We start from the raw sequence: 72,089 nt of genomic DNA on the forward strand, positions 1-72,089 counted from the left end.
GAAGTGTAGGAGGTGCGGGTATGCGCTCAGCTCGGATGGTGGTTTCAGAGGAATCACGTTCCTCCGTTACCACATAGCTGGTGAAGACTTTGACGAGACCTACTGCTCCGCAGTGTTTACTCTATAATGCTCGGGCTGAGCGGCAAGGGCAGCGGATTGCCATTCCTAAGCGCGAGGAGAAGTCACCTCAGTACGGGCCCTTTTGGCCGTCGTCTTCTTTCTTTTCTTCTTGGGCTCCTCCACGGGAGACGACTGAGCCGCTGCCTGAGAGAGGGGCACTAGTAAAGGAGGAGGAGCCACGCTGATAAGAACGGTGGAGGGCTCAGTAGCAGGCGTGCTCGAACTGCCAGTTCCTCTTATGTTCAACAGTTGGGAAAATCTCTTCACTACAGGACAAAGAGGAGGGGTCGTTCGGACAAACTAGCTAAACTCATAAAAAAAAGAGGAGGAAGGGGGGATGAGATCAAGAATTTACAAGCTGCCAGCTCCTCAGGGATGAGAGGTCGGAGATCGGGAGCAGAGTCGTTCACCCCTGATCGAATCAGCCCCGCGGACCAAAGTTGGGCGTTGTTGAATTCTTTCACCTTCAACCGAGCTCCCGAACTAATCAGGCGGTCCAATTCGGCCGCTGGCAGGGGCGAAGGAATGGGGTCGGACACCTGGGTCTCCTCCCTCCAAGTCAAGGGAGGAAAGCCTGTGTTCTTCACATAGAAGAACTGGGCCTTCCAGCCTTTAATAGAGGAAGGAGTGTGCGAGAACAGCTCACGGATTGGGAGCTCCCCCTCCCCGCTCCTACGAGCTATGTAAAACCAACCGTAGACCGGACCGCTGACCTTTATTTGAAAAAATGACTTGAACAGGTCTAAAAAATAGGGTATCTCAAGGACTCAGCACAAGATAAAGAAGCCGATGATCGACCGAACAGCGTTAGAGACGAGTTGGTTATCCGAATTCCCCAGAAGGTCAGAATTTGTAAAAGAAGTGAGGAATCAGAAGGCGGAGACTAGCTATGAGCTGATCTCTATAGATGACCACAAAGCTTGGGGAGGTCGGCTGGCATACTGACCAGGTTGGGCGGCCCTGGCCTCGAACTGAAGAGGGATATCATACCTCTCCACCAGCTCATCTACGTTTGCCTGATCTAGGAGGGGGGTATTACCTCGACTTCCCCGAAGTCGATGTCATGCCCTCTTGAGGTTCCTGCCCCAGTATTAATGGGAGCTACTCCCAGGGAAATATCCTGAACAGCAGCTCCCCCAACAGGCTGGGCAAGCTGGTCGGACAGGTTCATGGCTCGAATTGGTGAACGAATGGGAGAAGGAAGATATTCAGAGTCAGACGAGCGGGAAGAAGAGGAGCTAAAAGAGGAAGAAATTATTTCTATTGGGGCAAGTCAGACTACTCTATGCCTAGGTGCCGAACTGAGTGTGTGATGTACCAGATAAGGAAGAAGAGCTGGTAGGTGCTGAGAAAAACGAACTCACTAAGGGTGTGAGCTGATGAAATTTGGAAGTAGAGAAAATGATGAAGGAAACTTGAAAGTGATGCCTGGTGGGGCCTATTTATAGGCCACCCGGGCGGGAAGACGAAGAGTTCCGAATTAAAATTTCAAATTTATTACTAGAAAACCATCTCCTTGGTTGACAACCGCTATCATAATGGGACATAACTCTTGAGGTGCCAGTTACATGAACGAACGTGTAAGTTACTCAGATAAATGCAGCAATCATGGAATCGTGGGTTCCGCACCGAACTGATCCGTCGCCTCGAAATTTGGTTCAGATTCATGCGACCTTTCGATGACTCTAGATTCAAAGGGGGGCTAGTGTAGTAGGGTCAATCCGCAAGCGCCAAGTGTCAACTCGGCCATGATAGTCGGCCAGCTCGAAACGGCAGGTCGGCAGGGGGAGCACCAACTCGCCCGAAGCCGCCGCCTCTCAGGCGGATGGACTTAGTGGGCCGCAGCCTCCGAACCATTCGGGGTAGTCACGCGGAACTCTAGAAAGACTCCGAACCCTAGGGGACTCCGACTCCTATATGGAAGCTACCACCCACAAGCCTATAAAAATAGCCCCATACGACGACACAAGGTACGCCATCTACAGTACTCTATACTGTTACTTTATTCTCAAGCTCTCGCTGACTTGATCGTTGGAGCTACTAAGGGACTTCAGCCTCGCCGTCGCTTTTCTTAGCAGGGCAGCTCGCTCACTGTCTCCCCTTCAGCTCGATCAGCCCCAGTTCGCTCAGCTCACCCAACTCAGCTCGGGTCGCGTTTTTGGCAGTCACATCACTTAGCATTTTCAAGCTTCTTAAAATCATTTTACATAGAAAAATTTCAAGTTTGAATTCAACATGAGAGGATGTTAGCTTAATAAGCCATTGACAAATTTCAATATTTACCATTTCTTGGCAACTTTTTAAGTTTCATGCCAAATGACCACTAAAATTATGTTTAACCTGCCGAGAATGTAAATTTGGAACACTTGCGGAACCGAGCAAGATTGATGAATCCCTCTTAGAAATTACTGTTCGAAATAATATGTCTATGTTCATTGTATCTCTCCTATAAGTATGGTATGGCATTTGCAAAAGTTTGAGAAATACAAAAATATTTCCCCAAACTTGTTTCTTTCCTTTATAGATTTTTGGACTTAAATAAGAAAAAAATTAGGAACTACTAATCCCTAATGAAAGCTAATTAATGAACATTTTGTATTAATTTATTAATTGGTCGAAGCCTAGAAACCAGAAGTTCTAAATTCAATTCTCCTTTTCTTCTTCTTACTTCTTAAATCTCATTCTTATGCTGCTTAAAGAAATTCTATTGACACTAATGACTAAGTCATCATTCAATTGCAGCAGCCACCCTAAAACACAAGTGTAGATTATTTTTAAAAATAATAGAGACAATATTACTGAGAGATTACGCCACCAAACGTGGTCTTACGACAATGACAATATTGTATCCATTTTTACGTATTTAGTCGAATTTTATAAGTTGGCAAAGATGAAATTGTACATGTTAAGTGACAAGGGACACCATTAACTAATAAATAATGGAGAAACAAGACAATATTGTTACATTACAACCTAAGAAAAACGTTATTACAGCAATCAGCCCATTGTGAAGTAATAATTCTTAATCTTAATTTCATTGAAAGAGACCTTGCACTTGCTCTCAATCTTAGGGTGTGTTTGGATTGCAGAATTCCAAAGAAAAATTGCTACGCTTTCGTAAATACATTTTCCAATCACTTTTTTATTTTATATATATTAAATTGCTACAGTATTTTTTTATAAAAAATTCAAAAAAATACAATTCAAACAAAGCCTTAGTTTCATTGGTTAAGTTGAAAACTTCCACTTAATCTCAAGGTCATCCTAACTAGAATACAACTTCAATATTTATTTTTCATTAGGTAGCATGCGCATTACGTTTCAGACTCTCCTGTTTAGTACGGGATTCAAAATATGCATCCAAGATTCATGTAGTAACTTTTTCCAGTGTTTTAAAGCTCAGACCGATAAGTGAGCCAGTGAGGTGTTGAGGTTGCTGTTCAACGAGTCTAACCGATTCAGCCTCAATTTAATAATATTTTTAAAAATTGAAATATATAAATATATGTGCACAGAATAAGACATCCCGTAGACTAATTTAAAACATCGCTTGATAAAAACATAAACATTTCCAAAGAACTTGGACTTTCAAAGATAAATTTTAGTATTTAATCTTTAGGGTTCAAAAAAATTATTCTTTTTCCTTTTTCAGTTTAATTGACAAAAGGAAAAAATGATTGGTTCACAATTTATTCCTGTTTACACAATTCATACGATTTTGACCAGTTCTTAGGCCGAGTCAATTCAAAAAATGAAATGGACTGAAACCACAGTCGTTTCATATAACCGATCGAACCTACTAGTTTGATCCAGTTTTCAAAACATTGACTTTTTCTTGTTGATAATAGGAACTACTGAGTTTCATCTAAACATCAAGTAGAGGCAATGGAAGGATTTAAGACTTTTACTACAGGAGGTTTATGATATTTACTTCTTTTTTTTTAATTTTTTGAACAATACCATTACAATAAATTGTAAAATGGTCCAACCTTATTCAAAAAAATTGTTTTTTAGTTCATTTTAAGTTTAAAATTATGTTGAAAAGTATCCATAATTGTCGGAAACTGAAATATCTACTCGTGCATTTTTATTTTCATGTAGCATTCTCTAACAAGTCAGTTCTCAATCCGTAAAACCAATTTTGATGAAATATTTTGACAAATAAATATAATTTTATTACTTGCATACATATGAAATCTTGCCTTCATCATGAGGAATGATAACGACATCTTATACTGTAACACCATTCGTTTTTGACCAATTTACATGAAAAATTGTCACAAATAAATATAAATTGTATCACTTGCACACAGATAAAGTATTGTCCTTTTTTTTTTTTTTTTTTGCAAACAGCAACTGCAGCCTACCTTCTATGGTCCTGATCTGCCAAATGAGACTGGCTTGATTTCCGCAGTCCATTTAGATTTTTTTTTTCTCTTTTCGAGAGGCGGGCCAAATTGGAGCCGATCTCATTCGGTGAATTGGGCTGAATACTAACCTGTAATAGTGAATCAAGAAAGCAAATGGAATTAGACAAGCGTCTTTATGGTAAAGCGTAATACTATCTACGTTTGCTCACAATTAATTGGGTGCGGCAGGATGACGTGTTTTTTGAATATTTATCTAAAATTTTATTGTGATTTACCATACTTGTTTTAAGAAAATGTTAATATTTGTCAAAACACTCTGCTTGGATTAAGGAGTATTTCAAAAACTAATTTTTTGTTTTCAGAGTTTATAGTAATACACTCCAAAAATACTTTAAATACACAAATCTTAAATATAAAACAAAATTAAAGAAAATAAAATAAACCTACAACTTCTCCCTTCTTTTACCTATCACCCACTATTAGAACTGTGAATTGAGTCGGGGCCAATTCGAACTTAACCCGCTCGACCCAAGAAAAAATTTAATAAGTCTAATCTTTTATTGAGTTTGGTTGAATTTGGATCTAAATATTATGTCCAAATTAAATGTAAGTCGAATTTAGATCTTATTAGGCTCAAATCAACAATTCTATTGATTTCTTGAGAGCCAATAGCAGTAATTCATCACTTAAACTATAGCTTTCTTTTTTATTTAGTAAATTTTTGTACTGTTGTGATATTTGCTACTTCTCATGCCAAGTAGTCAGATTCTTGGTTTAGCTATCCCAATATCTCTAATATATTACCTACATGCTGACTTGCGGTCTTTTTTGATTAAACATACATGGGTGGTTTCAATGACAAATCATGCCTTTTGTATGCTTCATTAGTTTAAACTCTACTTGAACTAACTACCATCATTTTTTAGTCTATTTTCTTCTTTCTAGTAGGTTCATATACGACTCATGAAACAAATCGATTTGTTTACCTATTTGGATTTTTTTTATAGAAAAAAGAAATTTTATTAATCTGAGATAATGTCCACAACAAGTTTGATAACAATAAAATCTAGAAGAAAGTTCCTCCACATTCAATCATAAAAAATAGAACAAACTTATTTAGCAAGACAATGTGCAACATTGTTCAACTTTCTAGGCACCTATGATGCTTCCCAGATTGCAACTTCTATTTGGATTCCAAAGCTGTATTTCTATTCAAATCTGGTCACTATGATCAAAGGGAGTCGACAAATCTTATTACGAGCAAATTGAGGACCTTTGAAAATCTATTGACTATTGATCATGTTTTATTACTATTTTTATGTACTTTGAACTAATTGGATATATTATTATTAAAAAAATTCTTGATTTATGTACTTTTCAATGAACTATTACTGGTTCATGTATAGTTTTATTTTATGATCTTGTGAATTTTAAATTAGCTTTAAAACTTAATAGTTATAGTAATTATATTAAAGAAATTACGTAGCAATAAATGAGTTTGGCCTAAACCCAAATTAGATTTACAACCTGAATGTTTTGTGAATCTGGTATGAATTTCACATTTATCATCCCGAAACTTATAACTCGAAATTCGAAAGTAATACTAACTATATGAGTCGAGTTTGAACTTATTAAAATCCGATTCAGATGGCCTGATTAATAAGCCGACCCACTACCACCACTACCAATCATCGTCCCTCCATTCCTCCACCACTATTATTGGCCACTCCTCCCCCCCCCCTCCACTTTGTTCTCTCCTCCTCCCTCTTCCTCTTCTTTCTCTCCTTTCCTTCTGCCTCCTTCCTACTCTCTTCTTCCCTCTTTTCCCTCCCAAGCCCCTCCCCTCCTTTCCACTTTCTAGTCGTGGTTGGAGAGGATAGGAGGAGGGAGGATGAAGAGGGAGGAAGAGAGTTGGTAGCAGTGGAGGAGGGGAGGGGCAATGGTGGATGGTGGATGGTGGATGTTGGTGAAAATTTTAAAAATATTTTAAAATACCTTAATAAAATTTTATATTTTCAAAATACTCCAAAATACATATAAAAAACACTTAATCCAAATGGACCATCTATGGTAGAAAATGTTTAACATACATTACTATAATAATTTTTTAAAAAAAAAATACCCCAAAAACACCTAATCTATATGGACCCTCTATTTTTTCAAAAAATTCTCCTTCTCTCTCCCCCACCAATTGCCAGGCGCTACCAACAACCGCTGCCACCTGCACCGGTACAAATGAGAAAAATGGATCACCGAGGTGATGGACTTCTTTTCATTCATATTCCTCCGCAATCTGCAAACACACACGGGTCCAGGTCATTAAGCCCAACGCGCACTCACATTTGTTGAAATCTTTTTTCGAGCTGCAAGTGTCGCCCAAGTTGGTTATTTTCTACAATTGGAGTTCTTGTTTTTGAATCAAGATGGTACAGAACAGAGAGAACGGATTCTACAATGACTCAAGCTTAGATAATTCTGCCTCATTAGAAATTGATCAACCTATAAAATGATTGTCATCACAAAAGAATTCTGAAGTTGGAGTTAGTTTTCTAGGAAAAAGCTAGAAACTTCTAACTTCTTTTTGGGAGAAAATAAAAACCAAATTTAAAAAAGTCCTTCAAGAAAAACACGTTCAATTTTTCCTGAGAAAGAAAATTGAACGAACAAGAGTTTAACTTTTTTTTGGCGAATTTGTTTGGATAAGAGTTTATTTGGATGATTTATTTGAGATATTTACTGTAGCACTTTTTGTGATGTGATGTGTGTGAAATAAAAAGGTGATTGGAAAGACAAAAAGGTGATTGAGATTTGTGAGGCAAAATTTTTTTTTCCAAATTCTCTCTATAATCCTTCATTTGCTTTCACTTTACATTCAAAACTATTATTGGTACTGTTGTTCATTTTCTTATCATTGAAATAGTTTTTGGAAAAATAATTTAACAGAAATGAAAGATTTGACGGTTGCCATTTTATTCCAAATGCAGGTATTCTTGGGAGTTGGGACTTGTCAGTACAATTGATCCTGGAATTATTCCTAGAAATGATCCAACGTTCATCGTTTGTTTTAGGAACAATTGAAGCTGGTAAAAGTAGAAGGAGATCAAGGGTAATTGTCATAAATGGGATAGAGGTGAAGTTAAAGTATTGTAAGATTTATAACATTTATCCCTCACCAAGAACTTTTCAGTGTGCAATTTTTAACAATTGCTTCCAACAATTTGATCACCATTGCCCCTGAATTGGTCATGGCGTAGGACTGGTATGCATGATCCCAACTCTGCAATTCCTTCCGGCATTAAATGAATTCGCTAACCATATTCTTTTAATTTTTTTTTCTTTAATGCAGAGAAATTATCTGCTTGATGTCATGTTTCTGTTTACAGGATTGCTTTTATTTACCTTCATAGTATTTATCTCCTCATGTAAAAACACTGCATCACGAATTGTCCGCAGATGGAAATGGGGTGGCTGGATTGTTAAGAAATTACCCAGAGAAACTGGCATTGACATTATTCAGTTTTGCAGCCATGTCTGTTCTTGCTGGCCTATCTTGTCATCTTGTTTATCTAGTTTTATAAACTTATGTTTGCCCTTCATACTTCCATTCTACAGTTATATCATCAAGGTTGATCTCAAAATTGCAATCTTTTCTAGAGGATCTGAATATATGTTATATCATTTCAATTGAACGTGAAATGTAAATTTTGTACATATAGCACGTGTCTAGATTCACTAGCGTATATATAGCACTATCAGTGTATGAAAGATTTACCGTTGAGAATCTTCACCACTCCTGTTCTTGGAACAAATATCTAGTATGTGCTTTGAGGAAATTTCAACAAATTATGATGTAAACCTTGCATTTTGTCTATGCATCTTAGGCATCTTATGAGCATTTTCAAAAAGTATGTGAGCTTGGAAAAACCCCACAACAAGGGATCCTAAACCACATTTAGGAGGCTCTGCTTGCTTCACAACCACCCTCTAGAGTCAACTTCAGAGGATTCAATGATGTCAGCATCAAATGATCTTATTGGATATTTAATACGTTTGGTAGATGATTTCCTTGTTTCCTCCAATACATTAGTCCCACTTATAAAACAATAATGTGCCATGGTTTGGCAGCTGATTTTCTCGTCTTAGATTGATTACAAACTGGACAAGGATGGATAGCTTATAAGATTTTCAGGCCCTCTTCAATTAGTGACTACATATTCATACTTGGCCTCATTTTCTACAGAATTGTGCTCTATTTAGTGCCAGCTAAACTGTGTTTATGTAAGTTTTCTAGGTTTGGAGGATACTTTAATTTCGTCATCACTCATCAGCATCTGCAATTAAGGGACTAATGCATCAGTATTTAAAAAACTGTGTTAAACTTAATGCAACTGTTTGTGATCTTCAATTTTATAGGGCTTTTTGAAAATCTTCAAATTTTTAAGGATGAAAATCAGAATTTTCTAAAACTTTGGGTGAAAGCAGTTGGAGACCTTTTAGGTCCCATTTTTTGTGCTACCATTGCCATTAAATTCCTAGACAAATTAGAAATTATGCCAAAATCCCTTTCACACTTGTAGTCTTTTCTCTTTACTTGGGATTTTCCCCTATTTAGTATAACTAACAATTCAGTATCTGCATGTAAGAGAAGTTCTTTTGTTATTACCGGAAACCCCCAAATGTTATGTTGTTTTCACTTTGCCCCCTTAATTTTTTATTTAATCATCAAATGTGCCTTCCATTGAAATATCTTTTATTTCACTCGAGGCAACGAAGAACATATTCTAAGAAAGGAGAGAAAGCAACATGAAAAAGAAAAGAGAAAAAAGAAAATTATAAAACAGCAAAAAAAAAAAAGAAGTGGTGCTATACTTTGTCTCACGAGAGGTATAATGACATTTAAACAAAAAAAAAAAAAAAATTTAAACATACTTAAGATGGTACGGTCATGTAGGGTGGTATAGAGTAATTAGCACATTAGGTTCAAAATTGTTGGACTATTTTATGAGGTTCATGGAGACTCCAAACCTTATACGGGAAAAGGAGAAAAGAGATGGCCAAATTAGGGACCTCATGATGGTTATGGCAATGCCCTTGCTAATTGAGTTGAGTCTTAATGAAGAAACTATTGCATTCTTTGGTGCCAAAAAAGAACAAAAATATCTGATGATGATTTTTTTTTTCAAGCAAGTCCCTTAGTCCGGACTTGGGTTGCAATATTTCGTTTCTACATCTATCAATTTGATCATTAGGTTGACATGTGCAAATCTCCATGGCACATCACATGATTCCTGGATGCGTAGAACATATAGCTTTAATCACATGATTCTTGTAATCAAGTTAATTTGACAAGCCAGAATTCACGATCAATTCATCATTCAACACGTACATTACATTATTAATTACTACCCCAACTTACATAGAGAATAATTGTCATTTGCTTCTTGCTCTTTGATGCTGGCAAATGATTAATGAGCCTTAAAATACTATAAACTCTGAATTAGCAGTTGCTGTTGAAGATTAATTAGTTTGAATATGACATTGACCACTTCTTTATTTCTTCTTAATGATTAGAGAATGAGTTGTCAATCTCATCCTTTCTATCTTAGTATTGATTTGGAACAATTCTTGATCCCAAACCTATTCTCGACTAGTTAAACAAATGGTCTCGTTTAATTTCAAAATTCAATAAATTGGAAATATATTTGTATGAAAATCTTTACATTTCCCTTAAGAGTAAGAACTAAAAATTTCATGATATATTGAAAATAAGTAAGGATCCATAAAGAAATAAATGTAGAGTTAAAATCTTCCATCCATTGCCCATCCATCTCTTTCATGTAGGTATGTGAAGAAGGTCCCATCTCCCATGCATATGTGGGTGAACAAAGTGCAGCTTAAAGGACCACATTCATCTCATACTCACCATCGCTTATACTGCATGCAGCTGTAGTCTTGGAGCCTTCCCAAGCAACGCTACCTCCCAAATAAAGACGTCATTATTCCAAGTATTAAAACAACTTCGTTATAAAAAGCGATTGAAAATATATGAGATATATCTGCGATCAACACAAACATGAAAATCGTCAGCAAAATAGAAGATGCGTCATCTTTTACTTTGTTTCTGTCACATATAGATCTGAAATTTGTTAAAAAAAAAAAAATGATGCGTCATCTGTCACTTTGTTTCTATCGCATAGAGTCGTATATAAATTAGTCTTCCTGCCTATGCTTTTATCACATTAATACATTCTCTACATTTTTGTATTTTGTATAAATGACTTCTTTGCCTTTAACGCTTGAGTTGCTCTTAAAGTTGGCTCAGGCATTTACCCAGAATTCGAATTAACTAGTCAATTTCGAGTGTCTCTCCAGGGCAAAATTTTAAGATTGAAGAAAACATCGACACAAAGAAGAGAATGTGTGCATGTAAATTAATCCCTTTAATTTTTAAATCTGTTAGATTACAAAGTAGAGAAACTTATTTGGTAGTTGGAGCAAGGAATTGATTCAGAAATATAGAATGGAAATATGTATCCCCCACCCAACTAAAGGAAAAAGGAAACACCCTCTAGAACTTGCATATAAAGTAAGGAAAAAGTTAAATGTAAAAGAAAGCCTTTCAACTTCCAGTTTGGTCCAAATTGATTTGGACTGAGGAGCTCATGGGATCACATGCACAAAGGCAACCCCAACCCTCTACCTACTGTTCGGTGCACTGTATAAAAGCATTAAATGGTATTTAGAGGAACTCATAGAGGACTCGAAGTGACTAGGATCCGTACCAGATCAAGCAAGGTATCTAATACCAAATCCAACGAATTCATTAGTTTCAGTTTTAGTTTAATTTTGATTAGCACTTCAAAAAATCAAGCACTAATTTTTCTTTCCCTTTGAAAAAATTCTTGTTTGGATTGTCATTTTTCTCCAAAAAATTTTTGTATTTTCGTGAACACATTTCTAAAGCATTACAGTATATATTTCCACGAAAATTCCAAAAAGTAGCAATCCAAACGGGCAAATATCCAGGGAATTTGCTATAGCCCATCTTTTTTATACAATTTTTTTTATTAGTTTCATAGATACAGATTGAAGGAATTAGGTTGTACTTGGAGAAACAATATATTTCACGAAAAAAAATGGACTTTGTCTTGGTGGTTTATACAGAAAAGTATAGTATTGTTCTTGAAATTGTTTTGAGGCATTTTGTTCTTTGAAATGTTAACCAGCTGAGATCTTATTATTGATGCATGTTAACACAATACATTTATTCCCAAAGGTCATTTCTTGCAAGATATATGTGTTTCTTTTGTGTAGAATCACATGCAAACTAGACCTATATCAATAATCCAACCTGAATCCACATTAAATTGTCTGTTTTCTTAAGTAAAAGAATTGAAATGCAGAATCTAACATGCTGTACGTTAGCGTCCTTGAGATTAGAGATCTGACTTCCAATAAAACAATAATAATTTTCTTAATTAATCCAAACTTAAACATCCCTTTTGGAATCTTATCGATCAAGAATTTTTCGAAAATCGGGTAAAATTCAACTTCATTAATAGCAATCACCAAAAAATGGTGAATTTAAACAATTGATGAGAGTAAAAAATTATAATGTGTTTTCCGACCTCTGATTACTGTTCCCATCCTCAACCGACCAATAGCGTCAGCTTCGCTACCCAAGTTTATCCAATTAATTTTATAATGAAATTGTAAACCCTATGGAGTATTTGTTAATGAAAGTTCAAGGTTTTGTTTAATGCATATTAAGGAACTAATAGTACATTATTGGCTAATTGCTTAGATTAAGGAGATAAATCCAAGATGCATGTTCTCTAGGGTTTCACTTCCAATAAGATTATAGCGGTAAACTGAATTCCTTAAGCTTTGAATTAATAACATAAAGATTTGAGAGTTGCTTGCATCAATGCCGGAAGCATCTAAACAAACAGAAAAGTGTGATATGCTAATTTGCATTTCAGATTTGTACTGCCTGGTGGCTACATTGGCGTCACAAGGATAGCTTAATTGCTTAAAAAAAAAAAACAGGTTTATTTAATTACTTTATTGTAGTAGATTTTCTATTAACTAAACTAGTGTAATGGCTCGGTGTTGCTTTTAATTTTTTGTACAAGAACGACATTGATGTATTTCAAAGAAATTCTCTAGCTCTGCCATGCATGTTCTCTTATAGAAGAATTTGCTCATGATTATTGGTCAGAAATTGTTGGGAGATACAATCAAGTTAGTTTGAAAAAAAAATTAAATTTACTACTATGATGAACTTATAAAAGTAACCAAGTACGTTAGTAGAAATGGTTGGGAGATACAACGTTAATCTTTCTCAAAAAGTAACCAAGTGCCTGCTTCATTTGGATCGAAGGATTTGACGAAAAATTTGAAATTCATCTAAATTACTCTAATTATTTAGATTATTTAACAGATTTTTAAATTTATAATTCATCAATTACCAAAATATATTTTAAATGCCATAATAATTTATAATTTATAAATTCAAATGCCTTCTAAATAATCTAAATAATTAGTAGGATTCGAGAGGATTTCAAACCCTTGTCGAATCTCTCATTCCAAACGAAGCTCTAGAATTTAAATTCTAACATCGATTGCCTTATGAATAATTTGGAGTATTTGACAGTCCAATATGCTTTACATCCCTATAGAAATTGTTTCTCAAAGGAAAGTTTTACTCAACTAATATCACATGCATTACCAAAATATTCTTCTCCTAATGGTCTCATAATGTCTCAAGAAAATGATTGCACATAAAAGTCCTGCATCCAGCTACAGCCTACTTTCACATTGCTTGTCTTCCACTAAAAAAAACAAGGAAATTTTGTCACAATAATTGCCAACAAAAAATAAAATAAACAATGAAAAAGAAGAAAGGGATGTGTCGAGTTTTGAGTTGAACAAATGATTCAAAAGAAAGATTAGACACACGTATATGGGAAGACCATGTACAAGAAAAGACTTAAAGTTATTATTGAAATTTTGGGACAGTCCCATTTGGATGGTTATTTTTTGACGTTTTTTTTTAAAAAATATAATAATTTAATATATGTAAAATAAAAAAATGATTGAAAAATATAATTAAAAAATATAAATATTTTTTGAAAAAAAAGTTTCAATTCAAGCATTTCTTTTTCCTTTTTCCAATTCTCAAATTTCCCTCTTCTCTGTTGAAAAAAAAAACGTTGAGAGGGACTTGATCTAATAACTAAGATTCAGAACTTAAGAATAAAAGTCTTGATTCAAATTTCTATTCTCTTCACCGCTTTTTAAATTCCATTGTTTCTCGCTGCAAAAAAAATTAAAAAAAAAAAAAGAAAGAGAAAAAGGAAAAGACCGTGAGTGATCACAACATTGTGGGACGTGTCAGATGTGAGCTCGTGAGGTGGGGGCCCAAGCTCGTACAGAAATCTCCAGCATCCACGTGAGAAAGAATGGACGGTGTCAGTTGACCGACGGATAAAGCAAAGGTGGCTTCACAATGAATCAAAGCCACAAGTTACAAATTCACACATTTCCAAAGGCTTCAGAAACATCACGTGCCCTTCAAAAGTTTTTAGCTCGGCCCAGTTGGAATGTCACGTGCCGTCAATCATTTGTTGCTCAATTGGGTCCGGGCCCAAAATTCTTCTTTATTTAATCTTTAGACTCTTCTTCTTGTTCTTTTTATCCCCTCTCTTTTTGAAGATCTTATTTGATTTTCATCTTTTTGACTGGATTTTCCAGTTTTTTAGATGCTTATTGTCTACAAAAGAATGAAACAGGATAGTAAAATTTCTATTCCATTTTCTTTTAATGATTGTAGAGGTTCAAATAGTCTGTTTGGATTGAAGATTATTTGAGAAGTTTCGTTTATGATTCGTTTGGATTAAAAGATTTGACGAATAATTTGAAAATATCTCAAATCACTCTAGTTTATTTGGATTAATTGGTAAGTATTTAGAGTTATAATCTATCAATTATTTAATTTTATTTAAGCATTAAAATAATTAGTGGATTATAAATCCAATTACCTCCTACGTAATTAAAACAATCTTGATATATTTGAGAGAATTTCAAATTTTTTTGTTAAATCCTTCAATTAAAATACAGTCTATATTATATTACTTGGAAAATAATATAAAAATAATGTGCTTAGGAAATAATAAAAAAAAATCATTCTCAACATAAAAGACCAAATACGTGACCATATAATCTTGTCAATGGATGTCATTGTCTGAATTTGGTACGAGTACAAGTATATTGTGCCTCTAACCTCTTCAACAACTGCATCTTTGGTTGGCCTAATCTTTCATCGTTGTATCTGCCAAACAAATCACATAGTAATACTAGTATATTAAGGATATATCCAAGTTTATGATTTTAACATACACGAAAGAAATATAAATTTCCTACCCTTGATAGCTTGATCTTCTCAAAATTCAAAATAATGAGTATAGTTCTATAGGGGGCAAGTTGAAAAAGGAAGGTGATATAGGTAATTTTACTAGCTGACAAGAAAATGGTAGGTTATGGTTACAATTTTCCCCTTTGGATTACAATTCTAAAATAATTACGTTATAGCATTTTCTGAAATGTGATGTATGTAAAGTTACTGAAATTATTTGACTGTGATTAGAAAATGTGCTTGGAGAATATGCAAAATAATTTTTTAAAAAGTGTCTCAATCTTGGGATCTTAGGTTTAACTTTCTTCAATGCACTCAAAAAACACTCCAATAATTTCTTTTTTTTTTAAGAATTAAAAAACATCACAATAGATGAATAATATACATATGCTGTACGAGAAGAAGTCGTCCGAAGTCAAAAGAGAATAATGTTTATTATATTCTATAATAAACAAGAAAACAGCGAATTTGTGCTGGTGATTACCTCCTAGGACACGTTATAGCCTCCCTAGTATATGATATCGTAGTTTTAGGAGCGGTTCCCAAAGTGGAATGATAACTCAAAATTTGTATATAACCCCACCTAATCTTCGAGATTAATTCGCCTAATCATGGGCTAATTATAGTTATACACAAATGTTTTCTTTTTCCTGAAATTAAGGTGAAGTCATAAGCAAACCAGCAAAGCAGTCAACAAAACTTTGTGTCCAAAGGGATTAATTACATCAAGTCAACTGAATTTGTTGAATAAACTATTTCTTGACCAAACCCTCGTATTATAAACCGGGTCTTTCTTTATCAATCCAAGAAAGCAAAGGAAGTAAAATATATCACAGAACATGGTCAACTAGCTACACTGTTGACTCGCTAACTTGCGTAATCCTCTATTAATCCTCTATGGTTAAACTAAACATTAAACTAATTAACAGCTATTATTTACATATAATGTCCAGCAATATGGTTCAAGAATTCAGGTCATGTTAATGGAATTAGGAAATGTTCTTTTTCACCTTTCTAGATGCAATAAGGATTTACATAAAACGTATAGAAATTACATAAGTTTTAATTTTTTAAACCTCCTACCATCTCTACATCCTTTTTATCCTCAACTATCAAGTTCAAGATTGGGATTCGAACCCTGAATTCACAGCAGAAAGAACTCTGAAAACCATTTTCTAGTCACATAATATATATGTAAGTACCCGGACATGTAAATTACTATACACTACATATATACGTATGAAATTAGCAAGTCATTTTCACAATTACGTACATGTCATCCAACGAGGACCACGCAGTCAACCTTCTCATTCATTTCAACAAAAAAAAAAAAAAAACCATCTCATTCCTATTTAATAGTTTACCATGTGTTCCACATATTTTTATTTGTAAGACATGTATGTGGGTCTATTAATAAATTCTTGTGCTTCTTTAGCCAAGGACAAAGACTTATGTATCCAATTGGCAAGTCAGGGAAAAGGAAAAGGAAAAAAAAATGAAAACAGAAATACAAAGGCAGCTTCATTGAATGTGATGCTCTCATGCTCGCTTTAGGACTTCGGTTAACAACCTCAATCTTCATAAGAACAAACTTTTTTTCACGCTTAAACAAGAATTAACTTTTTATAAACTGACAGTTGCTACTAAAGGTTAAAAGAAAAACTCACAAAAGCAACATGCTGGGTAAACCATTGAGTATTTTTTTTCTTTTTATTCAGTTGTAAGTGTGTTCATGAATATACGTATGCATGTATGTATATATGTGTATATGTATATATGTTAGTAGGTTTTATCCGTCCAACTGAAAAAAGTTGAGATACAAAACAAATAAAAAAAGAAAATTCAATGTTTATTGTTTTACAAAATTTGGATATGTTGAGGGAAGTTATGCTTTCAAAATTCTAGAAAATCCTAGAATAATAAAGAATTTTGGTGATATCCTTGCAATCTAATAAAATAGTGCATAATACAATGCTAATATCAAAGACTTCTAGTAGGTTTGATTCTCATTAAATGTCGTACACCTACGCATTTGGTACTGTGCGTACATAAAGTCAATTGACGAGTTGAGAATGCAACAATAAACAAGAACCAATCTACCGCGATCACTGGAGGGGTAGTAGGGAGGATGATATATGAATTTGAGAGGCTATATGATAAAAGTGGAAATATCTATTCCATTATTTATGAACAATTCCCCAAAAAAAAAAATTAAGAGATTGGCTCAATAATTAAGAGAAGGCTCTTAAAATTTTTCTCAATTTTAATTTCAGAGTTCGAATATTGTGATTAGTCGTTACTAGTGAGGGAAGGGATAGGAGGATTAGAAAGAAAAAAAAAAAAAAAAAGAGAATCGTGAGCAGTGAATGGGGTGAGAATCTAGTTCCTCGCACCAAAAGAAAAAAAGAGAAGATAAACAAAAGAATCAAATTCATCTGTTTCATCTATTAAAATATTCTCATTTTACTATATAGTCTTTTTTTTTCAATATTTAATAGTAGCTGGACCTATAAACTCACTAGAAACTCTAATTCATTTTTTTTTTTAGATTTTAGAAAAAAAGATAGAATTATAACAAACATTCTCAAGAACTTTGGATTTCTATTAAGGTTGATTTTCTAGAAATTGAAAATCACAAATCTAGAACATATTCATGTAATGAATTCTTATAACCATAACTAATTTTGTAAAATCATAATTAAAAAGTCGGCTTCGAGCAAAAAAAAAGAAAAGAAAATGATAATAGTTGAGATAATATAAAATAAGAGTTCGACTAGCCACCCATTATATGGGACAAATAAATTTCGAAGCTCTTTTCTCAATTTGACAACAATGTCTAATGATTTCTCTGATTTATTATTAAAGAATAGCATTTAGTTTTCTTTTTTCTTCATGAAGAAGACAGGATGGGATAATGAAAGCTGCCCATAAATTCACATTCAAGAAGATGTGAGGCACTTATGCAATAGTAAAAGCAGTTAAAGGACTATTTTAATAGGGAAGGTTCGGAAAATGACTGTTTGGTAAAATTGGAAAATTATAGAAACGAGCAGTTAGGAAGTCTTCTCTCACTTCTGTTCCAAGTGCCTTCCCTGCAAAGTGTGCTACGAAGGCACTGTTAAAAGGGAGACAGAAAGAGAGAGAGAGACAGGTAGAGAGAGGAGGAGAGATAATAACAAAGCAAAAGATAAAAGAAAGAAGGCAACAAATTAGAAGTGCAAACAAGGCATCCTTTTCCAGCATTTAATAGTTTGCAGGCTCTGTTTTTTCCAGAATTTTCTGAGTTAGTACTGGTTTCTGGAGCTGACTTTCTTGTTAGAAACTCTGATTGAATTCTGAGCATTAGGGGGAATTTTGATTCTGGGCTCTTTTGTTTTGGTTCGTTTGTCGCATTTGGCAGATGGGTTTTTGGTGAAATTCCATTTGGTTGAGTGAGACGTGAGAGAATTGTATAGGAAATGTCTTTCAAGAGCAGAGGAGGAGAGCAGCAACCATCGAGAAGCGTCATATCTCAAAAATGGACTATTTTTCTCTGTATTGGTAGTTTCTGTGTTGGAATGTTTTTCACTAATAGGTAAAATTTGAATCTTTTTTTGCAAATACAAATCTTCTGTCGGTTTCTTGAATTTTGCTGAGTTACGATTTTTTCTTGATGTCGGTTTTTAGTTGTTGTGGGCTATCCAGTTCTTTAGACTGCATTTTTGGTATTTGATAAAATTTGCAGCTTGTTCGGATACAATTCGTTGCTGTTTCGAGGAAATTCGCGCGTGTTTCAGTATTTTCTTGATGATTGAACCGTACCATTTCATGGTGATATGTATTTCTCAATAAGTTGGGAGGTATTATAAGTTTTGAGTCATTTTGGTGTTTGAATTCAATGATGGAGGCTGAATTGAGTGGATTGTCGATTGGTATTTAGCAATTTCACGAATTATAATCTCTCGTCTTGTGTTTTGCGTCTTGTTATGTTTTTGACTCATGCATGATGGCTTGAATTTGTTTATTTGTTGGCCAGGGTAGATTTTAGATCTGAACTGGGGAATTTTCTTTTAAATGCCTTTATCTCTAACAAAATCTTCATCTAATGTATTTTATACTTCCCTATCTAAGTTTTCATGTTTCATGCCGACTTCTCTTTCTTCTTCTCGACTTCTTTTTATCTGTGTCTATATTGCATACTTTGTTTGTTTTTCAGTTTTGGCGTAGCTTTTGCGTGTTTGCACATTTCCAATATTGATATAGGATAAGTTTACAATATTGAACATCATTGTGGACAGAATGTGGGCGGTGCCTGAATCAAAGGGTATCACAAGAAGTGCAGGAGTAGAAGGAGAGAGCCTAAACTTAGTTTCAGAGGGTTGTAATCCTAAATTTGTGAGTACAATCTGTTCTTGACGGTACTATGTCCCTTACAGCTGAATTTACTCTGATATTTTTTCTTGATTATATTGTGATGATTCTGCTTCCAGTTGCAGCAGAAGTATGTAAAAAGGGATTCTAAGGACATTTTGGGAGAACCCTCTAAAAGTCAGCAAGCCATACAGTGGGTTCTCTTCCGTTTTTCTTTTCGGCTTAAAATGTCTTATTTTCTTGGTGCACCTCAGTTGACATTGATTTCTTCAAATTGATCTTTCTTCTTATTTCTATGTTGTAGGACATTGGACAAGACAATTTCAAATTTGGAGATGAAGTTAGCTGCTGCTAAGGCAGCTCAAGAGTCGATTCTCAGCGGATCTCCAATATCTGAAGACATGGAGAAGACTGGATCGTCTGGCAGAAGAAAATATTTTATGGTTGTGGGAATAAATACTGCATTTAGCAGCCGAAAAAGAAGGGACTCTGTTCGTGCAACATGGATGCCCCAAGGTTTGTGCGTGCTTTCTGCTTCCCTTTTCACCTCCCAGAGATCTAGGACAATTTTCTGTTAGTCCAACTTATTTCTCTGAACTGGTACTGGATAAAGTAATGCTTCAAATTGTAAAATAGGTGAAAAAAGAAGGAAAATGGAAGAAGAGAAAGGAGTCATCATTCGCTTTGTTATTGGTCACAGGTGATTTCTACATTCTTTGGACGTTTCAGTTATCATACTTGTTACTTCATCGTGTTTATGAACGCGTTTGTTTGAGTTCATCATATTGCACCTGTTCTGTGCCAACACTTCTTTACATTGAAACAACTTCTTTAAATATTATTAGCTGAATATAAAGACCATCTCCAAAAATGGAAATGCACAGAAATAGTTACATTCTCCAATTGATCCAGAGGATGTAGTGGAAGGATTCTGTCCTTCAAAAATTTTCGTGTTTGAGGTTCAGAGCAAGTATAATCTGACTAACTTCCAAAATGCCAAAATTAATATGATTCTGATTTTTTTCTTTTAGCTTTGCATCGAATTCTCTCCTTCAATTTCCTTAAATTGGAAAAAGCCAAGATCTGCTGAGAGCTTTCTCACATTGGATTTGTCACACTGACGTAGAAAAGGCCCCGTTTTTGGTAATTCTTTGGTTGGAATGGGGGAAAGATCATACTCTTATGTATTCCAAGCAAAAATCTGAATCTCTGCACTGCTAATTTTAACTGTATGTGTGAAAGCTTTGTATCCTTTTTAGTTCCAGAATATCATGTAAGCAGGCATGCTTGAGTTGAGTAGATAGAGCAACGGTTGATATTTTCTTTCTGATTTTGGATCATACGCTGAAATTACTCTCTAGGATTTCTTGTGCTTCATCTTCTTGATGCAGGTCTATAACACGTATTCCTTTTCTATCTCTGTCCTTTTATCTTATTTGATTTCTCTACTTTGACAATGCAGTGCCACGTTAGGAGGAATACTGGACAGAGCTATTGAAGCTGAGAACAAGAAGCATGGAGATTTCATGAGGCTGGTAATGGTTCTTATGCTCATCTTGCTGAAAATGCTGCAACAGACCGCTTCTGTCCCTTGTACAGACTAGATCATATTTTCATTTCTGCCACCTGAGCAGGATCATGTTGAGGGATACCTTGAATTATCTGCAAAGACAAAGTCTTACTTTGCTACTGCTGTTACTATGTGGGATGCAGAGTACTATGTCAAAGTTGACGATGATGTGCATGTAAATATAGGTACGTGAGGGCTTATAAGACTCTTACTTTTCCTATATGAACTGCAGCATTTTCAGATTTAATTTGTTTCTTGCATGTTTTGAATTTATTCTATTCTTTATTTGGTAGGGTTTAAGATGATCCCTGTAGGAGAATAGTTTTCTGTAGAAATGTTTTAGAGCAATTCTACTTCTCTTTATTTTATTTGATTAATATTTTAGAGTTGATACCCTCCCTTGAAAGGTCTGTTGCACACCAATACTACTTCACTGCCTTTTGCACCACAAATTCCAGTGAGCAACTTTTACCTACCACTTTCGTCGCTGCTATTGCCGTCACTACATCCACAGCTATGTCATTGGTCATAGCTGCTACAAAATGACACTGCAGTGAAAATAGTAGTGGTGAAGACAGTAATCCGGTGGTTTTAAACATGTGCCATTGTTGATTCTTGGTGATACAGATGTGAATTAATGGTTGTAGAGATAAGTAACAACTTACCTTTGGCGGCTGGGGATTGGAACTAATGCAGGAGGCCAAAAACAATCAATGGGTTGAAAAAGTATGTTTGAGTGCCAGTTCAGATGTTCCTTCATATGGGCTTTATGGTGTTTTAAAAATGAGTTATGCCCCCTGAAATTTGATGGTCATTCTTAGACTAGACAATGATTATGAGAAAGATAATCTCTAAAGCAATTGGGTTATAATCTTTTAAGCAATGGGTCATTTTTCTTGTAAAAAGGATATTAGGTGTGAGCACATCCCAGTGAAACAACGCCAGTTGTATTATAGCTTCATACAAATTCTAGCATCTCCTTATCCATTATGTTTGTTGACATGATCTAATCTTTTTTTTTTCTTGAAATTGTTGCAGCAACACTTGGTGATACTTTAGCAAGGCATAGGAAGAAACCAAGGATATATATTGGTTGCATGAAATCTGGACCAGTGCTTGCTCAGAAGTATGTATAAAATCGCATCCATGTTGATGTGCGTTGAATATTGAGAAGTAGCTTTAGCATCTAACATTCTACTTGGACTAAATTGAACAGGGGAGTAAGATATCATGAACCAGAATATTGGAAATTTGGGGAGGCAGGAAACAAGTACTTCCGTCATGCTACAGGACAATTATATGCCATTTCAAAAGATTTGGCTACTTATATTTCTGTCAACCAGTTAAGTGTTCTTGTGAAAAGTAGCCTTGCGATTAGAATCGAGGCATTTTGCGATTTTCACTTTCCTGAGGAAAGTTTTGATCATTATCTGCATGATGTATACAGGCATGTACTGCACAAGTATGCTAATGAAGATGTGTCTTTGGGATCTTGGTTTATTGGGCTTGATGTGCTGCATATTGATGATCGCAGATTATGCTGTGGAACTCCGCCTGGTAAGCAGCTTCTTCTGCATAGTTTTCCAGTGTTCATATATTCCTTGTTTAAAAATTATGCAGAACTTACCATATAGATGCTAATTCTGATCAACCAAGTAGTGTGACATTTTACATGAGTTCAAGCACCACGGAATTTGATATGTCAGACTCTCTTAGATCTTGACAATATGTTGAACACTAAGTCTGGTTTTCCAGAAGGATTCCTTTTGAGCTTTCATTTATATATATGAGTACGGGTGTATATGAAGCAGGCAAATTGACATTACCATCATCATATGACTAAAATTGCCACCTCTAGAACAACTTCTGGAACACTTAGTTCATAGCACAGCCATAATAAATATAATTATCAGCGTTGAACTTCAATATGAATCAAATTGGAAAATCTTCTGGTTGAAGTTTCATAGTAAGATGGAATCTCAAGGGTAACATTATGAGCTTAGCTTTTCTGAGATGTTGACAGGCACTTCTTTGTTCAGTTATGCTAGAAATCACATGTCCACGCACAGATTTTTGTTATGTGGGTTCCAGAAACTGCATTATTCCTGCTTGCCACTTATGAATTGGGGACAGATTTATGTAATAGTGATACTTTGAGCTGGATCTGGGCAACAAACTTTTTTTTTCCGTCTTTCACATGGGGGTCCAAGTGATAATTGATACCTTAAAACAATCTTGGATGTGGGATTTAGTCACATAGGAAAAATTTTGTTACACTTTTACTGCCGAGGACTTTATGCATGGCCACTTTGTTCATCCCAAGCATTCTGTTTTACATAATCATCAATTAATGATGGTCCTACTTTCATGATATCCCTCTTCTGACCAGAGCTTTCCTTTCGTTGATAACTTGTTCCTCTAGATTGTGAATGGAAGGCACAAGCTGGCAATATCTGTGTAGCTTCATTTGACTGGACCTGCAGTGGCATCTGCCGGTCTGTAGATCGGATCAAGGAGGTTCATCGGCGCTGTGGGGAAGGTGAAAATGCTATTTGGACTGCTGCTTTTTAAGAATTACCAGCCATTTCTTCCAATCTCAGGAAGTAAAAGGAACGTGAACTAGGTGCTAGTTTTCTGTGTCATGCAAGAGAATACAGGGTATAGAATGTTATATACACAGTGGAGAGAGAGAGAGAGAGAGACAGAGAGCCTAGCCCTTCTCCATTTTAGTAGAGAAGGTGGCTGCCAAAGCAGTCGATAGCGGGAAAATGGCTTTCAGTGTACCTTTTTTTTACTGCTCAAAAAATGCTAAATTGTAAGACATAGTATGTATAGATAAAAAGTTAATAAATGCAAGATTTTTTGTGCTCTTACTTTCCCTTTTTCTTAGATTTATTACTGTTTCTTTATCTTTTGCAAGTAACTTGATGATGATGGCAATTTTTTTTCTTCTTTACTAGTTACTGCAATTTTTTGTATGCTTTGCCCTGTTGCCCCATATGACTTTCTGATATCATGTATCAGCAGAAGTTCTTGTTTATGGGAAATGGATGGATTTACAGCAAAATCTATCAATTGGATTTGTAAGAAAATCTAGCCCATTTGCCCCCGCCATAGCTGGTGAATTCTTGACTGAGCTTTCCTTAAATAAAGTTAAATTGAAAATTTTCATTCCAATCTTTTGGTGTTTGAAACCTAATACAATTTGTCATCACTCCAAGTCAAGAAATAAACAGAAAAATGAGTATACAAAACAAATTTGAAAGTAAATTCTGCCTGCCTTGCAGTCATGATGCTCAGAAAATCCAAAGCAAATTCAATATCCATGCCTGCACCACATTCTTAAAGTCTATGATCCCTTCTTTCCTTAGCATATTCCATTTATGCAGCCTATGGATGATGTGCTTCATTCCCTGCAGTCACAGTATCAATTTGTTGTAGAAATTAAGCTACTCTGAAACTGACAATCTGTGATATCTCTGCAGTTATGAGCAAGGATTTGCACTAGAACGTGGTATCCTAACTTGTAGACCTTCTTGAAGACCTTATACACTTTTTCACAAGCACATGAAAGTGTTACTGAAAAATCTAGATAACACGCATAATTGAATTGGTAATCTAGTACAATCTCTTTGCTTATCTCACCTGGATTTTGTTAAGGAAAGGATAAAACTATAATTAAGAAGACGAAATCTAGGTGAATTTGACATTAAAGATAAAAAGGCTGAAAGGTGACAAACTGTGATATCTTTTGTGAACAATTTGCAGCTTGCCATGGCACAAAAGATGAAAGGGCTTGATTTCTTTCACTTGTCAAAGTTCTGTACAAATTTGGATATGAAGTCCTTATCAAAAAAGTGAGTCATCTTATTTGATTGTTCGGTTTTTCTAATTACTCAAAAAGATCAATCAAGAAAGGTACAGCAGCTGAATGATAAAGTCATAGTATTAGACATGGATTTTTGTCTTTTCTTTCTCTTGGCCTAACATCATAATGCTACCTAGCTGGATTTTGGAACCAATAATAAGGTAATATGTACTTTGATCTGCTAAAGCATTTACTCTATATGCACAATTCTTCTGTTTTTTTTTTTTTCCCTTTTTATTCCTCCAGGCATTATGTAGGAAACCAACTATGAACCTTGATCAGATAATTTCCTTTGTGCTTTTTGAAGAAAAAGAAGGGACAAAAAAAAAATGAACAGTGCTGCAACTTTAGAAGTAATCAACAAATGCACCTGTAGTTTAGTTGTGATTCTGTGCAGTAACAGGGTCAAACTAACCATCTGCATAGTTGATTTTCCATCTCCCCTTGCTATATCATGCTTGAAAACTTCGTCATATCCCAAAATTGACGTGCCATCAAACATTTTTCACAAGAAAATGAGCATTACATGTAATAAGAAGATATAGGAAAAATTAAAGAAAGTGATGTATGGAACAGAAATAATCTATATATGCTAATTAAGAGGAAGGCAAATTGTCCATGATGAATATAAAGCTTGAAAATATTGGATAAACAATACAACGTGATATTGGCACGGCTCAATAGAAAAGCTGGCTCCATGCAATTCGAACCCTACTTTGCCATTGAACCGCACCAATATCCCGTAAAATCACAATGTTTACAAGCCTTTGTTCCATTTGAAATCCGAGAACCCCTTAACATGATGAAGGATGAACAAGTATTGAGGCAGGAGAAAGGAAAAAGAAGAAGATTTGAAAGAGACATCTCCAGGGACACAAGGGCAACTTTGAAGACAACTGGTTGCTTGGGATGCTTTGTTTCATTGGGAAACTATTGTATAAAAAGAGAGCACGAGTCACATTTCAATGAGATGAAGTTGCATTGAATTCTTCAACTACTAAGCAATTAAGGAAGTTGAAACATTAAAGTTCAGAAGGTGCAGCATATGTGGAAAAGCTCACGCAAAAACAATTGGAGCTTTTACTCTCTGCATTAAATGGTTATGGAGGATGGCAGAGGATGTTGGCTTTCTGTTCAGTCCGAGGCTCCTACCATAGTAGCACAAAATCCCTTTGCCCTTTACACTCTCTTTTTAAGTCTTAACTATTCTTTCGAAGCACAAAAATCATATAATAGGGCATGAATACTGATATACTAATACATACGAGGAAAATATCAAAATAGGTAATGTTGATGGACATTAACTATTTATTATGTCCTTCTTTATGTTTTTATGAGATGATTGCCTTTGTTTTCTGAATCATTAGTATTTCAATATCCGAACTTCTTTAATTTTCATTGCTTTGTTTTTATTTGGAGAAACCGAGTCATAGCTAGAGAAGGTAGTTAGGTAGGTGGCTGAAGGCAAAGAATAAGTCTTATGACTGCGTCAGAACATTTTATATTTAGCTAGTTACAAGTGAAGTATAAGAAGTGTTTTACTAACTAATCTGTACTTCGTTTTCATACCGGTTATAAGAATAAAATCCCTCAAAAAATGTTTATAATTTGTACAGACCTATATATGATACCAAAATGGTTTACTAATTCATAAGGAGATCCAAACTCTTATGCCTCGTTTGAAAAGACAATTTTCATTAAAAAACTTTTGTATTTTTTATAAACATAATTTTAAATCACCTTTTTACTTCATATACGTCAAATCGCTACGATACATTTTTTTTTCAAAAGAAGTTTTGGAGCCCTTAAAGTCTCCGGATGATTAAACAAACCCTTTGAGACAAGAAGAATAAGTTTTTTTTTTTTTTTGAGACAAGAAGAATAAGTTGTTCCTTCATAAATCACCATGCAATAAATTTCACCTGTCCAAAAGAATCCTGCCTTACATTGTCTCGTCCAAATGTCCGCGGATCTAAAGACACTCAATTTACACTTTTTACATGATAAATAGGTAGAGGTCCGTACTTCAGTCTTATAGGTAGGGGTTCATTGCCTAATCCTAAGCTTTTATCAGCAATTCAAATGCAAAAATTCTGCCGAAGAGTTCACATTTTGATCAGGAGTTATGACCAAAAAGATGAAATTTTACACTACTAAGTCTATGACCAAAGAGTTTCTTCCACGTTTCGATGTATTTTATCTTGTTAATTTTCTATATGGCTCTGGACATTTTGTTTTTGTTTTGGACTTTCTTTGGTTTCTTACAAAGTCTAGCCAAGAAAACTTTTGGAAACAGCAACCCTTTTTTTTTCTTTTTTGTTTTGTTTCTGTAAATTAATAAAACGAGTATTTTTTTCATGCTTACTAATGAATTCTATAATTTCTGCTTTCACCTTTCAATCTCTCTTCTCGTTCTTGATATTTCTTTTCTCAAAATTTTCCGTTATAGTTCTTAGGCTACTGGAGCATTAAATACCAACAAGTGATATGATCAAGTGATAATCACAAAAAAGTTAAAGAAATCCATGAATTCTTGTTGAAGCAATTAATCAACATGCACAGAGACAGATCAATAAACCTAAACAAGTTTTAATTTTCAAGTGCCATAAATCACAAAGCTATTATAATTAACTCAGATCAGCCATAAATTTGGTCCAAAACATATGTCAATCTTTCCACTGTGGCTGCTGTTGAAATAATTCCAAAGGTAGATTACAAGCAAGAGCAACCAATAGTTGGCGCATGTTCCGGAAACCAGTCTAGCAATCCCTTGCTTTGGACAGATTAATGCTTTTAGCTTTACTTTATTTAAAGGATATGAGAAAATTGTTGCATTACTTGATTAATCGAGATTGAATCATTTGACACATTAACTTGTTAAATTGAACCATATTCTATTGGTCAAAATAATTGGGCAGAATTATGTTGCATTGCAGTAGAATGAGTTATTCTTGTCCAACATATATACTCTTTTTTTTTTCTTTTTTGTTGAAACGATAATTGTATTCATGGTGATAAAAGTATACATTACCTGGACAAGGATCCAAAAAGCTATACAACTGTGCACATTAGCATAGAGGAATAGAATTAATCCATTTATAATCTTGACAAATGCTCAAGTCATAATTGCTAAGAGATGTAGTAATATTATTGTTATCATTTTGATGCACAATGATACTCAGAAATTTCACATCTTGATGTAGAATGATATGTTTATGTACTATGTACGTCACAAAATTTTACACAATGATCAACATGTATGGCTAGTTTCCTAAAGTTCAGATTTCAATCAAAATGGTTGAAATTATAAGGCAAATTAGGTAACCTGAATCATAGTTGAATAGTTGTCACCACAAGAAAGGTTATGAAATGAAGGAATTTTTTTGCAAGTGCTTGTGGAGATAAGATTACTTGCTATCTTTTTTGTTCTCTTTTTTTTTGGGGGGCTATGGAGCAGTTTAGCTTACATTACAAGATCGATTGCTAGTTTCAATAGATTGCTAGGACATTGACTATTCTTTCCTGGTCAGGATTTTGAGCTGCCATGCTTGACTGAAATTTTTAAAGTCATAAGTTTGTGTGGTAACAAAGAAGTTTTCGTGTTTATCAGTTTGTCACCACTGTCTTCTACAAGTAGTTCCAGGCTGACCTTACCAAATTTGCTCAACAATCAGCTAGCAATTCTTTTACCTAAAGAGCCATGCTTTCCTGTTTTCTTCTTCTGTTTTTCTTCTGCTTCCCTTGCTCTCTTCAAGCTCATGCATCCCATTCCTTTAAGAAGCTCATCCTTCCTTCAATTGGTTCTGAAGCTTGTGCTTTCGACCCACATGGTGGAGGCCCCTATACCAGTCTAAGTGATGGTAGAATCGTAAAATACCAAGGTTCAAGAATTGGATTTACAGATTTTGCCACCACAGTTGCAAATAGGTATGCTCATGTTCTTGACAATATATATGAACTAATTTCAATGCTATAATGTAGTATTTTAGTTGTATTTGTATATGGTTTGTTCATTTGGCACTCGTTTAAAAATGATTGTTGTATTAGTTTTTTTTTTCCAGATGAAGTTAAATTGAAAATTGTATTAAGTGCAAGAGGTGATAAATGGCAAATTAGGAACAAATTTCCACTTTGGTACCTGCTGTAATTTTTATTAAAAATGTTTTATAATCAAGCATGATAATTGCAGTAGAAAGTATATTTTGAATATTTTTTTTCACAACAACGATAACGTTTTTTTTATAATCTAATCTATCCTAATTTAGGAGGAGGATAGTAGTCTAAAGAAACTGTATAAGGGTTTTAGTAGATATAAGAATCTACTAGACCAAAGAAGTATTTCGACACTTTTTTTAGATTTTTTTCACTGCAAATAAAATTCGAACCTTTAATCTACCATTCAAAAAGTGACTTAGTGATACAGTGGTTAGAAAGTATATCTTGAATATGCTTGATTGTTTCAATTTTGGTATAGGTCCAAGAAATTGTGCGATGGCATAGTTCCAGGTGACAATGTTGAATTGGCAGCTAAATGTGGTAGGCCTATAGGTCTGGAATTCGACCAGAAGACAGGGGACTTGTACGTTATTGATGCATTTCATGGTCCCATGGTTGTTGGACCAAAGGGTGGGATTGCAACTCCACTTACAAGCATGGATGGAGTCCCTGTTGATGTTCCTGATGCAATTGATGTTGATCCAGTCACCGGAACAGTTTTTTACACAGATATTGGCCCCGGAATCCTTAAAATCAAGTACATGTCTATTCGAAATTACTTTGCATTTTCACTTTATAGTCCATTGGGGACTAATGGTATGGAAAAGTGGAGGAAAAAATATATATCATATCGTTCATTTATTACTTACTCCTAGTTTAATTTTTACTATAACGTCTTATTTTCTGTACAATGATAGCGTAATAAATTTTTCATTTAAACGGATTTAGATTCACGATGCATGTGTAAAACCATTATCACGTGTCACAAAACTAGACTTGCCGGTATGAAAAAATTTTATTCCCACAGGGCAGAAAGGTTTAACCCCTAAGCTAATGCTATATATGAATATTTGGAGATGTGAATTATCTAATAATATGCGCAGGAATATGACAGCATTCCTTCTCAGTGGAGACACAAATGGAAGACTACTAAAATATGATCCAAAAACGAGGCAAAGAACAGTTCTGCTAACAGGGCTTTCAGGGCCAAATGGGGTGGCAGTTAGTAAAGATGGCTCATTCGTACTTATCTCAGAGTATGTTGCTGGAAGAATTCGAAAATTTTGGGTTAAGGGTCCCAAGGCTAATACCTCAGAAGTATTGGTGAATCTACCAGGAAGTCCAGATAATATTAAGAGGACTAGTTCTGGTGATTTTTGGGTACCAGTAAACATAGAAAACTTGTTGCCTAGGAAGACCACTTTTCCTCTGGCACAGAAGTTTAATTCTTATGGTCAAATTTTGGAGACAGTAAACTTTTACGCAGAGTACAACAATATATACATTACTGAAGTCCATCAACATCTCGGTTCTTTATATGTAGCATCTGTATATGCAAATTTTGTAGGTGTTTTCAGGGGAGTGAGGTGTTGACTGTTGAAGATTGAAGTAGCATGTATCTGTGATATGTTAGCACTGCTTGCACTTTTGAAGAGTCTGATGGTTACCTATTCAAGGAACTATTGGCTATATGGCATTTTGCGGTATGAATCTCATACTACACCATATTTGCTTATTCTTGGCTTTCTCTATTACTTTTGGAGATAATTGCCTTTGGTTTCTTAATCTTGGTGTTCAATGCAGCGGAACTTCTTTCTAATTTTATTGCTAAAATGGACCAAAGGGAGAAGGTCGGTAGACCACGTCGTTTGGATTGCAATTTTTCATCAAAAAATTTGAAGTGACTTTTTCGTTTTTATACATGTAGGATGAACTACATTATTACACTCTTGATTTGGATATGAAATATGATAAATAAGTAAAAGTCTTTTTTGGAAAGCAATTTTTTTGAAAATTTGTTACGTTTTCTATGAATATATATTTTTCAATTACCTTTTTACCTCACATATACCAATCGTTACAGTAATATGTTTATAAAAAATTTAGAAGAGTACAATCCAAACATGACCTTTGTCTTTTCCCAAATCACATTACTATAGGATCAGATTGAAAAAAATATAGAAGAAGTCATATATTAAGTGTTATGTTACCACTGATGGAAGAAAATATTTGAACTCTTAATTTTTCACTCCATAAAATCACTTAAAACTTTTGTAGTGGCCAACAGCATCATAAGTTGTTGTTGGTCGTCCCACATCACTTGGCGGTGAATTGGGTGATCTCTTTTTTCTGTCGTTATATTATGTTAGAAAAGGAAAAGGATGAACCAAAAAGCCCTAGAAGCTAGAAGTAACAAATTTTCATCAGGTACAAGGTAAATTGCGTTGGCGTCCCTTGTCCTTTGTCCATGTCACTAGTAGAACCAACATGACTTTTTTTGTTCAAATTAGCTCAACTTTAGTTTGATAGTGTAACAAAGCTTGATATTCGTAACATAACATCGGTTATTTTTCATTAGCTGAAAATTTATAAGAAAATCATACGTACCTTCTTAATAAATTAAATAATTAAAATTATTAGTTTCTTCGGTTAACCCCAAAGCATAATACTCTTTAAAAGTACAATGAAAAAACAACAAAAATAAAAGAAACAGCAATATTTATTTCAATAAACAGGGTCAATCAATCAAAATGATCACGACTGCAAATGAAGTTATTATCCAATGTTAAAACAATCAATTTTAGGGCAACAAGAGTTAAAAGTCCTAGGATCTAGTCTTAAAATTGCAAGTTTGGTCTAATTATATATTGGTGTTCACCTTGCTCTGTCAAATTACTTATAATAAAATATTAGTATAATTGATCCCACCAATAGGATTACTTTTAACTTTCAAAATGCAAAGTTTCAACTTAAAAAGGACTAAGTTGCAAATTTTCCTTCGATCCAAAATCTACGGTATAAAAATAATAATAAACTTAAAGGGTACGACGTCGTATCAGGAAGACTCCTCTTCCCGTACAGGAGTCGTATTTTCCAAGACATTCCTTGTCCTAATTATAATAAAATACAATTCTTCTGCTCTGTTAGGATAAACCTCCCAACTATAGAATTATTATTTGTTCCCAGATTTTCCTTTTCTTGGAGGCCACTTCTTCTCTCCTTCCTTACTCTTTCATCCGGTTTGCTTCCCCTTTTTATTCCTTCTGTAATCGATTAGATATATACATATATTTACTCCTTTACAGTTCTGCTGCAATTGAGAGATTTGTTGTCTTATTTCCTACAAATTATTGATCATCTTTTGTAGTTTCTGAAAAACGTTTCAAGATCTTTGGGCATGGCTAAGAGCTCTTTCAAGTTGGAACATCCTCTGGGTACATTATTCGATTCAGATTCCGTTCTCTCTTTTTTTTGTTAAAAATTGTTTCTTTTTGTTGTTAATTGTTGTTTATTCTTCTCTTGATTGGAGGAATTGAGTTGTTGGATGTTTATGACTTTTAGATTGATGGATTCGAGAAATTTTGCAATGTTTGATCTGGGTTTCACTTTTTTTTCCCTTCCCTTGGTGGTACGGTTAAAGGGTTCGAGAAATTTTGCGATTTTTGATCTAGGGTTTTCTTGGTACTTAATTTGGTGGTATGGATTCAATTATGGGTGATAACAAATTTTCGGATGAAGAAAACATATGGGGAAGAAAAGAAGGAAAATTTACAGTATTTTTGCTAGCTTGATAATTGACTATTTAACGCATATAATTTTCTTGGATTTTTTTTTCCCTTTTTTTTTTGTGGTTTTCGGTGTAGAAAGTGATTTTGTGATAGATTGTTTCTTCAGTGTTCTTTTTTTTTCTTTTTAATGTAACTATGTCTTGTTGATAGGAAAGAACAGGGGATATTAGGAACTTTATTCAGGCTTTGACATGAAATTTCTGTTAATGTCCTGAAATTAAGGTAATGGACTGCATTGAAGGATTAAATTTTTGTTTGTTATGAATTGTGAATAAATGTGAAGTTTTTGTGTTTGGGTTTTATATGTATTTGTAAGATTACAATAATATGATTTGAGGTGTGGTAGCTGATTTTGGTTCACATGCCTGTCACGAACATTGTTTCCTAGACATGTCTGAGAGAGGATAGAACATGATTCTGTAAACAGACAATCTAGGTAGCTGTAGATGTGCTGAACTTTTTTTGGGGGCTGATTTGTGGATGTCCTAACTTCTTTTGGGGGCTGATTTGTGGATGTCCTATGTTTATATGGCTAAATGTGTTGTTTTCTTTGGTCCATTAGGTTTAGGTTAACTGATGTATCCTTCTGTTAAGAAATTTCTGTTTTTGTAGACTTTCATTGGTGAGCGTATTGATCATGATGTTTCCTTAGGAGCTTAAAGTCTGAACGAATTGTTGATACCTTTCTTGTTTGAAACCTGGGAATTGTGCTGTTGTTGTTTAAATTGATGGTTTTGTGGAGTAGAACTCCTACCCTGTTTTCTTGTCTGCTGTTCTAAGATTGGTTTACTTTTCATATCAGAAAGGAGGCAAGCAGAAGCTTCACGCATCAGGGAGAAGTATCCTGATAGAATTCCTGTAAGACTCCTCTCAGTAATGGCCCTGTGGTGAAATTTTTTTAGATTTAAGTTTAATTATTGACTTATCTCTGCTGAATTGTAGGTGATTGTGGAAAGGGCTGAGAAAACAGATATTCCTGATATCGACAAAAAAAAGTCAGTTCATTTTACCTGAAACTTTGATTCTTTGTTAGCATACATGTCTAAAAAGCTTTGCATATACTATATTGTTTTACTTTTTGTGGGGTGTGCTACTTTAATTGGTGTCAAATTGTGAAGATTTATCTCCACATCTGCAACACATGAAGAGTTCATATTCCTGTTTTTCTCCGTCTTTTTTGTGCATTGTGGTTGCCCAGTTAAACTTGTGGTGGTATTTAAGGGTGGACACAGGGAGGGGCCACGGTGGGTATTTCCTTTCTGATGTCTTAATAACTCTGGGAAGTTTTTGTTGATTTTTAATAAGTTTGTGCAGAATCTTTTCCCTTTCAACTGCGGATGGTTTGTATGTTGATCAAGACCCTTGTCTATCTGTTACCTCTTGTAGCAATATGACACATACTTTGGCTTAGAGTTTGGGCGTGCTTGTGAGATTGACAATGAGTAGAGGTCCATTGGATACCTCTGGGCATTAGTGTGCGATTGATGGCATAGATGCACAGAATTAGGAACTTTGGTTTAGATGTTTGACACATTTATCTGTCTGCAGCATGACTTGTTGAAGAGTTGAGTTGCTGGATTGCAGTAAAATTTTTAAGTTGAATGCAGCACGCACCTGGTTTTTGACTTGGTTTTGGTTCTCTGTTATTGATTTTGGTGTTTAAGCTGAATCAGAATTAAGATTTTCCACCATTAAATTTTCCTCTTGAAAGGTGAATCATCCTCTGTGTATGTTCAGATACCTTGTTCCCGCTGATCTCACTGTCGGTCAGTTTGTCTACGTGGTCCGGAAGAGGATCAAGCTCAGTCCTGAGAAGGCAATCTTCATATTTGTGAAGAACGTTTTACCACCCACAGGTATGGAGCTTTTCCCACCATTGTGCTCTAGTATATTTCCCTTAATTACTGTGCATTAATTCCATTCCACATTGTTACAGCTGCTATGATGTCTGCAATTTATGAGGAAAACAAAGACGAAGATGGTTTCCTTTACATGACCTACAGTGGGGAGAACACGTTTGGTTGCTTTTAAGATGCTTATCCAAGAACCTGTACAATGGTGGATCGTTTGTAAATATTCGCTGATGTTAATGTCCTAATGCTTTGTCCCAACCAAAGATAAAATGTTGGGATGGAAACTTTTATTATTAAATCTTAGTATTTTACTGACATTATGGTGGCTTAGTAATTGCAGTCTGTGTTCATATGAATGTGGATGCATGTTTGTTAGTTTTCTGTTTTTTCTCGTTTCTCTGTTGGTGTGTAATAATATACAAAAGGCATTCGTCTTTCAGCGATTTTATGCAAATTAAAATTGAAAATTTGCTGAACAAACTCAAAACGATTTTATAATAAATTTGATATATTTTAACTTCATTCAGCTTCTTGAGTGAAGGATGATTTTAATCCAAACCTGTATGATGGGAACAACATTCATCACGGACCACATAGAAACGAGATTGTATGGTCGAAATACTGAATGTTCCCTACAGGGAAGCCCAGATTGTCGATGACTCCAATTGATGTTCTTACATTTCCAGGTTGAGATTGGGCTTCTGCACATATAATGAAATGCTTTGTGAAACATGAATTTTTTTAATGAAAAAGCTTCTATGCTAAATAACAATCTTTAATGAACAGTCTAAAAAAGGCACAATTACTAGACAAGGTACATGTATCTAAGTCAGAAATTTAATTTTCATCCAAAAAAAATTAAATTAAAAAGTTTTGAGCAATTACTTATATATTAAGTGCTTTTTATGAATCTTTCAATCAATGTGGGACATAATCTTGTACTCGTGAACCTATTTTCCTTCTTCATGAGTAACATTTATATTAAATTCAAATTTACAAATTCGTCTTTGAGCCTATTTAAATTGCTCAATGTAAGTTCCAACTTAGCACTCAAAGTTACCTCTTATCTAACTCACCGGCCAACTGTGTTTCAATATCAAAACTGGATCCCGAATCTTTACCAAATCTGGCTCCTCATTCGAACGCTAACCGAACCCACTCTACTTACAAATTTTTTTCTTTTGAAAATTCTATTTACTTTGGTTTGTTTGGTCATATTCAATGATTGATCGCAAGTTGCATTTTTTATTCCCTCAACGATATGTATTGAACCAATTCCCTCTAGAGGAGTTGGCCATCACAATAATTGTAGGATGGGAGGTCAAGAATTCAAATCTTGCTTTCCATCAATGTGCCTCTACATGAAGTTTGTTTCAGATCCATAAGAAAACGTGATACACCCGTTTGATCTAATTGTGGTTCAGTCACCGTCAGATTTTCCGGCTCAATTGGGCTCCCTCCCCTTAGGAGTAGGAGTTAAAAAAACAAAAAGATGTATATTGAGCAAACGGAGCCTTAATGGATGTTTGGAAGATAATCAAGAACCAACGATCCTTCCTTTTCGTACCTTCAAATATAGTGACCAATTAATCGAAAGGTTTACTTTCTTTACGAAAGTACCATAAATGATTGAAAGTTACAAACAAATATTACACTCCTAAATAATCAGGAATGTATCATCAAATTAAATGGGTAAAATTACTTTTTAAAAAAAGGGATAAAGTGATTTTAAAAATTACGTCATCTGTCATCTTTATGTTTTTCTAAATGATTTTAGTTTGTTAATTCAATTTATTATTGTCAAACATGGGTTTTTTTTCCCCATGTTGTGCAGGCACAGGATAAGGCTAAGCTCATTATTAAAATTTAACATTATCACTCAAGCCCTTTTATTATGTGCAAACAAAGTAATACTCCTACTAGAAAACACTTTTCTATTTAAAGTAATGCCAAAATCACAAACACTTTTCTAGTTCAAAATTTTTGAACATACCCTATTTAAAATTATATTTGTCATCCAAAAATTAAATTAAAAGTATAATTCTATCACAAAATGTGCATCCCTACATTCTAAGGAATTCATGTGCCTACACATTTCTTTGTGTCCTGTATATTTTTTTTAACTAATGAAAGAAATCTATGGAAACTGCTAAATAAATTGTGGAAGTATTTGCCTTCCTAATTCCAATTCCCTCAGCCTTCAGACCAGAAAACTCCCAACACGACAAGTACTCTTACTGAAATGAAGATTAATATTTATAACTATAGTTATTCTTGAAGATTCTAGTTTTTTTTCCGATTTTGCGGAAGATTTTTAATTCTGATTTCACTTTGTTCTTGTTGAAAACAGTAAAAAGCTACAAGCATCTAATAAGTAATCACTACATGGGTTGGTAATCTAACACAAACACAAAATTGCCAAAAAAAAGTAGACACAAATTTTTTAAATTTACAGTGCAAATCATGAAAATTGAGCATAAAACCTTTTCTAAAATTATACTTCTACAATAACAAAAACTGCAGAATATACATATAAAACAAGAAAAAAAAAATAAACTCATAAACCACTTTCCATTGTTTCTAGTCGATTGAGCAAACCAATCCACAATTCTCTGAAACTGCATATTCAAATGCCCCAAGAACTTAAAAAAGGTGAAAATTACAAGAATCACTTTGATGATTTTCTTTTCTGGGATTGATCCTTTATCCACTTGATTCCCCAAGATGTTCCAGTCTTGACCTTTTTGGCCCCAAAAACAGCTACTGCCTTAGCCTTAACAAAACCTGCAGAAGCCACCTTCTTGAAATCATCCATCTTTTTTCCACTTTTCTTTATCAATCTCATCTTCTTGTCCTCTTCACCAGTTTTACCCGTACCCCATTGATCAGCCCAACTTGTTCCGCTGCCCTCCATTGAAAAAAAAATTCCCTGAAAAGTTCAACCAACTTATGATGTTTTACATATGAAGTTATCAATTTATAAGAAAGAATTGGGTTTTTTCTATTATGGAAATTTAGCTAATCAAAGATTTGATAAATTATTGGAGAGCAAAAAAAAAAAGGGTTGCAGAATTTAGACTTTGTATAATTGCAGAGACCTTTCGTTTTCTCCTTTTGGTTGAATATGGTTGTTGTGTAAAGATAAAGATTAAAGAACGTGACGGATTAAAATATGGATTTAGTGACTAACCAATTACATATTGAATTGGAATTCTATTTGTCTTCGGATAACTTTCAGAATTTTAAGGGACAGATTGGGTTATGCTATATTTGGGATTTTATATTTGTTTTATTTGATTTCAGAATTTTTTTAATTTCTGTTAGTCGATTATGGGCTTTGATTAGGATGATTTAATGAGAAAGAGTATATATATATATATATATATAGTACAGTTGCATATCTTTTAGTGCATGGTTTAATTAAAAGATTTCTTTAATGGATGCTTAATAGGCGCTAATTAATTCACACGCATGTCTATTTACTATTTAAATGCACACACACGCATGTCTATTTATCCTCTTACCTGTGGACATGTCACCGAATCAGGTCAGTTCAAATTGTTATGGCTTATAAAACAAATAGGGTTAATTCCACTTTGTCCCCTCAAACTTTGGACGATAATCCACTTAAGTCCCTAAACTTCAAAGTGGGACACTTAAATCCCTAAACTTTTAATTTGCTCCCAGTTAAGGAAAATTATTGACAGATTCCTGAATGCCGTTGGTGGTCAAAGAGCGTGGCAAACACCAGATTTTGACCGAGGGCAACAATGAAAATTCACAAAAATCACATATATAGATTAAAAAAGGTGGTGAAATATGGAGGGAAGGTTTCCCTCCATGCAACCCACTTCAGATGGATAATGTAGACCCGATCCAAATCATAAAAGGGCACTTCAGGTCGGTATGCTGAGAGACCCAAGTTCTCATTTTGCTATCCACAAGGCAGGAAGAAGAAAAGGAGAACCCAACGCATGGTTCAACAAACAAAGAGAAATGGTGAGGCAATTTTGTGATTGTGGAAAGCAAACATTGATGATGACATCATGGACTGCCATGAACCCAGGAAGAAGGTTTTGTCGATGTGCCAAGTACAGAGTAAGGGAAATTGGGGTTTTGTGTTTATACTTGTTTTTTATTTTTGGTTTGTACGAATTGTAGCCACCTAATCTTGTCTGCAAACATAATGTTCTTGTCAAACTAGGAACAAGGAGGCTGCATATACTGGGATTGGGTTGATCCTGAGATGTGTCAAAGGTCAAAAGAAATAATACCTGGACTGCTAAGGTCAATGAACAAGATGGAAGCTGAGTTGGACAGGTTGAAAGAAAATTCAAGGTGCCAACAATCGAAAGTGAGGAAGCTAAGGATGTATTTGATTATCCACTGGGTTGTCATTGTCATGTGGTTGTTTTTGTTCAAATCTGGGGGAGAACGTCCAAAATGAGTTTTCCAGAAGAAGCAACCGCTTATGCCGGACTGCCTGTTTTGTTTGCTCAAATATGGGACCACCTTTGTCTGTCATTGCTAAGTAGTGGACCTTTTGAGTGGTGCAGGAAGGAAATTCTTACTTTTGTTGACTATGTAATTACCAGCACTTTCCCTAAAAGTGTTGGTTTTATATGTACTGTATCAAATTTAGGGATATAGTGGACCTGCTATGTCCCATAATTGTGAACGTTGGACCTGCTATGTAATCAGAATTTGTTGTTTAGGGATTTTAGTGTCCCAATTTGTGAAGTTTATTGTAAGTAGTTTATGTCACATTAACAACAGCAAACAATAGTCGTACCAGAACATAAAATTTTCAGCAAAAGCCTTTGATCATTCAACAAATCATCCAATACACAATAGCAATACCAGGAATGACAAAAATCCACATTAACAACCTCTGCATTTCACCTATCTGGACTAGCAGAACAAAGGCTATATGAGTTCCAAAACAGAGGCTACCAAAAACAGAGGCTAACAAAAATTCCATGTTAACAAAAAAAATCTTAGTTCCAATGGACTATATGAGTTGAACAAAAGTTTGCCACATCTGGACTAGCAAAACAGAGGCTTTTAGTTGCCTAATTTGATTGTATCTACAAAACAAAAAAGGCTATATGCCTGTACAATTCTTGAGTTGGTTTGTCCAGCATCAGTCAGTTCATGCTTGAAGGCTATTTGACATGTTGCTGCAATTTTCCCAACTTAACAGATTGGTTTCCATCCCCATGGAGCTGCACATTTTCAATTCCAGGTGACTCCTTCGCGTGTCCAGCAGCTGTCTGTAATGTAGATAGGTTAACACACAAATTCCCCTGCCATGTGAATTGTGTTGGCTTAAGTCCACTGCTGGAATGAGAGGCTGTCCCCAAGTCCACGTATGAGTATGGTGCTCTCATCGTTACTTCGTGGCTGTGGGAATAAAGTTTGCGACCATTAGCTTTGGAGCTTAACTGCAAACAAGCACATAACATGAATCAATAAGCCGTGACACCCATAAATAAAGACCTGATATATGGAGACCACTTACATGAGTTGTTGTAGAACTCTTTTCCACATGCTCAGAACTTTTTTGAGCATGTTTATATGGGTTTTCCAGATCATCAGACCGTATTTTTACAGTTTTGAATCCCAAGTCTCCAGTCATGTCCAGTGAGTTGCTAAAGGTCCATTGCCTCAACTTACAATTATTCTTTGAGTGACCAAGCTTACGACAGAATGAGCATTTTCTTCCTTTCTTTGTCACTGGTTCTTGTGCCCCATGTTTTGGCTGATTGGCATTCAAATTTTGAGATGGACCTGTGTGACTCTGTTGCGTACTTACTCCAACAATGTCAATGGTCACATCACTTGGACAAGCCTCTTTAGTGTTTGGCTGCATAGATGGACTTGCATCTCCAATATCACTATTCTCCTTTGCTGAACTTGTAGTTGTCCCCTCAGTAGTTTGCTTATTTTTATCCGGACATCCTCTCTTGTTATGTCCGTATTTTTTGCAGCAGCTGCAGCTCATCATGGTGCCAACCTTGCTAACCTTGTGAGGTTTAGTTGGATTGACACAGTTGTCCCGTCTTTCTTCTTCTGAAGCTTTTTTTCTCATCTTCTTCGGCCTTCCAGCAGATCTTCTGTAAGTCGGAGGCTTCATTGCTGGAAGATCTATGTGCTCCCACAAATTAGGACCATTGATTGGATTAAGTACAGGTTCATAACTTTGTAGATACGTATTCTTCAAGTAGGTGTTGGAAACATGCTTCTCTGGTGCATCATGTCTCCTGTTGATGGCAGCTACAGCATGGCCACATGGTATTCCCCTTAATTGCCACTTTCTACATGAACAGGTTTTGGCAGCCATGTCAACAATGTACTGTTCCCCAAATGGACAGCTTATCTGATACTTCATTGTTCCAGCATATGACGCTATGCACATACACTGCTCTTGTTTAGCCTTTTCCAGTATCTCAAATATTGCTGGACAAAGGAGACCTGAATACAAAATGAAAACAACAAATTGGTCATAAATTTCTCAAAGTAATGAACTGAACTTAATACTAGTAAATTAAATGTTTCTTAACCTTCGTGCTTGGACATTGATTTCCTGTTCCTCTCCATCCTCTTCAGTAGGTACAAATAAATGGTCTGCAGCATAGATATGATTGGTAGTGACCTGGCCTTTAAAATTACTGCATTAAAGGACTCACACATGTTATTCACCAAAATATTACAATCCAATCCACATCTGAAATGGGCTCTACACCAAGTTTTGGGATCTTTTTCATCAAGCCAAGAATGCGCAGCTGCAGATTCTTGCCTCAACTGCTCCATTTCGACTTTCCAGTGGGTAACATATGAAGCTTTTGCGCATTTCCAAAGTCTTTCTTTTAAGGCCAGGCCTCTATGAATCTGTTTGAAATTGGTGTATAGATGTTGCACACAACACCTGTGCTCAGCCTGTGGCATTTTGTCTCTAACTGCTTGAAGTAGTCCCTATACACGTTTGAATACATCTTGGCTTAAATAAAAAGTTGTACCTCAATTATTAAATAAAAAGTTACTGTATAAATAAATGCTAATACAATTCATCATACCTTTTGCTTGTCAGTCATGACACACCAATTACTGGAATCTGAAATTTCCAAATCTTGTACAAGCAATCCCAAAAACCAGCTCCAATTGTCATAATTTTCCACTCTAACAACTGACAAAGCTAATGGAAATATTTTGTTATCCCCATCCATGCCCACAGCTGAAAGTAGTTGTCCACCATATGTATCCTTTAAGAAGCACCCATCCAACCCAATCCAATGCCTACAACCCTTTAGAAACCCTGTCTTCAATGGCTCTAAGCACATGTAAAGCCTTTTGAATCTGACAATCCCATCCTCATCCGTATCAGTCTCAACGAACACTGTCGATCCAGGATTTGCTCTCCTCAATTCACCACAAAAGTCCTCTAGCAATGCATACTGTTTTTCATGACTGCCTTCAATCATGTCTCTTACTTTTTTCATTGTCCTATAGCCTTGTTTACGACTAAAATCTACATTTAATTCTTCAGTCACCCTAGTCATGAGCTCTTGGACTGTCATGGATGGTGTTTTTCTCACCTCATCTGCAAACAACCTGGTGGCTAGTTTTGATGTCATGTTTCTATTATGGAAGACACGTCCACAGGTATGCTCCTTGCTAAGTGTCTTGATCTGGAAAGTGTTTTCACCTTGCATTTTTGAGCTAAAAATTTGCCATTCACAGCCTCTACATTTCACCCGTACCCTATATGTGTCATTTTTTATGAATTGGACATCCCTTCCCTCCATAATGGCTTGGATTCTAACAGCCAACCTAAAAATAACAACTGATGAAAACCTCTGGCCTACCTTAAATCTTGGACTTCTCATTTTAGTTTTCTCATTAAAAACTGAAAATTTAGGTTTCTTATTCCTCTTAGGACCATCTTCATTTTCGGATTCACTCTCACTCTTCAAATCTGTAGAACAATCTGTTTCATATTCTGACTGCATATCCTCCACATTAACCATGTCAGGCTCATCACAAACATTTACTTCATCAACAGTTTCTCTTTTCCTACCTGCTCTCTTCTTTCTTGTGTCTTTGCTGGTAGAAGGTCCAACTTCAGGTGCTCCTTTATGTACACCAAACTGTTGTCCAATCTTCAAGGCTTCATCAAATAAAACATCCTCCTCAACTTGCCCCGTATAATCTGGATCATCGAACTTGTCATCAGCCTGCACATCATTATCAGCCTGCACATCAGTCTCATCAGCCTGCATATCATTATCAGTTGCCATTTGTGATTCTTCCCCTGCATTATCTCCCTTGTTGTCCTTCTCTTGTTGCAAATTAGGACTTTTGGAATCAAAATTCTCATGACTGTTTGCAGCAACTTCATTACTGTTGTCATCAGCCACATTTTTCCTTCTGTTGTCCACATCGTTGAAGTCAACTTCTTCCAGTATTGCTATGTCACTGTCCATTTCAGATGTTTCTTTCTCTTTTGTAGCCTGCTTGGTAGAAGTGTTGTGGCCTTCAGGCATGTCTCCATCATCTATTTTTTGAGTTTGAAGCCTCACTGGATTACCATCAGTTTCAACTCGTAGATAAACCTCTGCCACTCTATTGGGTGGCAATGTGTTTACAAGTAGATCACAATCCCAATCACACATGCAAAAATATAGTCCAGTCTCAAGCGGCATACCAGGAATCCTACCATACCACCCAAAACGAGCATCTTTCGGGTATCCTAGTCTTACTGCACATTCATCAAGCACCTGTAGTGACCATTTTTCAGCATTACAGTTGTCTATATAGTCTACCCTTCCCCCCACGTATTCTTTGCTGGGAGAGCTTCTGAACTCACCCTGATGGTGTATCGCCAAAGAAAATGAGTCGGGCCAAATGTCATTTGAACCACACTCTGGTTAAATAAAAAAAATCATTAATAATTAACCCATTAATTATTTACAAAATTTTTAGCATTTGGGACCACAATGTCTTCAACAGAAGGAACATTAGGGTTCCCACAATACTCACTTTTCAGTAAATTATGCAGACCCACTAACAGTACCATCGAAAATATATAATGCCTTGGACATGCATTCCACAACCATCCAAAACCTTAACTTTTCAACAATCCCTACAATCCCTACGGCTTTAAAACGTTTTTCTACTGCTACCCCAAATTCTTACCCAAATTTCGATTCTTAAATTCAATTAAAGTACACAAAAAGCTGTAAAATATTTTTCTCATACCAGTACTTGTCTTCTCTTTTGCTTTTTGTTGTTTCGCTGTGGATCCGGACGCTTTTTCTCTCACATTGACTCGCTTCCTTCCCATTCTTGCAATCTTCAGTGTTTTTCAGCAACAATCATTCGGATTTTTACACACTTTGGTTTTTCCCCTCCTCTCTATTTTTTCGTCCAAGACAGAGGAAAGAAATGACCACTATCTGGGTTTTTCCCTCCTTTGCAATTTTTTTCCTTTGTTTGTCCTTAATTTACGACCCAAATTTACGTTTATGTCCTTGTCATTTTCAGTAACAATATTTCCCATCTTCATTAACGGAGAGTGTTTGCCACGCTCTTTGACCACCAACGGCATTCAGGAATCTGTCAATAATTTTCCTTAACTGGGAGCAAATTAAAAGTTTAGGGATTTAAGTGTCCCACTTTGAAGTTTAGGGACTTAAGTGGATTATCGTCCAAAGTTTGAGGGGACAAAGTGGAATTAAAAATTTTCGATTTTGCGGAAGATTTTTAATTCTGATTTCACTTTGTTCTTGTTTAAAACAGTAAAAAGCTACAAGCATCTAATAAGTAATCACTACATGGGTTGGTAATCTAACACAAACACAAAATTGCCAAAAAAAAGTAGACACAAATTTTTTAAATTTACAGTGCAAATCATGAAAATTGAGCATAAAACCTTTTCCAAAATTATACTTCCACAAGAACATAAACTGCAGAATATACATATAAAACAAGAAAAAAAATAAACTCATAAACCACTTTCCATTGTTTCTAGTCGATTGAGCAAACCAATCCACAGTTCTCTAAAACTCCATATTCAAATGCCCCAAGAACTTAAAAAAGGTGAAAATTACAAGAATCACTTTGATGATTTTCTTTTCTGGGATTGATCCTTTATCCACTTGATTCCCCAAGATGTTCCAGTCTTGACCTTTTTGGCCCCAAAAACAGCTACTGCCTTAGCCTTAACAAAACCTGCAGAAGCCACCTTCTTGAAATCATCCATCTTTTTTCCACTTTTCTTTATCAATCTCATCTTCTTGTCCTCTTCACCAGTTTTACCCGTACCCCATTGATCAGCCCAACTTGTTCCGCTGCCCTCCATTGAAAAAAAAATTCCCTGAAAAGTTCAACCAACTTATGATGTTTTACATATGAAGTTATCAATTTATAAGAAAGAATTGGGTTTTTCTATTATGGAAATTTAGCTAATCAAAGATCTGATAAATTATTGGAGAGCAAAAAAAAGGGTTGCAGAATTTAGACTTTGTATAATTGCAGAGACCTTTCGTTTTCTCCTTTTGGTTGAATATGGTAGTTGTGTAAAATAAAGATTAAAGAACGTGACGGATTAAAATATGGATTTAGTGACTAACCAATTACATATTGAATTAGAATTCTATTTGTCTTCGGATAACTTTCAGAATTTTAAGGGACAGATTGGATTATACTATATTTGGGATTTCATATTTGTTTTATTTGATTTCAGAATTTTTTTAATTTCTGTTAGTCGATTATGGGCTTTGATTAGGGTGATTTAATGAGAAAGAGTATATATACTCCCTCCGTCTCACTTTGATAGTCCTGTATTCATTTTTCATCTGTCCCAAATTGTAGTCCACTTTCCAATTGAAAAATGTAGTTGTATTTTAATTTTCCTAAAATACTCTTATTCAATGTAAGTAGTTGTTATTATAAACCTACCCCATTTAATGAGAGTTGATTCTTTTTTTACCATCAATTCAAGTTCCCATAAAGTTGTTCTATATTTAATGTGAGGGTATTTTAAGAAAATAGCAATCTAAATTTACTTTTCTAACAAAGTTAACTACTTTTTCTTAAACTGTGTGAAAAAAGAAACAGGACTATCAAAGTGGGACGGAGGGAGTATATAGTAAAGTTGCATATCTTTTAGTGCATGGTTTAATTAAAAGATTTCTTTAATGGATGCTTAATAGGCGCTAATTAATTCACACGCATGTCTATTTACTATTTAAATGCACACACAGGCATATCTATTTATCCTCTTACCTGTGGACATGTCACCGAATTAGGTCAGTTCAAATTGTTATGGCTTATAAAACAAATACTTCATTTGGAAGTGCTTTCAGTAAAAATTGTTTGTTAAATGTGTTTTTATTATTATTGTATGGATTAATCTCATATATATTGATAGTATATACGCTATCAGCCTTGGATGAATAATAACTAGGGTTAATTTCAGAAACCTCTTTCGAGATTCATTCTAATATCACCTGGCATCCTTAAAGTTTCAAAAATCTCACTTACCTCCCTTATCAATATGATATGACTAGATGTCTCAATCAAAGGCATTGAAATGACAAAGTTACCCCCAATGTTTTATGTTTATTACTTATTGCACTTACACTTTCTCATATTTTATGTTTAATATTCCACATTATTTGTCCTTTTTATATTTTAAAATTCATAAATCAAATTGCAAAAGGATAAAAGTGGAAGGATAATATAATCTCTCTCCTCCAATGCATTTTTTAATATTACTTTTATATATAAGGGATGACAATGTTACACAAATTATCATTCAAGAGGAGCTATGTGAGATTATTGAAACTTCAACGGTGCTAGGCTATATTATGATAAATCTTAGGGGAGGTTTCTGAAATTAACCCTAATAACTATGTAAATTTTAAATTTTAAATTTAACTTTTATACATGTGTCATAATCCAAACATAATAATGTATGCACTATTAGCATACGTAAGATTTACTCTTATTGTATCGGTGCATACTGGCATGTGTGTTTTTTTTTTTGTTTGATGATGTGTAATTTAGAAATTTTGACATGTATTTATCTCTTTGTTCATTTCTTCACTTATGATAAAAAATTTCCAAAATTAATTATTTGTTTTTTGAAATACAAAATTATTTTAAAAGTATGAATTCTGAGCTTGTGCTAAAACCGTTCTCCATTATTAAGAGCTTTACACTTTAGTTTACGAAATTATATTTATCAAATGCCTTGAGAGTGCTTTTATCATTCAAAAGTAATTTTTTCATAAAAGCACCATCATAATGATCATAGTGTTACGTATAGGATTTAGCTGGGGAAAGCTAATTCCTTTCTTGTGACCTATAACTCGGTTTATCAACGGAGAAGAAAAATATAGCTATATTTGAGAGTTCTTTCAACTGGACCAGTCTTGCAAGAACTAAGAACAAACCCAACCACAAGAAAATCAAGTCAAAGCAGTTTGTTTCATCTGGGCTATTCAAACTTGTTTTCGAAGAGAAACGGAAAATTTTGAAATTTGAATTTAATATTTTGGGCTACATCAGTTTGAGCTGCTTTTTTTGTTGGGGGGGGGGGGGGGGGGGTTTCTGCCTTCATTAACAATTCTGTTTCCAGTTCAGTTGGTTCCTTGAGAATTAGGGTTTTGTTCACCCTCAAAGCTGGTAGAGATGCTTATAATTATCATGTATTATGGAAAATTTCAAGAAGCCTAGTGATATTTGTTATTATTCATAGCAATGTTCGACTAAGAAGATAATTAAAATGCTAATTTGCTTTCTTAATATTACAATTAATAGGTTATCTTAAATTAATTAGCTTTCTTAGAACATAACTAATTCATTGTTGCTAATTTTTCATATGCTTTGAAAGAAAATTTGCGAAACTGTAATCAATTTCAGAGAGTGATCCCAAATTGTGTCTCAGTCATCGTGCAAAGGTTTTACCACAGAACTAGTCTGGAAAGCAATAGAAATTTTTTTTTTTTACGAGATTTGACTGTTATTTTATGTTTCACAAGCCAATCCTATCCTTTTTATAACAACACAGCCAATCTATTGTGCGTAATATAGTTAATCTCTCATTTAAAAACACACACAAAAAAGGGGAAAGAGAAAACCTACAAGGACTATAACACCATTAGCTTTCAAGAAATGTTATGGACCTTATGGTTAAGGTTACTGCATGGTAATGCTTTTCGCTTGTGTCAACAGCAGGAATAGGTGCCCAGCGGCCCATACATATGAGACTGTGGACAAGCCAAGCTGCTCGCAAGCTCAAACACTTGATTCGAACTCAATTTAACCAAGTTCAACTTCGAGTTCAAACTATTCAATGTACATAACGAGTCGAGTCTGAGCATCAATATTTAGTAATCGAGTGCTTAATGAGTGTAATCGAGTAGTTGTATTATTTATAATATATATATATTTAAATTATAAAATGATTATTATGGATTCGTGTCTTAGTAAAAATCGAGTTCAAACTCGAATAACTCAAACTTGAAAAGACTCATAGTATTCTCAAACTCAATTGAGTCGAGTTTGAGTTTAATTATAATAGCCTCGAGTCAAGCTCGAACTTGTTGTTATGTACTCATTCGAGCTCAAAGTCGAGTTCGAGTAGCACTGATATTGATTAAGTTTGAGATCGAGTATAGTACCACTCGAGTTCAATTTAACTCGATAGCATTCCTGCATAAAATTGTAAGCCCAGTTCAATTTAAATTCTAGGTCTCCAGCTAACATTACCATGTAAACAGGCTTGACAGTTTTTGTCAGCCCGTTCATTCAACTATTTGCCAATTAGTACTGATTTTGAACCATGAAAATGTTCCAAATAAAATTGTAAATCTCATTAATTTTATTTTAAATACAATTCAAATAAAACAAATTTTTTTGAGGACTTCATTCGTCGTACCACATTGGTCAAAGACCAATTACTGATCTTGCAACTAATTGGACCGGACTCATAGTTGCGTTATTGCTTTGTAAAAAAACAACCAAAGAAACCTACCTATATCGAAGTCAAATGCAGTCCATTGAATCCTACTCCAAGATAAATAGAGGTACCAACTGTTTCAATGCTGTTAATGCCATAGCCCATATTTTAGTTCCACGATATTTTTCCACAAAATACCAAAATTATCCTTCTCAAGTCCAAATGCATTTTTGGACTTGGGAGGGGCAGTTTCATCATTTCAACATAAATTTGCTGTGAAAATAAAATATAGGCTGTGGAATCCTACTCCAAGATAAATAGAGGTACCAACTGTTTCAATGCTGTTAATGCCATAGCCCATATTTTAGTACCACAGTATTTTTCCACAAAATACCAAAATTATCCTTCTCAAGTCCAAATGCATTTTTGGACTTGGGAGGGGCAGTTTCATCATTTCAACATAAATTTGCTGTGAAAATAAAATATAGGCTGTGGCATTGTCATTTGTCCAATTGTTTGCTTTTGCCTCTGAAAAAGCATTCCATTTATTTTCGTGCTCTCGCCATACTCTTTTTTTTTTTGGGGGGGGGGGGGGGGGGGTTTAAATGGTGGCCAAATCCATATTACGTAGACACGTTTTGCTACGTTCTTTGCAGTCTCTTGCCTACACAAGTCTGAGATGCAATGCCAATTGTTGGCCCCAACAGCGTCAATGGTTGGGGCCTTATGTTACGTTCTCTACAGAGTTCTGCCACGCAACGCCAACTGTAGGCCCAAATGATGTCAGTGGTTGGGCCCTTTCCACCGTATGCACGCTATTGGAAAAAAGTAGGCTGTCCAATGCTGTAATTAACTGTTTTATCAAAATAAATAAATAAATAAAAGATGGGTAGAAAATAAGAAAAATAAAAGAATTATACCATGAAAAATAGATAGTGGAATTAGCCTCATACTCAACCATATACATTTAAATTGTTTCCTCTCTTCAATTTGTTAGTTTTCAAAATTCAATAGTTGTATGTGACTCAGATCAACATAATTAGGAACAATAACCAAATTAGCTAGTTTGTAAGGTAAAATATTGTAGTATAGAAAGTTTAGAAATAGTTGTGGCTTTCCTTTTATTTTTCTTTTTAAAATTTTTCTTATTTATGGTTTTTTTTTTAAAAGTTGTTCACTGGTGGTAAATACAAGAGTAAACTATCTCAAATATATTGGCTCTTCAACAATAAAAAGCGACACATTTTAACCTTTTGGTTCGTATTCACTGTTGGATCTGTCAAATTTTATTATTGAGGGGGCGATTTATGTCTTGAAATAGATAAAGAGCAAAAAATTGACTATTGGAATTGTTAAGGGGCTCCTTCTTTGTGAAAAAGATATATCATAAAAGCCACTTTATTTTATCAAGTGGGTGTAATCTGATTTTAAAAAAAAAAAAAAAACTGTGTGGCATGATGTGTGGGACAAAAAAATGACTTTCAAGTAACAATGGCTATCAGGATCATACATCATATGTATGTAAAAATTAATTAAGCTTTGTAAAAATTATATATAATTTATGATTGTAGGGATCGATGTAATTGTGGTCAATAATGGCATCTTAAACGTATAACAAATATTGGTTAATGGCTAGGAATAAATTATCTCTGAAAGAGAAGGATGGGGACAAGAGCACCTAATTAATTACTTGGAGATAATAGTGTGAGATTGGTTCAACTATTGGAAGAGTTGGAAACATAATAGTTCCAAGAATGGAAGAGAAAGTTAAACACACGAAGTTAATGGGAGGAGGGTTTCTTGCCAGAAATACGGTGGTTTGGATATAGGAAAAAAATTCATGGTCAGTTTTGTAGTCGTACAATGCTAATTTCTTGAATTTAACATGTCCAGACTCCAGATTAGAGAGTATAAACTCAGTTCAGTTTACATAATCATATCCGGATATTTTGTGTCTGTTGTACCTAAAAAAGGGTCATTTAAATTTTACACTAAGTTTTATAAGTGTATGGATGGCTAAATCTAGTTACTACAAAGTGTATAAAATGTAAAATTAGATTTTCTCAATGTTTATGCCACGGATGCTATGCGTTTTTTTTTGTTTGTTTTGGTAAATTACATTCGTGGTTATTACAAGCTACTCTTGCCTTTTGAATAGATACCCAATTACCAAGTAATAAACACGGAATTCAAGAATACTTCTGTCATTTATAAATAGATTACAATTTTGCGTAAACAAGAAAAAGGGGGCACTTGGTTAAAAATCTCCATGATAGAGTTTGTTTGGGCAGGAGTTTGTTTGAAATATTATTTGAAATAATTGTTATAATATTTTTTATAATATAATGTCTATCAAATAAAAAGGTAACATTGTGCTCTGAAAAATATGTTTATGATGCAAACAAATAATTTTGTGCAAATAATGCAAAGTTTTCTTAGCCCAACTTACATATCTTTATGCTGTTGCTTTTGTGGTTATTTCTCTTTAAACCTATGGTTTTGAAGACTTTGTGAAACACACCTACTTTGCATGTCTGCTGTCTGCAGAAATAGCATCACACTAAGTAGCGTAAAAAATGCAAAACTAAAATTTTTCATGTGTATAAAATACAAGATCGAAGTTCAAAATCTAAATTTTCAGGTGTATTATGCCAAAATCTAAATTTTCACAACTGCACAAAGTGCAAAATTAAAGCTCCTTCACGCGTATGCAATATACGATGCTTAATGGAGCTTTGATGATAGATCAAGTATGCTTTATATGTTCTATTTTTGTTTCAAAAATTCATTGTCTTATTTCTCGATTCTTATGAGCAGCCCTTGCCCTTTTAATAGAAAATACAATAGGTTCTTCCTAAAAAGACAACAAATTATGTTAAAAAAAAAGGAAAAATATCGCCCTCTATCTGGTTAAGCACCTCGATGACACCAATTAAATACCTATGGAGAAATATACAACTCTTTTGGCCTTACTTTTCTTGATCCCTTTGGTTTTATGATGAAAAATACCTTTATTTTTCTTCGATTGATAGAACTTAATGAACCATACTTTACTTGTCTGCTATACGAGTTTACAAAATGCAAAAAGTAAAATTTGTAAGCCTACAAAGCACAAAGTCTATGTCATGGACTAAGTTTTGCAAGTGTACAAAATGAAGAATTCAAGTTTTTAGGATTTTTGTGCATATATGTATGCTGTTTAGTGGAGCATTTATGATCGCAGGGGTAGTTTTCATTTTCTTTTGTGGAAAATTATATTAATTTGTTCCATGGTTCATTGAAGACAAACCTCCTTTATCCAATGTTTTCAGAACCGGACCGGACCGGCCGGTTCGACCGGTTGGACCGCGAACCGGCCATGTCACCGGTCCGGTCTAATGTTAAAGCCGGAAGTTCATGGAGAACCGTTGAAACCCGGACGAACCGGATGAACCGTGCGAACCGTTAAGAACCGTGAACCGGCGGTTTTTTAAATTTTTCAACAAAATATCAAGAATGGTGTAGTTAAGATTCAAACCTGGGTCTCCAAGTTTAAATATGACAATCTTACCGCTAGACTGTACTTAAGTTTGTTGAGAATTCTACTTGACTAAAAAATATATTAAAACATCAAGTTCTTCTCTTATTTTTTTTTTCAATTTTTTCTTCTTAACCATTTTTAACCCAAATATCCACAACAAGATTTTCTCAAGTCTTCACCATTATTATCAGGTTATTATCTTTAGCAGATTGTAAACAAGTTGAAAATTTCAACTTTTCTTGTTTTCCAACATTTTAGTAAGTTTAATTTTTTTCTTTTCAAGGTTTTTTTCTATATTATTATCTTTAGTTGATTTTTTGCATTTTCTTCTTTTTCCCCTCAATTTTCATATGTTTCCCTCATTTTTGTTTTATTTTTATTCGATTAATTAAGGATGAAATTTTTGCAAAAGTAGTGCACATCCGTGTAGGAATTGGGTAGGAATTACAAATAATAACATTGGGTTGGTCAAAAATATGGTAGTTGGCACATAATCGAAGCTATTGATAATTGAATTTAAAATAATTAATGGTATAGGATCATTGAATTTAATATAACATGTTAATTAGTAATGTTTAGTAGCAATTAATTTTTTATGTGTTTAACTGTATATTTGTTTTTCAAAAATTTTTAGTTTTTTTTAGTTTGAGCAATTAGATTTATATTTTTATAATAAAATTTTAACTTTTTCAGCTTAAGTTGATGAAATTGTGAAGGTGGTGTGGTTGCTTATCATGCCACTGATAAAAGTTTGCTATTCAAATAGTTTGTCTTAACTTGAACTCTTTTATGGATTTTTTTAAGGGTTGTAAAAGAATTTCAATATTTAATTTATTTATTTTTTGTGTTTTTATTTGTGATAATTGGTGCACATTTGGATTGTATCTATTTATGTTTATAATGAATTTATGAAAACTTGTGGTGAATTATGATATTTTAATTATATTTATCATTCCATGTTTTGTGTATAACTTTTAGAAAATTTATTATTATCATAACTTAAATTAAGTTATGTTAGTAAAGTTCAAGTGTAGAATGAAACCTGCTTAGTACTTAACACTTAAAAAAAAAAAAAAAAAAACCAGTGAACCTTTGAACCGGCCGGTTGGACCGGTCGGACCGGTCGAACCGCGAACCGGCCACCTCTCCGGTTCACTGACCGGTCCGAGTTTAAAAACATTGCCTTTATCAATATATATGTATTTATATATATATATATCTAAAATTATCCTTGAATTGAATAAAATAATCTTGGACTTAATGAAAAACATTTACAAACTTAAGATATACACCAGAAGGCTGTGTCAATAAGAGAGTCGTTTTCTTGTGAACTGAAAACCCTTTCTGACACAAAATTAATCACCATTAAGCAATGATACATCTAAAAAAAGATACTCTTAATTTCAATGTTTTCCCCTTTTGAGAACAACAAGAATGGAGCTAAACCAAACATAGAAATGGATGAAAAATAATAAAAGTTAACTTCAAAATTCAGATACGTAACCAAATTATAGATTCAAGAACAAGAAGCAAGAATAAAGTATTCCCACAAAAAAAAAAAAAAGAGGTAGAGAGAGAGAACTAGAAGGAAAACTATAAAACTAAGACAAATTTTAAGCAACAAAATTCTTTTTTTTTTCCTTTTCTCCTTTTTGTTTTTGTTTTTTCTTTTAGGCATAGCTAGTCAGAATGTCTACAAAATCAACATGCTTTTTCAAAAAATCAGCAGGATGGGCATTGCGTAGGCAAAGATTGCTGTATACCATACAAAAGATCAAGGACTGTTGCTCCACTAACGTATGTCACTTCATAATTTGACTAAAAAGGGTGATCAAGCATGAACTACGGAAATAGAATGGGATCAGAATGTGAAAAATGCTTCTTTATACATCACACCAGTTCATCTGTTCTATCTTTCATGGCTTAAAAGAAGCGAAATATGGAAAGTATCTGCAAGAAAAGTTGTCGAGGACTAAGGAAATCATAATTTGCAGGAAGCAATCCCTTCCCCCATCCCCCCTTTTTCTTTTTCTTTTTTTTTTGGCATAGAATAATAGTGACGTTTCCTTGGTTACCTAGTACTAAAAATATCAAAAAAGGTCAGCACCAAAATGTGCTCCATTGGAGAAAAGGTTTATTCAAGGTAGGAAGTAATAGTTGTCTCATCTGATGGCATAATCCACAAGGCATCACCACAATGATCTGCGAGATTCCGGATAAAGTAGGATATGGTCCAAGTTGTATGAATTATTAGGGTTTATCAACAAGTTTCATTGCAATGAAAGGAACAAATTTGAAGGAAAAAAGAATTCTCGAAAAGCATACAAGAACATAAAAAAACACAAAGTATGAAATGATCTGGTCAAGCTTCCAAATTTTGCATAAGTGAAATGGTTTTGTGTATATGTAGGTTCATACATCTAGTGAAGGAATTAGTTGGGTGGTACGAGAGAGTATAAGTGAAATATTTGATACACTAAAAAAGAGTTCATATGTACAACCATTCATTTTGCAATTATATGAGGATATTTTAAGGTCCAAAAAAATCCTGAAAAGTCACACAAAAATATAAAACAAAAAAAGGTATAAAATTTCCAGCCAGGCTTGCGAATTTTGCACGTCTTGTGAGATGGCGTATGTGTTCTTTTTTTCCCCCAGATTTTAAATATTCTATATAATGGCATGCTAAAAAAACCAATTATTTTATATGTAGATCACAACATTTTTGAAGAATGTTAGGAAAGTCATTCATGACTAGCAATGTGCTACATAAGTCATGTAAGAGGTGAAGTCTACATGGATTTGGGGCAGGGACGGTCATCAGTATGACCGTCCCTGCACGGTTCATGATCCAAATTGGATCTCAAAAAAATGTGCGGCTCAGATAACAAGTGGTAACTCGATTTCCGCGCCAAGTGTGGGGCCCACCACTATCTGTTGTGAAAATACAACCTGTGAAAAAAAAGTTACACGGTGAACAAAAGAAGTTACGCGCTGTTGATGAAGAGAAAATTTGTCAGGAACGGTTGCACCTGCAACCGTCCCTGCCCCGAGTCCAAGTCTACATATAATTTCATATAACCGTTATCTCAGGATTACGTTGCATTATTTCAAAGATGAATCGACAAAGTAATCACGACCAAGAATGTGTCAGATGAAGTCACGTAAATAGTGAAGTCTACATACGACTTGATATGACCATTATATCATAATTATATCACTATATTTTAAAATGAAATTAAGGAAATTATTCATCAATAGAAATGTGTGCCAAGTGAAGCCGTGCAAGGTGTCTATGTGTGGATATATATATATATATATATATGACTATATGACTACATATGACTCTTTATGTCTTAATAAGAGTAGACATTGAATTTTGCTAAGAGTTACAAGAAGATCAAGATGGTATTAGTTTAAAATGTTAGGAAGACAGCTGAAGGGCTTGATGCAAAAATCATGTAAAACTTTATAGGGGTTAAGAGAAGTTTTTAAAATTTAGGAGGGGCAGGCCCTCTTGCCTCTGCCAGTCTAATGGAGAATTGAACATGCCCAGGATTAGGTCAAGGGTTTTACGGTTGGTATTGGTTTAAAGGCTAAATATTGGGATGATAAATTGGCAAACCAGCTCTTTGACGCCTCTTTTGTATTCCAATAATTCTTGATCTCGTTGTTTGTTCTGCTAGGAAGCTATAGAATGAAAAGAGAATAATGTTATATGCAAAAAAACAAGATAATATGAGAAAAAAGTATTGATCTAGATCAAATCCCTAAGTGTAGATTACACAAAAAAAAGTGTAATAGAAAGACAAAGTCACAAGTGCAAATACTTTGGACAAGATATAGGTTTATAAAACAAGATAAAGTATATGCATTATATAGAAAAAGTTGTTATATATTGGAATTGACAGACCATCTAAATCATGGAATGTAGAGTGAAAAAAGTCAAATTTGAAGACATGAAGAGTATAAAAAGAGAGTTAAGAGGTACTAAATTATGAAATCTGCCAAAATTACATAAGCAACTAGACATCCAAGTATAGAACTTCAATCACATATACTCGCATAGCGATCAAAATGATGAAAATTTTAAATGTCAAAAGACATAGTAATCAGACTTAATCTGTCAAAAAGGGACAGAATATATGTGAAAATTTATTTTTCAATCAACATGAAGGTATATATGATGAAAACAACCTGGAAGGCAATATGAGCCTATTTGTCGCTAAAGTTAACATGAAGCTCAGGGCTTCTTCCTCTTGGTAAATGCACATTTCTTAAGATTTCAGTAACCGTGAATTCCTCTTAATTACATGCATTTCCATTTCCTTCACCATGCATTCTCACATACCCCATCAAGATAGCATCCTCGTCTACAGTCCATGGCCCTTTCTCTCTACATCAGCTAGTCTCTCTAGCCATGAAGTATTCATGGAATGGTCATGTTCCTTGTTCCTAGCCTCGAAAGATGATCTTTGCCACTTATTTTTCAAGTTCCCAGTAGTCGTACAATGTTAGGTCCTTAATTTCTTCTCAGAAAAATACGATTAGTTGCAGCAGGGTGGAGCTACATTGTAAGGAGGATGGGCAATTGTCCTTTTCCCATGACTTTCAAAAATTCAAATAGTAGGGTAGAAAGTTTCACAAAGATCGGAGTTTTTGTCACAATTTCCATCCCTCCCACCCTCAATTTTAATAAATACCATTCTCCCTACATATTGTTTGATATACTTCAGAAAAATTTCCATCTTTCCTCACAGTGCCTCCCTAAACAAGTAGTCTCTTTTAACATCTCTCCAATGATATGTTTGTTGCAGAACTAGTAAAGTACAAATTTGACTACTAATTCAGTCAAAATAAACTTTAAAAACTCAAAATAAGTGCATAACTATGGATCAAATTTCTCCTATGACAACATTTTGGGGTGCGATTTTGCCCTAACTTACCATAGTACTAACCCTCTTGGCATCCATTCTTTTGCTACCATCCACAAGATTTTAGAAATGCAATGACTAATTCCACAAGACAGATTTCTACGCCCTTGTTAACACTAACTTCACAGCTAAAACCCAAGGAAGGCATTTTGTTAAAGCCAAATTTGATGGTACAGTAATGTTCTATCAAATTGGTTCATCAGGCATCAGGGTACTTGTACGGGATTGTAATGGTACTTTTGTTGATGATCTTGCTAAATATATTTTAGGAATTTTAAATCCTAATGTAATTGAAGCAAAAGTTGATATTTAACTCCTGCTTAAGCTACAAGTTCAGTTTGATGTACTTGAAGGTGATGCTCTAAAGATCATTCCTTCCATCCAATGTCTAGAAACTGATCAATCAAGTATTGGTATTCTATTTGATATTACTATGGCTGGTCTTCAGATTTTTAGCCGGGGAATCTTCTTGGATTCCTAGAAAGTATAATGGGGTAGCTTTTGAACCAACACAATATGCTAACGCAGATTTAGATGAAGTTATCTGGGATTCTCTACCCCCTTTGTAGTATCTGCTCTTAATGGAATATCAACAATAAATTTCTATGAAAAAGATTAACTAATAAGACTTTTCTTTATCAATACTTAATTGACGTAGTTAATACACCTAATTTACTCCCAACTCACTATTTGAATTCACGTACACACATTTATTATCCTATTGCCTTTGGACGCTCTAAGGCCCATCTAACCTTTGCCTATTAGGTATGGGCACCAGTTAAACAGATCGTAATCAAAATCCTAACTATTTTAGACCAAATATTACTCAATATTTTTTAAGTATGATTATAAGTAACCAACAAATTAAGATTAATATAAACAAATGACTAATTTTTTGTATTTCATGATGATATACTATTGTGAGTATAATTTTCAATTTTTTCACTTAAAACACAAAAAAAAAAAAAGAATTACAAAGACCCTAATAACATCAGCTTTCGAGAATACAGATGTTTTGCTAGTGTTTATAATTCATTCTATTGCTTTGCTTGTGTCAATAGAGAGGAATTGGTGTCCACTCACCCATACATGCATCAAATGGCCCTCTTCGTTTTCAACCTATTATGCCTATGTGTGCCCAAATCAGATTCGCGGTCCATTGAATAATGAATTGGTAGCAATTAATTACATATGCTACAATTTTGATGCGTCATTTGTTTGCAAAAAGAAAACTTCAACTTGCAGTCCCAGAGAAAAGTAGTCCTCATTTTAGTACTTTTTTCATCATTCTACGTTTTTTTATAGACTTTTGTCACAGCACAATTCTGAAACACCAATTACAAGCCCAAACAACGTCAGCGGCTGGGCCCTTAATATCTACATAACTTTTGCTTTGAAATTGGTGGCAAAAGTAGTCTGTCCAATGTTGGAATAACCATTTTCTCAAGAAAGAATAATAATATAAATACCAAGAAAAAAATGACAGTTGAATTCATCTTATTTCAAACAATAGACATTTAAATTGCTTTCTCCATTCAGAGTTTGGTGTGTTTTCAAAATTCAATCAGCGTATTCAACTCACATCGATAAAAGTAGGAAGAATAGCCAAATTAGCTAGTATATCAGATAAAATGGCTGGCTAGTTTTTGTAGTAAATTAACATTTAGAAAGGTTACAATTGGCTTTTTTTTTTTTGAATTTTTTATTTACAGCTCTTTGTTTTTTTAAATCTTTCACTGTGGTAGATATTAACATTTGATAGCACACGAGTAGGATTTTGATTCTAGTGTAATTTTACTTCAATAGAGACGTAAAATAATGATTTGCATGTTTTTACTGTAAAATATGTGGTATTGCAAATTCATGTGCATAACTGAAACTTTTCAAACTCAATAAGAAAAGCTAACTATCCCAAGAGAAAAAAGAATAAAAAGAAGAAAGAGAAAAAAAGAAGAAGAAAAGGTTAAAAAAGGAAAAGAAAAGAAAAGGTGACGCAAGTTTGCTTATGCCCCAGTTTCAATAATAGAAGCATCCCTTTGGTGACTCAAATAGCTATCATGCTCAGTTTTGAGTCCTAATCATTATATAGGGAAAATTCATATAGAAATTCAGAAAGAAAGTATCAAACTAACCAACATATGCAATGAAGGTTGGATCTGTACGATTTTGTACTTCTCCATTGTATATATTCTCAGTAACTATCATTTTACTTCTCTTGGTTTAGTTATAAATAATTTAATTTTGATGTATATGTTAAATGCTCAGAAACAACAATTTTTAATTTTTAATTTTTTTAAAGCAATATGGAGAAAAAAAAAAGAAAATTGAGTGAACTATGATACTGACAAATCAACTTTAGCCTGTATTATCTTGATAGTGAAAAATAAAGTAACTGTCAAGAAACAAAAGATATCAAGATCACAAATTGCAGAAAATAAGGAAATCTTAGATGTATGATAAATGTTAGTAAATGATGAGGATTAAATTGTGTTAGAAGAGAAAGATAAGGGACAAGAGCTCGTGAATCACATGAGATACTGATGGTCTGAGATTGATTTGAGTGTAAGAAGAGTTGGAATCATAATAGTTCCAAGAATGGAAGAGAAGGGTAATACACAAGAATTTAGCTAGTGGCAGGAGGGTTTCTTGCTAGAAATAAGATGGTGTGGGTATACAAATTGAGATTTATGACACCTTCAGTACATTCCCAAGGTTGCCTCGTGGGGCAATCCGTTTGGACAGAATAGGGATACCTTCAATTAGAAAAATGAGGATTATGTAAGAGGAATATTTTGTTATATTTTCCATGAATAAATAAAAAAAAAAAAAAAAGATAGGCACAAATACAAAAAAAAAAAAAAAAAAAAAGATGGTGTGGGTATACGATCAACAAAATTCATGGTGTTTTTTTTTCCAGTCATGCAATATTTAGTTTCATGAATCTAATACGTCTAGATTAGTTTAGTATATATAAATTTCAGTTTACAGAAACATATCCAGATTTGTGATAGTCGTACAATATAGGTCATATTTAAATTTATACTAAGTTTTGCAAGTGTAGGAGTGGCTGTATCTAGATTCTACAAAGAGTACAAAATGAAAAATTGAAAAATTCTCAATGTTTATGAGAATATATACTACTTAATGGAGCTTTGTTGATGGAAAGATTAATTAATTAAGCTCTATGTGTTCTCTTATTTACTGGTAAATTACGTTAATTTGTTCCAAGATTATTATGAGCTAATCTTGCCTTTCCAATAGATATCACACAATTAATAAACATGGCTTTCCTTGTACAAGATCTTCTCCCATCATTAGTGAAATATAATAATTTTGCATCGAGAAGGGAAAAAATAAAAGGATGCTTTACTTGGTTTTGTACCTTGATGTGATGACACGAATTCAAAACTTAATGAAGGATAAAATTATTTTGTTCCAGCTGTTCTTGAACTTATACAAATATACAAAATATAGAACTTAAACTTTCAAGTGTATAAAAAAACAAAATATAAATCCAATACTAAGTTTTACATGTGTGTATATGGCAAAATCTAAATTTTACAACTGCACAAGTTCAAATTTTAAGTTTCTATATACGTAAGCAGTATATGCCAGATAATGAAAAGCTTTAATAGCAGAAAGGATAAGATATATATATGTTTTCATTTTTGTTTTGGAAAATTAATTTGTTCTGCGTTATTATTAGCTGCCCTTGCCTTTTCAATAGAAAATACACACAAGTATGTAGTAAACTAGGACTCTATCCATAGAATAAATTCTTCCTAAAAAGACAACAAATTATGTAAAAAAAAAAAAAAGGACCCTTTTTATTTAGTTAAGTACCTTGACTACACAAATTGAATACCTTTTATGAAGAAATATACAACAATAATTTCTAAGTGTACAAGAATGTGGATGGCAAGTTTTACAAGTGTATAAAATGCAGGGGTAGTTTTTTATATTTTTGGAAAATTGCATTAATTCGTTCCATGATCCATTGTAATAAAAATCTCAATTTCTAGTATATAACTAAAATCATCCTTTGTCCTATAACGTCCATAAGCCAACCTCCAATTTGATAAATAATACTACTAATTATAAGCATTAAAATGAAAGCCCTTTGCCGAACCAATTTAAGTTCCGCAAAATTGATATTAGTAAAAATATACATGTAATTTCAATGTTCCCCTACTGAAAACAACAAGGGAGCAAAACCAAATTTAGTAATGGATACAAAGTCTTAGCATTAAACTTGAAAATTAGAAGACGTAAAGAAATTTTAGTTTCAAGAACTAAAAGCAAGAATAGAATACGGGCAAAAAAAAAAAAAAAAAAAAAAGAAAGAAAGAAATCTAGAAGGAAACCCATAAAGTTGAGAAAATTTTTTGAGCAACAAAATTTTTTTTTTATTCTCTCTATCAAAAGTTCAAAACCTCTGTGTGTGTGTATGTGTGTGTTTTTTTTAATTTCCAAACTTTTTTTCTTTTTTTTGTTGGCCTAGTCAGAATGTCTGCAAAGCAACATGCTTTTTCCAAAATCAGCAGGATGGGCATTACGTACCCAAAGCTTTGACGTATGGCATACAATGTCTCTCAAAAAAGCAAATACATACGTATGTCACCTGATAATCAGACTGAAAAGGCTGATCAAACGTAAAGAACCAAAATAGAATAGGATTAGAACGTGAAAAATGCTTCTTCATACATCACACCAGTTCATTTCCTCTATCTTTCATGGCTTAAAGTAAGTGAAAATATGGAAAATATCTGTGAGAAAGGTTGTCGATAATTGAGGAAATCATAATCTGCGTGAACCTTTTTTTATAGAGACGTTTCTTTAATTACTTGCTACTAGAAGATCAAAAAAGTCAACATCAAAAAGTACTCCATTGGAGAAAAGATGTATTCAAAGTAGTATTGTGATGAAGTTGTCTCATCTGATGTAATAAGCCATAAGGCACCACAATTTGTACAGAAGGCTGAGTGAAAACATCCAATTTTAGCCAGACAGCGCCGTTGTGTTTTGGCGAGATTCGGGAATAAAGTAGGATATGGTCCAAGTTGTATGAATTATTGGGATTTATCATCAAGTTTCTTTGCAATCAAAGTATCTAATTTGAAGGAGAAAAAACCCCAAAAAGCACACAAAAACATTGAAAAAAAAAACACAGTATGAAATGATCTGGTCTGGCTTGCGAATTTTGCACACCTTATGAGATGGCATACATATTTTTTTCTTCCAAAACTGAAATGGTTCTGTGTACTAGCATGTTCATACGTACAATCATTTATTCCACAATTATATCGCAATATTTTTTAGAGAATGTTAGAAAAGTCATTCACAACTAGCAGCGTACCACGTGAAGTCGCGTAAGGGCGAAATCTAAGTATGATTTTATATGATAGTTATTTCACGATTACGTCACATTATTTGAAAGAGAAATTGATAAAATTATTCACAACTAGGAGCATGTTAGGTGAAATTGCATAAATGGTGAAGTCTGCATACAATTTGATATGACCATTATATTATAATTACATTGCTATATATTTGGAAGAGAAATTAAAGAAATTATTCATGGCTAGAACTGCATACAAGTGAAGTTTGTAAGTGGTTAGATATGAATTTATATAATTTGCACTAGTGTGTATGTGTATGTGTATAGCACAAGTATTGCATACAACCATTATTGTATCATAATTATGTCACAATGATTGAAAGAGAAATTAGGAAAGCTATTCACCACTTAAAACATACCTAGTGCAGTCACATAAATAGTAAAATATGAGTTTTTGTGTTGGGAGTTAAAATGTATATCCTTTTGAAGCATTTGAGAATTTTAAAATAATGGTGTAATATTAAGAGATTGTAATCCCAAAAAAAAAAAGCATGTTCCTAACTTTCTATATTTAGTTCTCACATTTATTTTGCTATATTTGGAGATAGCTAGGCTTCCGTAACATATAGCAATAAAGACGAATGAGAACCTTTAACTATTTCATACACAAAATGTGATTAGTGAATTAGCATTCTTGCAGATAAGTTCTTAGTTCTAAATCTTTTGGTAGAACAAAGAACTTATCTGCAAGAATGCTAGTTGGAATATTCAACTAATTAATGATCCTAGTTTTAGCAAATAATCAAACCAGCATTTTTACAAACTTTACAAACTTATATTACATATGTTCAAAATTTGGAAATGGTACATTAAACAGCTAAAACTGCTTTTAAAAGCATAATCTGGTCTATGGGCTATAGCAAACTATTAAAGGAGAGAAATTCTATTTGTTTACATCCTCCATTTTCAGCTATCAAAATCAGATGTCTCTTATTGCGCATAATCTAATAAATTCCAGGCAAGTTCTTCCAGTAGCTCGCACCATCGGTCCAGTTATTATCTGTTATCTCGGGAGTTGTTGCAACTGGAGAATATGAAGGTTCTGGCTGATGATTTTCCTTTCCTGCATCACCTCCAATCCAATTCGAGCATTGTCCATCGATATCATTACCGTTTCCATCATACCAATCAGGCATTGTTACTGGTAATGGGATATCATCTAGAAGATTGAACAAATCATCCTCCACTGGATTGCTTTTCTGTGATGAAGCGTTTGTTGTTTCAACCCCTATACAAAGCAATTATTGAAAGTACTAATTAAAAAATAATAAAAGGATTTAAAGCTAATTTATTTATCTAGATGTTGCATTTTACACTAATTACTGTATAAGAAGATATGGAAAGTAATTTAAGACATTGCCATGATGAGCTTTCTCAAGTTTCTCCATCTTAGTAATAAACTGAAACTTCTAAATTGGGACCTCAAACTTAGATAAGAACTTAATCACACAGTAATAAAGCATATTAGTTGAACATATCAAGCTAATATGGTAACTTAATAACTCACCGCTGGATGAATGAGTAGGAGTAGAATCTTTATAAGGTTCATCCAGGATAGCATTAAGACCCGGTTCTTCGCATACGTTGCCACCGACATCTTCCATTAATTTGTAGTCCCACAGAAACTCTCCTTGACTTTTTTCTGCATCCAGACAAGTCTCTTTTGGCTTTTCTGCACGCGTCAATGCTTGGGACTCATCTATAACGTCTTCCAATAATCCACTGTTACCATGGGATAAGCCTTGATGATCATGACCTTCATCACGATCATCTGCATCACTTGATGTTGCAATCATATAATCACTTCCTGAAGATGTTGTTTCAGGAACAAGTGATTGGATTGCAGGAAGCCCCATATTGGAGCCTGAACCCGTATCATTTTGTGCAAATGATGCATGAGAAACAGGTACAGTATTTGCAATGCCAAAATTGAGACAATTGAACTGGAGTGAAGGCATTGGCAAGGATGCTCCTAATGGAGATGGACCTTGATTATTAAAGGCTGAAGAAGCTGAAGTTAATGAAAGCAAAGAATTAACAGATGACAGAGATAAAGCTATACCATTTTTGTTCTGAGCAGGTTTGAAATTTGGACTGGGATCAGACAGGAATGAAGGCATAGGCTGGTTCTGGGAAGTGGACGCAGGTGGTGTAGTAGGATTGAACATGTCAAAGATGGATATAGGGGTACTATGCTTGGGTTTTCCATCTACTGCTGTGATAAAGGATACTAATGAAGGACTAGGTTGAAGGTTTTGTGGTTGGTATTGATTAAGAGGCTGAATATCGACAGGGTAAAGTGGCAAACCAGCTCTTTGACGCCTCTTTAGCCTTGTATTCCAGTAATTCTTGATCTCGTTGTCTGTTCTACCAGGAAGCTATAGAATGAAAGAGAATGTGAGATACAGCAAAGAAAGAGAATATTGCAAAAAGTGTAATAGAAAAAGAAAGTCACAAGTGCAAATACTTTGGACAAGATATAGGTGTATAAAACAAGATAAAGTATGTGTGTTTAAAAAGTAGTTGTACATTGGAATTGACAAACAATATTCCAAATCATGGAAATCATTAGTGAAAAAAGTCAAATTTGAAAACGGTGAAAGTGTAAATAGATAGTTGAGAGAAACTAGATTATGAAATATGAAAAAATTGCAAAAGCAGCTAGACACAAAAGAATGGAACTTCAGACACATATAGTCATATAGATATCAAAACGTTAACAAATTTACCTATCAAAATGTAAAACAATCAAAATCAAGCTCTCAAAAAGCGACAAATATAGGTCCAAACTTAGTTTAAATCAACTTGAAGGAATGGTGAAAACCAACCTGGGAGGCCATGCGAGCCCATTTGTTGCCAAACTTAGCATGGAGATTAACAATGAGAGCCTCTTCATCTTGGGTAAATGCCCCTTTTTTAAGATTAGGCCGTAAATGGTTCGACCATCTAAGCCTGCAGCTCTTCCCGCACCTCATCAACCCTGAATTCCTCTGGACTGCATTCCAATTTCCTTCACCATTCTTTCTCACATACTCCATCAAGAGGGCATCCTCGTTTGCAGTCCACGGCCCTTTCTTCATGATATGCCGCAAAGATCCTCCGCTTCTTGATGTGGACGCTGCACTGCTCTTTCTTGAAGGGCTTCTATCGGGGGCCATGATCAGCCTTTCTGCTCAACTTTTCCCTGAAATATAGAACAAAACAAAAAGAAATCAATTAGCTTCTATTCATTTCTTCCAAAAACTGTATACATATATATATATATATATATATATATATATATATATATGTATGTATACAAGGAAAAGGTACTATTTGTGTTTTTGGTAGTGAAAAGAATTCTTTGCATGTTGTTCGAAGAGGTGAACGGTGATCACTCACTTATTTCAGGGAGGTGATGGATAAGGGATATTGATCGATCTCCTCTTCTTCCTTGGAATTTATAGTGCAAGGAGGACAACGAGTGCAAGTAATGGTATTATTGCACTCCAATCTCTTTAGCTGACAAGTAATAGATAGCTACAAAAAATATTGCCAGATGTTGAAACATGCAAATCAAGGTGTCAACCAGGCGGCATTAAGGAGGAGGAGATCCAGAAACAAGGCAAACTAGGTAGGGGTTGGGAGAGAGATTTATTTCGGGTTGGGGGTATGGACTATTAGAGTATAGAGAGATTGAATGAGATCCTGAGAGATGAAACTTGCAAGAGGCTGTGAGAGTGAGAGACCCCACAGGGGCTTATGAGAATTTATAGGCATTAGCTTGAATTACGGCCCGGGGTGCATTCTCCATGTTACAATTTTTAATCACTCTTTTTGAGTCACTCCCTTCACTTCTTTAGAGGGTATAATTCCTTCTTCACATTTAAGCGTTCTTAAATATATGAGGGAAAATAGGCATTGAGTTGAGATGATTTATATAGTCCTGAGAGTTAATTAAATCACTTCGACATTGAGAATAAATGATGAGTTGAAGCAATTAAGTAATTAGGAGATCATTTATTCTGTGCCAATTGTATTAAAGGCTCACTTTTACTAAATTAACTCACATTAATATCTATGGAATTGTCATATTTTTCTCAAAAGGAAAAAGAGAAGGTCCAATTTCATGAAGAGAAAAAATAAATAAACAGGACCCTTCACAAGCATCCTCTATGATTCCATAGATCGGTTTTAGGGAGTTCAATTTGAGAAAGGAATTATTAGCCTGTAGTTAGTATCAATCATCATTTTAAATAATACTTAATTTTTTATCACATAATGATATCTGTGATAATACAATATGAACATATTAAACAATACTTAATTTTGTATCACACACACTCAGTTGAACATATTAAACAATACTTAATTTTGTATCACACACACTCAGTTGGCAAATTACATTTTAGCCCCCTGTAGTTTTCGAAAAAACCACATAACCCCCCCATCGTTCAAAAAGCTATACATAAACCCCCTGTGGTTTGGGTTGAACTGGCAAATAGACGGAAAGCACCCACCGTAACGATTCGTGGGCAAAACGCGCCTGTTCTTCTGGTAGCAGTAGGAAACATACCCATATTACCCCTGACCAATTTGACGTACCCAATAAAGCCTAGATGGGTGCTCCTCATCTCTTTCCATCTTCCGAAATACTTTGTTGCTGACTTTGCACTGAAAGTTGGTGAAGGAACCCAAGATAGAGAACGAAAGAAAAATAAGAAGAAATGCCGTGAAGATAGAAGCTGAACAAACCTGCAATTTTCGTTCAACTGGTGAGGCAGTGATGATAAGGTTTTATAAATGACTATTTTATAAATGACTGTTAAGGTTTTATAAATGACTGTTTTAGTTCTTGGATTGCACCTTACCTCCAAAATTTGGGAATTTACCCAAATTTTCCATTTTCTAATATTCCTACAAATATGCAAAATTATGCATATCCCTCAAATCTACCCAATATTAATGTTTTGTTAAACTCTAAATAACAAAAATATGAAATATATTATTTAAATATATTTTAGTTACACACAAGTTGGACGGGTAACTAGTGTGTCAGAGAGTTGCCATAATCTCCTTAAACCCGCATGCGGGTTTAAAGAGTATTCGGATATTCTCATATGCACCTATGCAAATCGAACCAACCGGATATCTTATCCGTATCCCATTTTTTAAAATAAAAATCTTATAAATTTGAAAAATAAAATCAAATTTAGATGTATTAGGGTTTTAAAAATATTATATAAGTGATAAAAATTTTATAAATTGTAAAAATAAAATCAAATTTAAATAATTAAATGTTATATTTGCATAAGAAATAATACAATAATCATAATAATGATAATACAATAATATTGGTGTAATAAAACTGCCATTAATTTAAATATTTACTTATAATGCCCAAAGAGCCTAATTACCAATTTTTTCTTCTCGCGCTCAAATATAACATTAACCCGCATGCGAGCTAACCTTGAAATAGAAAAAACACAGAATCCCGCTTGCGGGTTTCAACGTTATTATGCAGGCGGGATTTTCTTTACTCCCGAATGCAATTTTCTTTACCCTAATCTTAATGCATAAATTCAATTCTAGTCGATAAAATATTCTATGCTTAAATATGATAATACAGATTGTCCCAAAGCAGCAAAATTTTAAATTAATCAACGCTTAAGCAAAATAATCACTGATTTATTAACTTTCCAATGCCCGATAGTTTCTGTTCAAAAACCATGCAAGTGCATCTTATATGCTAAAATGATGTCAAAAAACTTACCAGATGCAACAACAGCTTTCGTGATGCTCTTTCACAGCTACTTTTTGGTCTTCAATGGTAGATCTTTGTGGGTTAAATTTCTCTCCTTCATTCGGTGGTCATGTTTTTCTCTCCTTTTCTCACGACAAAGACAGAACAAGGAAGAATCTGATTCATCTGCTTCCTTTTTGTATTTATATTAGGGTAATTTGGACATTTTGCCCACGAATCGTTACGGTGGGTGCTTTCCGTCTATTTGCCAGTTCAACCCAAACCACAGGGGGTTTATGTATAGCTTTTTGAACGATGGGGGGGTTATGTGGTTTTTGCGAAAACCACAAGGGGCTAAAATGTAATTTGCCCAAAAATAAATAAACAGGACCCTTCACAAGCATCCTCTATGATTCCATAGATCGGTTTTAGGGAGTTCAATTTGAGAAAGGAATTATTAGCCTGTAGTTAGTATCAATCATCATTTTAAATAATACTTAATTTTTTATCACATAATGATATCTGTGATAATACAATATGAACATATTAAACAATACTTAATTTTGTATCACACACACTCAGTTGACGATATTTATTCACCGACTTTCTTAATGAGGGACCTCATATAAATAATAATCAAGGTCCAAAGATTATATTTATTCCTCATGGATGCCCCTTTTTCCCCAAAACCTTTTAAAATTTCTTTTAAGGATAAGGACTTTTACCAAAACTTTTACTGTATTGGCCAAGATATTTATCCAACATTACTTATTGTTTTCTTTTGAACTTTCCTACAACAAATGAATATGTAGTTTTTTTTTTTTTGGGGTACAATTGAGACCAGCCAACTTCTAGTCAATTCTTTTCTGCATATTTACTAAACCAAACTAACATCTAGTTTCTATACGATTAGTACACCACAACAACATAAGAAAATTATAGAAATGCAAATAAATGATAAAGCAGAGGAAATTAAACTATTGGAACAATTTATACTATTTCGACTCATACATTATTGAAAAATAAGTACCAAAAATTAGGGTTTCTTCCCATGTCTACAATTCCATTTTTAACAATTAATCCTCCCTCAACTCCATCCTCGTGTTAACAATAAATTCTTTCCTATACTCTCTCCTTGTGCTTTTATGCATTGACTTTCTTGGAAACTCCATTGTTCTAAGGCAAGTTCTATTTCTTTCTTTGCTTTAAAATCTTTTTGTTGTATTTTATATGTTTATATAGGTATATTCTTTCAATCTTAAGACACCAAGCAATCAAATGTATTTTGCAATTTTTTTTAGTTTTGACTTTGAGTATTACAAACATTTGATTACTAGTTATGGTTTTTATAATTTTTTTTATTAGTTTGTTATGCTTTTTCTAATAACAATTTTTTACCATTATATGTTTGATTGTTTGCCCTCACCTTAAACTAAATTCCTATTCGGTCTACGTTTTTCATTTTCTCTCTCACAGTGAAAAAAGCTAAGATATCCATCCAATTGCAGCCCCATTGCTCATGACTGGTTCGCTATGCAATCAAAAAATAATTCCTTCACCTTTACACATAGTTATTTCAAAGATCGATAGTTGGTAGAGCCAAAGTCAGATAATTAACATGTTTTTGTTGTTATACATTATACATTATACATTATACATTATAATGGAAAAGACACATTACAAGTCTATCAGCTTAGAGAGTAAACATTTTAATTTATGATTAGTGTGTTCAGTACCATACTGGTTCTAAGATCTTGGAACCACAAAACAGTCTATGTTTACATGATTAGCAATATTATCAATGAAGTACAAAAAACTCAAAAACAAATTTGACTCTGCTATCCTACAACAATGATTGCTAAAGGAAAGACACTGATTCATTGTTTCCTGTGGAATGCTATGTGCATGAATATGGTGAGACTGCACAATAGGGAGAGACAACCGCTTTGTAAGAAACTCAATCAAAAGATGAATAGTCGAAATTCAATCCTCTTTTAACAACATTGTACATTTGAGACATCAGATGTTTTGGAGAAGATTATGTGATAAGATTGGAAGGATTGTAAGTAGCAGGTCCGAAGTTCAAAATCTTTTATTTACAACGAAAAAAATAAAGAAAGAAAGATACCAAATGCTTTCACCATATTCAGTCATTGCCTGAAATCAGAGCCAGACTTTTCCTGAGTCCCATATCTCATAGACCCACACATAACCAAAATGGATAGACTTAAAAATTGTATCATATGTTCTTCTAGCGACCAAGTTAATTAATAGTTGGGAGAAGCAAGATATTCGTAGGGAAGAAGTAGCTTTCATCCGATAAGATAGTCAACCAAAATGAAACCCCATTTCCTCCTTTAAATATAGATATAGATGCATTGGCCTTGTTAGATATAAGAAGTCCATATAGTACGGCAATTTGATTAGGACAGCATAAGTCTGTAACACAATAAGAGTGCTAATTTCTTGAATAGATTTCGTAAGGTGTTGTCTTTCCCTATATGATGGTTTTTACTTAGTCTAAATTAGCTTTAAAAGACAAGAAAAGTTAGGAATTTGTTCTCACTTTACTTTTGCTAAAATAGTGACTCAACTTTTCTTAGTACATATACTGTAAAAAAGAATACCCTGTATTTAGCACAATTAGTTTCCTTATTAAAAATGTTGTTCCGAATGCCGTAATTTTTTGTAACCCTCCCATCCATTCCCACACCTTTCTTGCCTCCAACTACCAAGTACGGAATTTGAACCCTAAATCTGACAATGAAAAAAAACCCTAAAAGCTGTAAAATCAATATATGAACTGTAAGTCCTACTCAAGGTAACTCTATCTTGTTAGCAAGCTCAACATCATCACGATATTATCTAAATCTGTTTTCAAGTATTAGGCAAGTGTGATTAAGTCTGCTTATTAAAAAAAATATTTTTTTGAATTATAGATAATTGTTTGTCTTTTGTTTTGCAATAGATTCTCCTCGAACATTTAAAGCTTTGCTTCTCATAAAATTATTAGTATTATTTGTTGAACATATTGATTAGGTTCTGGTATTTTTTTCATCTAGACATATAAATTGATTATGGTTATCAATCAACGGTAGAGATTTCTTGAAAGATAATGACAAACACGACTAGAAAAATAGCGTAAAATAATACACATGCACTTTGAGTATTTTATTTAGTTGTGAATCTAAGTTAAATCATTTAGTCCATATATAGAACCATATCAGAAATTCACTTTCCTCAAATGAGTTTAAACATTAAGTTTGATCATAGTCTCATGAAACACTTATTCTTCATTTTACAAGGTAAACAATTCATCTTATACAATGGTTTTTTTAATTATCGATATACTTTGCTTTGAGACTAGTTCTAGTGGAACATTTCAAGTTTTGCTTCTCATAAAGTTATTATTTTATTATTTACTCAATAGAATTATCAATAAATTAGTATTATTTGTATATCAACATATTAAGTGCTTATTATTACCAATCAACAATAGAGGCTTCTCGAAAGAAATGCAATAATATAATAGTTCTCATTAAAGGTTAGAAGATATTCATATTGTTTTGGCAAATTATATAATAGTTCTCATTAAATCTAGATTGTTACATTGTATTTGTTTCATAATATTTCTAAATTAGGTTTTTCTTTAATTTTTTCAAATATGTGAATCCTCGTATTTTATTCAAACTTGAAGTAGTCAACTTGTGCATATGTACCCCCATTGCATATTTCCGCCCTATCATGATTATCTGTTTTCTCTTTAAACTTGCAGATAATCTCATTACTCATGCCTTAAGATTTTAAATGTTCACTAAGATTACACTAAAAAAATGACTCAAATATTTTTTTTTAGAGAATGTATAGTCAATATAAAAAAATTCTTATTGAAACAAAAATGGTACCATTTGATGTTTTTTGTAATGAGTTTAGGAAATTGAATGGCCACAAAAAATAAAAAAGAGAAAAAGAAAAAGTACTTTAGTTACAATCTCCAATGTGTTAAAAAAAACATTTGTATAGAATTTCTCTGCCAAAAGTTATGTTGTTGCTAATAATCCATAATTAAAACATTGATTGCTTGGTTTAGCTTCTAATGGAAATTCATGATTGTAGTAGACTTACTAAACTATGCGTATCAAAAGTTGTTCCTGTCTCTCTGTATGGATACATTGAAGAATTTTTCTCCTTAATGAAATTTGTAAGTATATTCAGAT

General features: G+C 34.0%; 4 protein-coding genes across 5 annotated transcripts; 3 read left to right on the forward strand and 1 right to left on the reverse strand.

Moving 5' to 3' along the window:
* The first annotated feature begins 18,012 nt into the window (after positions 1-18,012).
* LOC113770671 (probable beta-1,3-galactosyltransferase 2) lies at positions 18,013-23,700 on the forward strand. 2 transcript variants are annotated; one of them, XM_027315205.1, is made up of 11 exons: positions 18,013-18,481; positions 19,185-19,281; positions 19,377-19,450; positions 19,562-19,773; positions 19,894-19,957; positions 20,720-20,792; positions 20,892-21,012; positions 21,866-21,953; positions 22,044-22,169; positions 22,275-22,384; positions 23,250-23,700. In XM_027315205.1, the coding sequence occupies exons 1-11, from the start codon at positions 18,366-18,368 to the stop codon at positions 23,396-23,398; spliced, it is 1,230 nt and encodes a 409-aa protein (XP_027171006.1). In that variant the 5' UTR covers positions 18,013-18,365; the 3' UTR covers positions 23,399-23,700. The 2 variants fall into 2 exon arrangements, with proteins under 2 accessions (XP_027171006.1, XP_027171007.1); XM_027315206.1 differs by having other exon boundaries at positions 19,383-19,450.
* A 4,616-nt stretch (positions 23,701-28,316) lies between these two features.
* LOC113770298 (protein STRICTOSIDINE SYNTHASE-LIKE 12-like) lies at positions 28,317-30,426 on the forward strand. Its single transcript, XM_027314718.1, has 3 exons — positions 28,317-28,622; positions 29,170-29,448; positions 29,795-30,426. Exons 1-3 carry the CDS (start codon positions 28,396-28,398, stop codon positions 30,282-30,284), a joined length of 996 nt encoding a protein of 331 aa, XP_027170519.1. The 5' UTR covers positions 28,317-28,395; the 3' UTR covers positions 30,285-30,426.
* Positions 30,427-31,821: 1,395 nt separating this feature from the next.
* LOC113772243 (autophagy-related protein 8C-like) lies at positions 31,822-34,769 on the forward strand. The gene is made up of 6 exons (XM_027316838.1): positions 31,822-31,930; positions 32,059-32,125; positions 33,282-33,337; positions 33,422-33,474; positions 34,217-34,335; positions 34,416-34,769. Exons 2-6 carry the CDS (start codon positions 32,089-32,091, stop codon positions 34,508-34,510), a joined length of 360 nt encoding a protein of 119 aa, XP_027172639.1. The 5' UTR covers positions 31,822-31,930; positions 32,059-32,088; the 3' UTR covers positions 34,511-34,769.
* Positions 34,770-62,998: 28,229 nt separating this feature from the next.
* LOC113771716 (transcription factor MYB101) lies at positions 62,999-65,230 on the reverse strand. The gene is made up of 3 exons (XM_027316285.1): positions 64,979-65,230; positions 63,658-64,528; positions 62,999-63,378 (listed from the first exon to the last, which is right to left on the reverse strand). The coding sequence occupies exons 1-3, from the start codon at positions 65,228-65,230 to the stop codon at positions 63,095-63,097; spliced, it is 1,407 nt and encodes a 468-aa protein (XP_027172086.1). The 3' UTR covers positions 62,999-63,094.
* Positions 65,231-72,089: the final 6,859 nt, after the last annotated feature.

The sequence above is a fragment of the Coffea eugenioides genome, chromosome 5 (genome assembly GCF_003713205.1).
Source record: "Coffea eugenioides isolate CCC68of chromosome 5, Ceug_1.0, whole genome shotgun sequence".
In the NCBI taxonomy this organism is placed as follows: Eukaryota; Viridiplantae; Streptophyta; class Magnoliopsida; order Gentianales; family Rubiaceae; genus Coffea; species Coffea eugenioides.

Bases quoted from the DNA above. Each gene is read 5' to 3' on its own strand.
- LOC113770298 (XM_027314718.1), top strand. From the start codon at position 28,396: ATGCTTTCCTGTTTTCTTCTTCTGTTTTTCTTCTGCTTCCCTTGCTCT. The intron at 28,623-29,169 runs GTATGCTCATGT...ATTTTGGTATAG, and splicing joins GCCACCACAGTTGCAAATAG to GTCCAAGAAATTGTGCGATG. The intron at 29,449-29,794 runs GTACATGTCTAT...TAATATGCGCAG, and splicing joins CCCGGAATCCTTAAAATCAA to GAATATGACAGCATTCCTTC.
- LOC113770671 (XM_027315205.1), top strand. From the start codon at position 18,366: ATGTCTTTCAAGAGCAGAGGAGGAGAGCAGCAACCATCGAGAAGCGTC. The intron at 19,282-19,376 runs GTGAGTACAATC...TTCTGCTTCCAG, and splicing joins AGGGTTGTAATCCTAAATTT to TTGCAGCAGAAGTATGTAAA. The intron at 20,793-20,891 runs GTAATGGTTCTT...CCACCTGAGCAG, and splicing joins ATGGAGATTTCATGAGGCTG to GATCATGTTGAGGGATACCT.
- LOC113771716 (XM_027316285.1), bottom strand. From the start codon at position 65,230: ATGAAGAAAGGGCCGTGGACTGCAAACGAGGATGCCCTCTTGATGGAG. The intron at 64,529-64,978 runs GTTGGTTTTCAC...TTCATTCTATAG, and splicing joins GGGCTCGCATGGCCTCCCAG to CTTCCTGGTAGAACAGACAA. The intron at 63,379-63,657 runs GTGAGTTATTAA...TGCTTTGTATAG, and splicing joins TCCTACTCATTCATCCAGCG to GGGTTGAAACAACAAACGCT.
- LOC113772243 (XM_027316838.1), top strand. From the start codon at position 32,089: ATGGCTAAGAGCTCTTTCAAGTTGGAACATCCTCTGG. The intron at 33,338-33,421 runs GTAAGACTCCTC...GCTGAATTGTAG, and splicing joins AGTATCCTGATAGAATTCCT to GTGATTGTGGAAAGGGCTGA. The intron at 34,336-34,415 runs GTATGGAGCTTT...ACATTGTTACAG, and splicing joins GAACGTTTTACCACCCACAG to CTGCTATGATGTCTGCAATT.